The following is a 72,089-nucleotide window of genomic DNA, read 5'->3' as shown; positions in this document are numbered from 1 at the left end:
TGACATACCGTTCTCAAAGTGACATATCGTTCTCAACATGACATACCGTTCTCAAAGGGACATACCGTTCTCAAAGGGACATATCGTTCTCAAAGGGACATACCGTTCTCAACGTGACATACCGTTCTCAAAGTGACATACCGTTCTCAAAGGGACATATTGTTCTCAACGTGACATATCGTTCTCAACGTGACATACCGTTCTCAAAGGGACATATTGTTCTCAAAGTGACATACCGTTCTCAAAGTGACATACTGTACTCAAAGTGACATACTGTTCTCAAAGTGACATATCGTTCTCAAAGTGACATACCGTTCTCAAAGTGACATACTGTTCTCAAAGTGTCTTTACTATCATTAACTGAAGACTTATAGTTTTTATCAAAGATTCTCTGTAATTAGTATTACGCGATTAGACTGGTTAATCATGTAACCGTAATTACTAGGAAGTCAGGGCACCAAGGAAAAATATTCAGATTACAAATTACAATTGTCTTAAATCATGTATTTATTACTAACTAAGTAATTCACAGAAATGCATAAACAAACAAACAAACAAGGTAAATGTGGTTACATGAAATGAGAATGTGCCCTAGTGGGATAAACCGGCATGGCGGCTTGTTAGACAAAAGGGGAAGTGGGGGTCGACTAACAAGTCACTACAGAGTGATAGTTGTAACAATTGAAATGCTAATCCTTTACACATGAACGCTCACTCATTCGGGAACAATTGCAATCAATATATATATTTACGCTCAGTGTGTCGTCTTGATCACTGTTGAAAAGTTTGTTTCTTTTGTAGAATTGTCCGTCTCTCTCTCTCTCTCTCTCTCTCTCTCTCTCTCTCTCTCTCTCTCTCTCTCTCTCTCTCTCTCTCTCTCTCTCTCTCTCTCTCTCTCTCTCTCTCTCTCTCTCTCTCTCTCTCTCTCTCTCTCTCTCTCTCTCTCTCTCTCTCTGGGTTGTGGTTAGAGGGGATAGTTCAGAGTGACATTCATTAGTTTCGTTATAGAATGGATGTTTCGGCGGTTGTCGTTCTTCGCGTGCAATGATACCGAATTCCTAGCTACAGACTAGTAATTAATATCAAAGACTTGTTCTTATTCTGTCGGTATCAATAGTCTAAGAGTTTAACCGTATGGTTAAAAGATTCAGCAATGGATTACAACCTTTGTTCTCTCATAATGGAGAAAAACATGGTCTGCAACCTTTAGCCATCTCGTAATTGAGGTGAGCTCGGTCTGCTGATCGAAAACCCGAGTGGGGATTTTATTCGGAAGGGCCGAAAAAGGGCTGCCCCAGGAGGCCTAACCCTAACCCTTAGTTCAAATCAAAAGGGAATTGTATTCTTCTTCATTAAACAGTCCAAAATCATATTACACAATTATACAAACAGTATCATACTCACTCATTCATCTTATACAACAATTAGATGTAAACCTCCTACCTGAGGCTATTATATAAACAGTGTTATGATAATGTGGCCACACCGTCTCCCATGAGCTTCCTCAAGTTGTGACAAACGGACCAGTTCGTAGCTGGATTCTTCACCGATCTTTTATACTTTCTCCGGAACATGAAATTTGTTCTTACCTCAAGTTCTGTGAGTTGGAAGGAATTCCTTTGTCCTCTATGAAAATGTACTCTGCCTCTTATACTGTGTGTCCATGAGGAGATCCTCAGGAATTTACGACGTCTCTCTGACCACAGCAGCCTAGTTGAAGGAGGAAAGGGGTTGGCGGGGAGAGGGGGATGGGGCTTGCTATACCCAAAGAGGCCAACGTTATGACACCGTTCTCAAAGGGACCTATTGTTCTCAAAGGGACCTATTGTTCTCAAAGTGTCCTATGGTTCTCAAAGGGACCTAGTGTTCTCAAAGGGATCTATTGTTCTCAAAGTGTCCTTTGGTTCTCAAAGGGACCTATTGTTCTCAAAGTGTCCTATGGTTCTCAAAGTGTCCTATGGTTCTCAAAGGGACCTATTGTTCTCAAAGGGACCTATTGTTCTCAAAGTGTCCTATGGTTCTCAAAGGGACCTATTGTTCTCAAAGTGTCCTATGGTTCTCAAAGTGTCCTATGGTTCTCAAAGGGACCTATTGTTCTCAAAGGGACCTATTGTTCTCAAAGTGTCCTATGGTTCTCAAAGGGACCTATTGTTCTCAAAGGGACTTACTGTTCTCAAAGTGTCCTATGGTTCTCAAAGGGACCTATTGTTCTCAAAGTGTCCTATGGTTCTCATAGGGGCCTATTGTTCTCAAAGTGTCCTATGGTTCTCATAGGGTCCTATTGTTCTCAAAGTGTCCTATGGTTCTCAAAGTGACATATTGTTTTCAAATTGACATATTGTTTTCAAATTGACATATTGTTTTCAAAGTGACGTATTGTTTTCAAAGTGACATATTCCTCTCAGAAAAGAGAAGTGGCATCCTCCTTCCATTCCATACTGTGATGGCTTCAGCCTATGTCCTTCTGTGTCTACTGATTTAAACTGACAGATACGGTTGGCAAAAACACAGTAGCTGTCACACCCTGATCTGTTTCACCTGTCTTTGTGCTTGTCTCCACCCCCCTTCAGGTGTCGCCCATCTTCCCCATTATCCCCAGTGTACTTATACCCGTGTTGTCTGTTGCCAGTTCGTTTTGTTTTTCGTCAAGCCTACCATCTTTTTTTCCTGTGCTCCTGTCTGTCTCTAGTTCCTGTTTTCTATCTTTCCCGGTTTTGACCATTCTGTCTGCCCTGACCCTGAGCCTGCCTGTCGTTCTGTACCTTGCCATACCACCCTGGATTACTGACCTCTGCCTGCCTTCCGTTCTGTACCTTTCAGACTCTGCTCTGGATTACTGACCTCTGCCTGCCCTGAGCCTGCCTTCCGTTCTGTACCTTTCAGACTCTGCTCTAGACTACTGACCTCTGCCTGCCCTGAGCCTGTCTTCCGTTCTGTACCTTTCAGACTCTGCTCTAGACTACTGACCTCTGCCTGCCCTGAGCCTGCCTTCCATTCTGTACCTTTCAGACTCTGCTCTAGACTACTGACCTCTGCCTGCCCTGAGCCTGTCTTCCGTTCTGTACCTTTTCAGACTCTGCTCTAGACTACTGACCTCTGCCTGCCCTGAGCCTGTCTTCCGTTCTGTACCTTTCAGACTCTGCTCTAGACTACTGACCTCTGCCTGCCCGTGACCTGTCATTTGCCTGCCCCCCTGATTTTGTAATAAACGTTTGTTACTTCGAAACTGTCTGCATCTGAGTTTTCTCCTGGGCCTTGACAATAGCTGTCTATAAAGCATCTTACCTTTCAAATTTAGTGGTGTGGAAAGGTTACTCAACCATATTAAATGTCAGATTAATGTGTGCGTATATTATCTGTCATGGAATCTACATACCTTGTAGCATTCTGCATTTCAAGAAGCATTATAAGAAGCATTCAGCATTCTGAGAATAGGTCAATCAACTCTATGTTCAGATTTTGAGATCACGGTTCATATCCACCAAATGTCTCAGAGTAGGAGTGCTGATCTAGGATCTGTCCAGATAATCATATACATTATGATCTTAAAGGCTAAACTGATCCCAGATCAGCACTCCTACTCTGAGACGCTTTGTGGATACATGCCCAGGGGTCAGAATTGTCCTGAGACATGGCTGTAGGCTAACTAGCTTCATAAGATTCTAAAACCACACAACTCAGGGGCATGGCAAAGGTCAAGAATAATCTATTCAACAACTCATGCTTATAGAATTATGCACAAAACTACTACAGTGAGTTACAGAATACATCAGTTAGGACACGTTCAGACGGAACATCCCAGATTATTTTCCTACTAAACACAACACACCAAAATTCTCTTCTCTAACCAGTGAATCCACAAACAAGACTAAATCAACCATTTCACTCTCAGTGGGAAATGGAACTCCACAGGATTCTACAACAACCATAACGGCAACTATTGTATAATAGTATAGGCCTATAGACCATTAAATCCCCCCCAGAAATAATTTATTCTTACAACTTAGTTTGTCGCAAACTGTTTGTCACTTTATCGAAGAGCTAGTGTGTGACGAAGCCCCGCTCCAAGAGGCGGGTGACATGACACAGGCAGAATGATTCATTAAACAGGATGTGCACAGGCCATTTCATGCTTGCTGGGGTAATTGACAGAATATCTCTTATCTGTCTGCTGAAAATAAATATTCCTACGAGTGCTGCCAGTCGCGGAATGTATCTGTTACAGTTGGATACGTTATCGTTTTCACTTTCAGTCATATTTTACCATATTTCATGCTGTATTGTCTAGCTTGCTAGCTGGAAAGCACCCTAAAATTGATAAAAACTGAAAAACAATAACACTGGAAAGTTTAATAAAATAAGACTGTCTGGTCAACAATTCAAATATTGTGCTGCAGGCAACCCAAGGCAAGACAAGGGGTTTTGTGAGGACTGTAGCAGCCTTGTAGGAGGAGAAGCAAAGTAAAGCAACTGTCTGTCTACGCAAATTTAACTCCAACAGTGTAAACAGAATTCAGCATGTGAATGTATTGATTCACTAAGTAGTAGTATAGGATGAGAGGAGAGAGATCAATAACCATCTTCACTATTAGTTGTTACATTTCACAATGTCTTTCTTAGAAAAACATATGAATACAAATTAACTATCTGTAATTGGACGTCATGAGGGATGGTACAAAGGAAACAAGAACTATGGACTGATATTTAATTTGACTTGACTGAAACGTCTTTATTTAAGAATTTCAATTATTGTTCCATAGAAATTCAGATTTCTTTCATCAGTGATGGAGCTCCTACAAGGCCCTTCAGTTCCCATGTTACAAGGCTATTGCGCTGTATAGATTCTCAAGTCAACCTTTCCCAAGAGGCTGAAGTTGTCGTCCAACACTGAACACGGAGGACAAGACCCTGCCAATGCGATGAAACCAATGGGTCTTAGTTGCCTGACTGCCTTACCTTGATACCTGTATAGCTACAGTGGGGAAAAAAAGTATTTAGTCAGCCACCAATTGTGCAAGTTCTCCCACTTAAAAAGATGAGAGAGCCCTGTAATTTTCCAGAATCCAGAAAATCACATTGTAGGATTTTTTATGAATTTATTTGCAAATTATGGTGGAAAATAAGTATTTGGTCACCTACAAACAAGCAAGATTTCTGGCTCTCACAGACGTGTAACTTCTTCTTTAAGAGGCTCCTCTGTCCTCCACTCGTTACCTGTATTAATGGCACCTGTTTGAAATTGTTATCAGTATAAAAGACACCTGTCCACAACCTCAAACAGTCACACTCCAAACTCCACTATGGCCAAGACCAAAGAGCTGTCAAAGGACACCAGAAACAAAATTGTAGACCTGCACCAGGCTGGGAAGAGTGAATCTGCAATAGGTAAGCAGCTTGGTTTGAAGAAATCAACTGTGGGAGCAATTATTAGGAAATGGAAGACATACAAGACCACTGATAATCTCCCTCGATCTGGGGCTCCACGCAAGATCTCACCCCGTGGGGTCAAAATGATCACAAAAACAGTGGGCAAAAATCCCAGAACCACACGGGGGGACCTAGTGAATGACCTGCAGAGAGCTGGGACCAAAGTAACAAAGCCTACCATCAGTAACACACTACGCCGCCAGGGACTCAAATCCTGCAGTGCCAGACATGTCCCCCTGCTTAAGTCAGTACATGTCCAGGCCCGTCTGAAGTTTGCTAGAGAGCATTTGGATGATCCAGAAGAAGATTGGGAGAATGTCATATGGTCAGATGAAACCAAAATATAACTTTTTGGTAAAAACTCAACTCGTCGTGTTTGGAGGACAAAGAATGCTGGGTTGCATCCAAAGAACACCATACCTACTATGATGCATGGGGGTGGAAACATCATGCTTTGGGGCTGTTTTTCTGCAAAGGGACCAGGACGACTGATCCGTGTCAAGGAAAGAATGAATGGGGCCATGTATCGTGAGATTTTGAGTGAAAACCTCCTTCCATCAGCAAGGGCATTGAAGATGAAACGTGGCTGAGTCTTTCAGCATGACAATGATCCCAAACACACCGCCCGGGCAATGAAGGAGTGTCTTCGTAAGAAGCATTTCAAGGTCCTGGAGTGGCCTAGCCAGTCTCCAGATCTCAACCCCATAGAAAATCTTTGGAGGGAGTTGAAAGTCCGTGTTGCCCAGCAACAGCCCCAAAACATCACTGCTTAGGAGGAGATCTGCATGGAGGAATGGGTCAAAATACCAGCAACAGTGTGTGAAAACCTTGTGAAGACTTACATAAAACATTTGACCTCTGTCATTGCCAACAAAAGGTATATAACAAAGTATTGAGATACACTTTTGTTATTGACCAAATACTTATTTTCCACCATAATTTGAAAATAAATTCATTAAAAATCCTACAATGTGATTTTCCAAAAAAAAAATTCTCATTTTTCTCTGTCATAGTTGAAGTGTACCTATGATGAAAATTACAGGCCTCTCTCATCTTTTTAAGTGGGAGAACTTGCACAATTGGTGGCTGACTACATACTTTTTTTGCCCCACTGTACATGTGTATACCTCTAGATGAATTATGTTTGACAGCGGAATGAAACATGGGTTTGAGTATTTCAAATCAAATCCAATTTTATTTGTCACATACACATGGTTAGCAGATGTTAATGCGAGTGTAGCCAAATGCTTGTGGTTCTAGTTCCGACAATGCAGTAATAACCAACGAGTAACTAATCTAACATTTTCACAACTACCTTATACACACACAAGTGTAAAGGAATGAAGAATATGTATGACTTGCATTAAAAATAGAGTTTGAAAACAAGTGAGGTGAGGCCAATATTTTCCATTATAAAGAGAACCTCTCCCTCTCTCTCTTTACGGTATGATTGATGCCAAGATTCCATTACCTATGCTACAAAGGGAATTGGGCTTTGAAAAAGTACAATAAGATCAGAAGGAATTGATGGGGGGTAGAGATCACCATCAGAGAAACCATCAGAATGGGAACACTGCTATAAGAACTTGGCATTCAACAACCAATGGAGCATCAGATAGTAGGGAGTTTGTATTCAGAAGATCAGAATCAGAAAGCATGTATATCCTACCAACGGGACATTAAAAACTGTAATGTTTCACCGAGTCGTGGCTGAACGACGAAATTAAAAACATGCAGCTGGCGGGTTATACACTCCATCGGCAAGACAGACAGCAGCCTCTGGTAAGACACGGGGTGGGGGCCTATGCATTTATGTAAACAACAGCTGGTGCACGATATCTAAGGAAGTCTCAAAGTTTTTCTCGCCTGAGGTAAAGTATCTCATGACAAGCTGTAGACCACACTATCTACTTAAAGAGTTTTCATCTGTATTTTTTGTAGCTGTTTACATACCACCACAGAGCAAAGTTGGCACTGAAACCGCATGAGCTGTATTCCACCATAAGCAAACAGGAAAACGCTCACCCAGAGGCGGCGATCCTGGTGGCCGATGACTTTAATGCAGGGAAACTTAAATCAGTTTTACAGAATTTCTATCAGCATGTTAAATGTGCAACCAGAGGGAAAACAATTCTAGACCACCTTTACTCAACACACAGACGCGTACAAAGCTCTCCCTTGACCTCCATTTGGCAAATCTGACCATAACTCCATCCTCCTGATTCCTGCTTTATTTAAGCAGGAAGCAAACGTGACTCGGTCTATAAAAAAGAGGTCAGATGAAGCAGATGCTAAACTACAGGACTGTTTTGCTAGCACAGACTGGAATATGTTCCGGGATTCTTCCGATGGCATTGAGGAGTACACCACATCAGTCATTGGCTTTATCAATAAGTGCATTGAGGACGTCATCCTCACAGTGACTGTACGTACATACCCCAACCAGAAGCCATGGATGACAGGCAACATTCGCACAAAATTATTTTGCCACTATGGCCTATTTATTGCCTTTACACCCCTAATTTACTACATTTGCACACACTCTATATAGACTTTTCTATTGTGTTATTGACTGTACGTTTGTTTATCCCATGTGTAACTCTGTGTTGTTTGTGTCACACTGCTTTGTTCTATCTTGGCCAGGTCGCAGTTGTAAATAAGAACTTGTTCTCAACTGTCCTACCTGGTTAAATAAAAGTGAAATAAACAGAGTTAAAGGGTAGAGCTCCCACTTTCAAGGAGCTTATAAGAAATCCCGCTATGCACCCCGACAAACTATTACAGACTACTAAGGGAAGCACAACCGAGAGCTGCCCAGTGACACAAGCCTACCAAACGAGCTAAGTAACTTCTATGCTTGCTTTGATGCAAGTAACACTGAAACATGCATGAGAGCATCAGCTGGTCCGGATGACTGTGTGATCACGCTCTCTGCCGCCGATGTGAGTAAAAGCTTTAAACAGATAAACATTCACAAGCCCGCTGGGTCAAACGTGTACTCCGAGCATGCGCTGACAAACTGGCAAGTTTGTCTTCACTGACATTTCAACCTTTCCCTGTCTGAATCTGTAATACCAACATGTTTCAAGCAGACCACCATAGTCCCTGTGCCCAAGAACACTAAGGTAACCTGCCTAAATGATTACCAAACCATAGCACTCACGTCTGTAGCCATGAAGTGATTTGAAAGGCTGGTCATGGCTCACATCAACACCATTATCCCGGAAACCCAAAGCCCACTCCAATTTGCATACCACACCAACAGATCCACAGATAATGCAATCTCTATTGCACTCCACACTGCCCTTTCCCACCTGGACAAAATGAACACCTATGTGAGAAGGATATTCAATGACTTCAGCTTAGTGTTCAACACCATAGTGCCCTCAAAGCTCAGCACTAACCTAAGGACCCTGGGACTAAACACCTCCCTCTGCTACTGGATCCTAGACTTCCTGACGGGCCGCCCCCAGGTGGAAAGGATAGGAAACAACACATCCACCACGCTGATCCTCAACACAGGGGCCCCTCAGGGGTGCATGCTCAGTCCCCTCTTGTACTTCCTGTTCACTCATGACTGCACGGCCAGGCACAACTCCAACATCATCATTAAGTTTGCTGATGACACAACAGTGGTAGGCCTGATCACTGACAACAATGAGACAGCCTATAGGGAGGAGGTCAGAGACCTGACCGTGTGGTGCAAGGACAACAACCTCTCCCTCAACGTGATCAAGACTAAGGAGATGATTGTGGACTACAGGAAAAGGAGGACCGAGCACACCCCCATCTCATCGACAGGGCTGTAGTGGAGCAGGTTGAGAGCTTCAATTTCTTTTGCTTCCACATCACCAACAAGCTATCATGGTCAAATCACATCAAGACAGTCGTGAAGGGGGCATGACAAAACCTATTCCCCCTAAGGAGAAAATATTTGGCATGGGTGCTCAGATCCTCAAAAGGTTCTATAGCTGCACCATCGAGAGCATCACCACCTGGTATGGCAACTGCTCGGCCTCCAACCACAAGGCACTACAAAGGGTAGTGCGTACGGCCCAGTACATCACCGGGGCCAAGCTTCCTGCCATCCAGGACCTCTATACCAGGCGGTGTCAGAGGAAGGCCCTAAAAATTGTCCAAGACTCCAGCCACCCTAGTCATAGACTGTTCTCTCTGCTACTGCACGGCAAGTCTAGGTCCAAGAGGCTTCTAAACAGCTTCTACCCCCAAGCCATAAGACTCCTGAACAGCTAATCAAATGGCTACCAAGACTATTTGCACCCCCGCTTCTGCTACTCTCTATTATTATATATGCATAGCCACTTTAATAAACCTACCTGCATGTACATAATTACCTCAATTTCCTCAACACCGGTGCCCCCACACATTGACACATTGACTCTTAACCGGTACCCCCTGTATATAGCCCCACTGTTGTTATTTACTGCTGCTCCTTATTTATAATTTTTTCTTATCTCTTACTTTTTAGGTATTTTTTCAAACTGCATTGTTGGTTAAGGGCTTGTAAGTAAGCATTTCACTGTAAGGTCTCTATACCTGTTGTATTCAGCGCATGTGACAAATAACATTTGATTTAATTTTATTTGAGAATGGAATTTGTGTCATTTTTCACTCAGAGAGCACATATTGCATGCAGGCATTTTTCCGAGACGACAGCATGACGGCCAGACATGTGAAATAACACAGTGACACAGACAGATCAAAGACAGGCTAATGCATCAGTGGCTTTAATTAACACAACCACCAGAGCCCCATACTACTAAGCAGGTTTGAGGAGTTAGCGAGGTAACTTATGTCAACTCTGAGTTCAACTCGGGATAACCGGTCATATGAAAGTTGCTCACCTTTAGCCAGGTAAATTTATATGGCAAAGAATAATTCAGAACTAACCTGCTTCTTGGCAGGCAAACTCACGGCTATCTCCCCTTTCCCTGAATGAAAATGACAGAGCTGCGAGTTGAGGATTAAATATTAAATATTTATTAAATATTTTGATTAACAACAGTTACAACACAATATACAAACATATCTTACAAAAAAATCTAATAAATTAAGGACCAGTGAAATCAGATTCCCTTCCTCTCTGAAAGATTGTGTCATCAGCACCTTAATTTGAGGAAGACGACTGATTAAATATTTTATTAATCAAAATGTTGTTGTTGTTCAAAATAGTCATTAAAATAATTATCACATTACACATTTAGTAATGCCACGTTGCATTTGAAAGTTCATGCACAGTAAATGATTGTAATATAGAATCCTGTGGGGGAAAAGTGCTTGTGCATTGATAATGCCAAAGCACATCAAAGATAGTAATAAAATAAAACGGCACCTATTTCACTGCATAGCCTGCTGAATTTCCAAGATAACTTTTCTTTCATGTTTATTTTGGTAGAAATTAAAATGTGGCACTCACTAACCCATGGATTAATGGTTAAGCATTAACTCAATGAATAGTGAGGCATTTGACTAGCCATGTGCGACATGCAATCCTGAAATCATCAGCTCCTTTCTTCTGGTAAACCTCCTTCGCCACTGTATGCGCTGTCTCCCCAATAACCTCCTACTCCTTCACCTGCTGGGGTCCAAGGAAAGACAAGTAAAGAAAACCTAGAGCACGTTTAAGTAGAGGCCTTGATTGGTTTCACCTGTCTGCAGTTTGGCTCTAATTACAACTGGAGACAGGTGTGGCTGTTCTGCTGCAGTCTAGAAGTTTCCCCTGAGCTGTCCATGGTCCTGCCTCTGGAGAATACATCACATTGCTGTCAGTGGTCCTGGCAGCCAGAAAACACAGAAACCTCGCAGGCACATACCGTCCATCCAACACACAACCCCTGAAACCGCTATACTATACATAGAACTGAGTTAGCTCACCATCTTAAAGATGGCAAATCAGTCAGAAGGGGAGAAGTTCTCAACGTCAAAACGGTATTCTCTCTATAGCAAAGCTAGCTTGGCTTAACGTGCTGTGCTCACTACTGCCCTTGTTTGTTGTGATTGAATGGCAAAGACAAACCCAATATTATTTTGCATGTTATTAGTTAATTGTGGAAATAAATTAAGATATGCAATAATTTTTTATATATATATATATATATATATATATATATATATATATATATATATTTTTAAATAACAGTATACAATACAATCGAGGTGATGGCATTGGAAATGTTTTTGACTGTTCATTTGCTTCCGTTCTGTAGGTGGCACTGTGTGCTTTTTTTAAAGGATGGTGACCAAGAATCTCTCAAAGGCCCTAGGATCCAGGTGGGTAGAGGTGGTCTGCCAGTCACTGGGACAACAACCTAACTTGGGATGGGGGGAGGTTTTAGCAGGTGGAAAAGTGGAGAACAATTGTAGGTTTACTCAGTAGCTGTGCAAATATTATGGTACAGCTATATGGACACGGAATCGTTGGGGTACTTTTTAATGGTAAGTTTACAAACAAATATTATGAGAAATATCATTTAAACTTGTATCTCATTATGGTAAATGGTGAAATAAGAAAAGCCAGTTATAACTGTAATGGCATAGCAGATAAAAAGAAAAGACTATCACTATTTACCTGGCTAAAAGAGAAGGAATATAATATAAATTGTTGACAGGAAACTCATTCAACAATTTTAGATGAAGTTGTGTGGAAATATACTTCTCCCATGGGCAAAGAAATTCAAAAGTGGTGATGATATTATTTAACAATAATTTGGATCAGAATGTGCAAATAGTCCAAACCGATCCGCAAGGTACTGTAAGTATTCAGACCCTTTGCTATGAGCCTCAACATTTAGCTCAGGTGCTTCCTGTTTCCAATGATCCTCTTTGGGATATTTCTACAATGTCATTGGAGTCTACCTGTGGTAAATTTAATTGATTGGACATGATTTGAAAAGGAACACACCTGTCTATATAAGGTCCCACAGTTAGCAGTGCAAGTCAGAGCTAAAAGCAAGCCATGAGGTTGAAGGAATATTCCGTAAAGCTCAGAGACAGGATTGTGTCGAGGCACAGATCTGGGGAAGGGTGCCGAAAACAAAATCTGCAGCATTGAAGGTCTCCAAGAACACAGTGGCCTCAATCATTCATAAATGTAAGAAGTTTGGAACCACCAAGCTCTTCCTAGAGCTCTTCCTAGAGCTGGCCGGCCCGCCAAACTGAGCAATGGGGGAGAAGGGTCTTGGTAAGGGAGGTGACCAAGAATGACCCAAATGGTCACTCTGACAGAGCTCCAGAGTTCCTCTGTGGAAATGGGAGAACCTCCCAGAATGACAACCATCTCTGCAGCACTCCACCAATCAGGCCTTTATGGTCGAGTGGTCAAATGGAAGCCCCTCCTCAGTAAAAGGCACATGACAGCCTGCTTGGAGTTTGCCAAAAGGCACCTAAAGACTCTCAGACCATGAGAAACAAGATTCTCTGGTCTGATGGAACCAAGATTGAACTCTTTGTCTGCAATGCCAAGTGTCACGTCTGGAGGAAACCTGGAACCATCCCTATGACTCCGTCATTTGTAACAAGTTTCAGCTAATTATTTTGGTAGCATTTCTATATAAAAAATATAAAAGATATTTGGTGCATTTTCCCCCAAATTTAAGCCCTAGAAATCCAGGGCTTAAAAGCAAAAGGCATCATTGTATGCTGATGATTCACGTTTTCTTTAAATCCGCAATTTGAATCCCTCCATAGCATCATAGAGGATCTAGATCATGTTTCTAACCTCCTGGGTAACAACCAAATTATGATAAGTGTTATTATTAATGTTATTATATATTGAATCCCTAAAACATACAACTTTTACATTACCGTGTAGTTTACCAATAAAATGATCTGACGGTGAAGTGGACATACTAGGTATTCTTATCCCGAAAGAAAGAAATGATCTCACTACAATACATTTTAATAGAAAGTTGGCAAAAATAGATAAGATCTTGCTTCCATGGAAAATAAAATTCCTGTCAATTTGTGGAAAAATCTACCTGATTAGCTCTTTAGTCATATGTATGTAAGTACTACTTAAGTATTTTGGGGGGTATCTGTACTTTACTTTACTGTTTATATTTTTGACAACTTTTACTTTTACTTAACTACATTCCTCAAGACAAGATTGTACTTTTTACTCCATACATTTTCCCTGACAACCCAAAGTACTCATTACATTTTAAATGCTTATAAGGACAGTAAAATTGTGAAATTCACACACTTATCAAGAGAACACATGGTCATCCCTACTGCCTATGGTCTGGCGGAATCACTGAACACAAAGGTTTTTTTGAATAATGTTGGAGTGTTGCAGTGTGCTGTCTGGTTTGCTTAATATAAGGAATTTGAAATCAATTATACTTTTACTTAGACTTTTGATATTTAAGTATATTTTAGCAATTATATTTACTTTTGATACTTAAGTATATTTAAAACCAAATACTTTTTGACATTTACTCAAGTAGCATTTTGTTGGGTGACTTTCACTTTTACTCAAGTAACTTTCCATTACGGTATCTATACTTTTACTCGAGTATGACAGTTGAGTACTTTTTCCACCACTGCCTAAACCTAACAACTTGATTTTTTAATTATACGAGCAAAAAATATTCAATTTTATTTGGAATGGCAAGCCAGACAAAATAAAAACAGGCCTATTTATATAATGAATATGAATTTGGAGGGCAGAAATGACAGTCATACAAAAGCTATACTTTAAATCCAACTAGTTCTCTAGCAGATTAGAAAGAATGGCTCACCCTGTGTTTAAGAATGGCCCTTTTCCCTTTATTCAGATGGCAACCTCTCACTTTCGGTTATTTGAAAATAGAAGAATCTACAAAATATAGCTATTTTTAAAACAAGCCATGGAAAGGTGGTTGCAATTTCAGTTTAATCCAACAGAAAAGACAGAACAAATATTACAACAAATATTATGGTTAAACTCAAATATACATATTAATTTAAAAAAAAACATGAAAATAATGGTATAATCTTTGTAAATTATATTATAAATAGGACTATTATTTAGAATTCAAGGGACACGTAACCAGCATGTCTACCGCAGCATTCTGCAGTGATACGCCATCCCATCTGATTTGCGCGTAGTAGGAATATTATTTGTTTTTCAACAGGACAATGACCCAAAACACACCTCCAGGCTGTGTAAAGGCTATTTGACCATGAAGGAGAGTGATGGAGTGCTGCATCAGATGACCTGGCCCAATTGAGATGGTTTGGGATGAGTTGGACAGCAGAGTGAAGGAAAGGCAGCTAACAAGTGCTCATCACATGTGGAAAATCCTTCAAGACTGTTGGAAAAGCATTCCTTATGATGCTGGTTGAGAGAATGCCAAGAGTGTGCAAAGCTGTCATCAAGGCAAAGGGTGGCTAATCTAAAATATATTTTTGATTTGTAAAAAAAAAAAAGGTTATTACATGATTCCATATGTGTTATTTCCTCATTTTGATGTCTTCACTATTATTCTACAATGTAGAAAATAGTAAAAAATATAGAAAAACCCTTGAATGAGTAGGTGTGTCCAAACTTTTGACTGGTACTGTATATGTCTCAACAAAAGACTCCACTATGGAAGTAACCACTTCACTGTACCGTTTACACCTTCTGTATCCTGTGCTTGTGACAAATAAACTTACATTTGATTTGATATAGTGTGTGTTGACCAGAGACGGTAATGTGAAGAATAACAAAAAATGCCCTGCTTTTATTTCGTCACACACACACAGTCGTAAACTATTTTTTGTAATTAGCTCGCCATTAACTTGTAAGTAATGATCTGGTTGTGAGTTTATTTTCCTGTAATAACATAATACAAATTAGCTAAAGTTAAGACGTCAGCTAAATGATATGGTCATTATTTAAACTTGCTAGCCAGTTAACTTAACATTAGCTAGCTAGCTAACAAGCTAGAAATGAACCAAAACAGTGTTTAGAAAGTTGCTTTTAGTTGCCTGGTGTGCTAGATAGACATATAGTAAATTCATATTTAAACTGATGGGGTTTTTGGTGTTAAAATACACCAGGTATGGTATTTTGGACCACCACGACAACGTCAAGTTTGATGTCGGATGACAATAGAATGTTCATGATGTCTCTGCAACAACTGACTACTGACATGTCGATAGACGTAGTATAAACCAGTTTTTAGTCTTGAAATCTTTGGTTGTTTAGTACACCACTGTACTCACTCTGTTTAGCACATGGCCTCACATGTGAATCATTAAAGAGATGGGTGGGGCTAAGGCTTAAGAGGGTGTGAACAATACTAAATGGGTGTAGACAAAGAAGAGCTCTCCAGTAGGTGTACCAAAACATTCAAGGGGCATTTTCTCAAAGTGGGGTTTCAAGTTGATCAACTTCCAAAGCAAAATTACTTCCCATTATTCCTCAGCTGTAGTGTATGATATATTGTTTTCTAGCTCTGAGTCTAATTTTATCCAATGTAAAAAACACATTTTAAAATGTTGCTAGATAAGACTGAATCGAGCCAATCGCTCACGGTTATTAACTAATACACAAAACAACACTTTTTATATTTAAATGATTATACAAAATCCTTGCAACCAATATAATGTTATATATATGGGGGATACAACCATCCCAGGTCTGCAGATTTTGCTACGAAGAGACAGAATCATTAGATCATTTGTTTTGGTACAGTCCATACATAGCTTGTTTTTGGTCACAGGTTCAGGAATGGCTGAAGAATAGCAACATTTACTTGGTGTTAACTCTGCAAATAGCACTGCTGGGTGATGTGAAAAGTCATAGTCAATCCATTAATAATATAATAACTTTCTTAGCAAAACATTTTATCTTTAATTTACAATCAATAGAAACTATGTTCAGAGATAAATGGGAGGTGTTGAAGGAAGCTGGATGGGAATAAAAATAACAAAAAAACAAGAAAGCTAATGTAAAATATACCGTGCCCGTAAAATGTATATACAGTAGGTTCATAACTATTGTGAATCAGCACAGTTAAAAAAATATATGTCAAATAGAAATCAAATCTGGATGATCTTCAGAGATAGAAGCTAATCTACACCCTAAATATATATATATTTTTAAAAGACACACCCAAGAAACAACCACATCAAACTACACCCCCCAAGACAACTCCCGTTTGCCTTCAGTCGTGGCTGCTAATATTTCAAATGAGGATGGATGAAAAATTAGGCAAAATCAGGAAGTGCAGTCGCCCTTTAAGATCAACCTGCAGCGCTCTGTGCTCAGCCTCTCTACCTCTGGCCCTATGACTGCTCTGTTCTGCTCCGGCCCCAGTCAACCTGCTGTAACGAAGCTAATTAAAAAGGCCACGCACAGAGCAGGTGGAATCAACCTACATCCATGGCACTCACGCACACATTGCTGAGGGAACACACACACACAATTATATAGCCTATGCAGACACACACACACACACACACACACACACACACACACACACACACACACACACACACACTGAGCCCTACAGCATTCGACCCAAACAAATGCATGATTTCCGCACCCCTGTATACTTTATGTCCTATTTAACACCGTCATCTATTTTCCCAACCCACCATAGGGTATTGTAAGACATCAGTTACCATGTGGTAGAGGGAGAGGAACACCAGCATGAAGGCAGAAAATCAATAGTAGTATAACAAGCCATCCTGACATGACCATATTGCCATTCTTACACTTTCATAGATTACATAATCGATATCAAAACCAATTGAATCAAATAAGGCATTAGGCCTATAGCGAGCTACAGTGGGTGTGAGGGAGGCACAGAGCAGCTGTCCTGCATTAGGCCAGCTTTCCTCCTGTGCTGACTGCTTGCAGTTGTGTTTATATTAACTGACAACCTTGTATTGATTCATATCCACCTAGCCAATACAGTATAGATCTGTAAACCTATTAGGATACTACTACCACCCCATTACCTGGTATCTGGAAGCAAAAAGTATAGTTTCTCACACATTTTCCCCACACAGTTTCTCCATTCAGCCATGAGAAGACTGCAGAGTGAGGAGACAGAGAGAGAGCGAGAGAGAGAGAGAGAGAAAGAGAGAGAGAGAGAGAAAGAGAGAGAGAGAGAGAGAGAGAGAGTGAGTAGAGAGAGTGAATGCAGTATCAAAGAAAGGGTCAGAATGAAAAAGGTGAGATAGAGGGTATAGCTTGATGTGTAGCCTGAGGTAACGGTAACGGCTTATAATATGTCTGGGTAACACGTTCTGTGTGTGTGCAATGAGCATGGGCTAATGCGTGGGGAATCAACCCCACCCCCCCCCCCCCCCACCCCCCCTCACACTGAGCCATGACCAACTACCCTCGGCCTCGTCTCTCCATTTTTCTCCCCACCATAGGTTTTGCGTTTTCTGTCACTGGTCTGAAATGTCTTCCTTTGCAGTGCTGCCAGATTGTTGTATTATATGTAGGCCTACCAATAATGCATGAAGAGCCTGAGCGTAGCATTGTTTACTGCGATGTGACAACTGCACTCAAGCACATTAAAGTGTGCTCCACTGATGGAAAAAGCCTTTGTCAAGGCTGAGGCAAATGCATTAATACTGTTGACACGATGACAAACGAGTTAACGCACCACATCTCTCTTTGAGCATTTGTATTCATGATGATACCCAGCTCTGTAACAAGCTGTGGCAATACTCTAGACAGATTATCTATCTATCATAAACAAACATTTATCTGGTAATGTTATTCTATTGTGCTGCTTTGAAAAAGTGGGCATCTGAGATTTTGTTGATAAAAAGAAAATGGACTGTAGTTGTTATAAAGTAATGATCTACCTAAGTAGTCAGTTTATGAAGTCCATGTCTGAACATGTCCTAAAAGACATTGGAACTAAGATTGGAACGGGCATAGGTCTATGGGACCACACACACACTTCACCGAATGTTGATCTACCGTTCATCTGCCATTCATTTGGTGTGGTGTGTTTTAGGGACCAGTTCGGCATGGTGTGTTTTAGGGACGTCTGATTTCTGGCATTTTCGCAGAATCGGTTTCCTAATTATGACGACACACTGTTCAGAGGTTCTAAGGGTAATTTCCATGTAAAAGGACCCGTGAGCACCAACATGTGAAGTTCATAGGAGCATGTCAAATTGGGTGTCAAATGAAAGATAAGAGTCTATCCTTTTGAGAAATTAAGGCATATGCAGTTGAAGTCAGAGGTTTACATACACCTTAGCCAAATACATTTATATTCAGTTTTTCACAATTCCTGACATTTAATCCTAGTAAAAATTCCCTGTCTTAGGTCAGGTAGCATCACCACTTTATTTTAAGAATGTCAAATGTCAGAATAATAGTAGAGAGAATGATTTATTTCAGATTTGATTTCTTTCATCACATTCCCAGTGGGTTAGAAGTTTACATACACTCAATTAGTATTTGGTAGCATTGCCTTTAAATTGTTTAACTTGGGTCAAACGTTTTGGGTAGCCTTCCACAAGCTTCCCACATTAAGTTGGGTGAATTTTGGTGGATTCGTCCTGACAGAGCTGGTGTAACTGAGTCAGGTTTCTAGGCCTCCTTGCTAGCACACGCTTTTTCAGTTCTGCACACACATTTTCTATAGGATTGAGGTCAGGGCTTTGTGATGGCCACTCCAATAACTTGAGTTTGTTGTCCTTAAGCCATTTTGACACAACTTTGGAAGTATGCTTGGGGTCGTTGTCCATTTGGAAGACCCATTTGCGACCAAGCATCAACTTCCTGACTGATGTCTTGAGATGTTGCTTCAATATATCCACATAATTTTCCTTTTTCATGATGCCATCTATTTTGTGAAGTGCGCCAGGCCCTCCTGCAGCAAAGAACCCCCACAACATGATGCTGCCACCCCCGTGCTTCACAGTTGGATGGTCATTATGGCCAAACAGTTCTATTTTTGTTTCATCAGACCAGAGGACATTTCTCCAAAAAGTACGATCTTTGTCACCATGTGCAGTTGCAAACCGTAGTCTGGCTTTTTTAATGGTGGTTTTGGAGCAGTGGCTTCTTCCTTGCAGAGTGGCCTTTTAAGTTATGATGATATAGGACTCGTTTTACTGTGGATATAGATACTTTTGTACCTGTTTCCTCCAGCATCTTCACAAGGTCCTTTGCTGTTGTTCTGGGATTGATTTACACTTTTCGCACCAAAGTATGTTAATCTCTATTAGACCGAACAAGTCTCCTTCCTGAGCAGTATGACAGCTGCGTGGTCCCATGGTGTTTATACTTGCGGACCTTTGTTTGTACAGATGAACGTGGTACCTTCAGGCGTTTGGAAATTGCTCAGAAGGATGAACCAGACTTGTGGAGGTCTACAACTCATGATACTTGTAATACCAACTTTTTTTGTCCCTACCAATCTAAAGAACCCGCTGGAGCCAGTTATAACATTTTTATAGAGTAATTTGTTTATAAGTTCAGTTAAATGTTTTAAGCAACAATAACTAGTCTCTTGTATGCACCAGTCAATAATATCCACTTCACTTTCATGCATTATTCACTTTGGGCAGCTGCAATCAGCCAGCCACATCCCTTACCAGCCATCACTCACCTGCTTCTCTCTGTCCACTCTTCCTGCACATCTATTCCCCCATATGTTTTTAAAATATAATTGAGCCTTGATGGCGAGCAGGGATGGAGACCCTGATCAGTCTTCTGTTTTTACATTTGTACATTTGATACATTGGATTAGTGCACAGAGTGAGCAAAGTTGATACATTGTACACCATTTCATCCCTGATATAACCAGGAGCACAGGCCAGTCTGAGTATTGGCTTTGCAAGTTCACTGTCACGCAGCAGTGCCATAGGAAAAACAGCTTCGCGACAAGCAAGCTTACAGCAATGAAAATGGCTCGTCTCTAGCTCAAACAGTTAAAAAAATATGACATAACCGGAGCTACCTTTTTATCTTCATGCGGGATTTCGCACGCATTTGATATAATTTCACAAACCATGTCACGGCCCGCTAATTATTGGTTTGATAACAAACACCATTGTTCAAGTCATGTTACCTAGCTAGCTAACAACCTGGTAACTTGACAGTAGTCCTAGGCAAATTTGATTGCCACAGGAAGAAAGTAAAAAGGTCTGCTACTCATGAGATGTGCTTCAAAAGGTAGGGTTCATATAGGCCTAACTATATAAAACAATTGATCTCTTTCTGGTGCTCCTTACATCCGGTTTGGTGCCTAACATTTTTTACATTTGGGAGCAATGTGTGTATGTTTGTGGTAGAGAGAGTGGTGTGTGTGTGTTTATGAGAACGAGGGGAGACGTGTCTGTGTGTTAACTAACGAGTAAAGGTTTCATGCAGTATTTTCCCCTTACTGCCACAATGACATGCAGATCAGTATGCGTGTACAGTATATTCTTCCTCACATTCCTCCAGCCAACTCACAGGTAGGCCTTTGGAAATATTAGCAAATTAGCCATTCTACGCAGTATTGTGTGATACAGTGAACAGTGCGTAGTTAAATTCAATATGTGCTGAATTGAGTAAAACTGTGAATATCAGTGGCAGGTTTTTGTTGTAGCACATGCACATAATGTTTAGAAAACAGGAACAACCGTAGGTGGGACAGGGCGAACAGGAAGCTAGGCCACTCTGAATTTTCCCCTCGTGGTATCGCATTACAACTTGGTATCGTGATACTTGGCTTGGTATCGTTAGTCAAATTTGGTATTGTGACAACACTAAACTTTACAACTACTTAGCATGTTAGCTAACCCTTCCCCTAACCCTTTTAGCTAACCCTTCAACCTAACTCCTAACCCTAACCCCTAGCCTAGCTAACATTACCATTAGACACATAGCTAACATTAGCCACAACAAATTGAAATTCGTAACATATCATACACGTTGCAAATTCATAACATATTGTATGAATTGCAATTCGCAACATATCATACTAATTGTAATTAGTAACATATTATATACGAAATGGATGGACATCCTGTCAAGGCTCAGGAGAAGATCCTGAAACGAAAGGGCAGGCAGAGGTCAGTAATCCACAGCAGAGTCCGAAAGGTACAGAACGGCAGGCAGGCTCAGGGTCAGGGCAGGCAGAATGATAAAAACCGGTTAAACTATAAAACAGGAACTAGAGAAAGACAGGCGCTGTAACGGCTTTCCTCCTGGGAAGGAGAGGCGGACCAAAATGCAGCGTGGTTAAAGTTCATGGTTCTTTAATCAGAGAAACTATACATGAACAGAATACAAAACAAGAAACGTAAAAACCCGAAAACAGTCCCGTGTGGCACAAACACTGACACAGGAGACAATCACCCACAAAATACCTAAAGAATATGGCTGCCTAAATATGGTTCCCAATCAGAGTCAACGATAAACACCTGCCTCTGATTGAGAACCACTCCAGGCAACCATAGACTTACCTAGAACACTCAACTGAACACAACCCCATAGACTACAAAACCCCTAGACAAAACAAGACCCATAAATCACCATGTCACACCCTGGCCTAACCAAAATAATAAAGAAAACACAGAATACTAAGGCCAGGGCGTGACAGGCGCAAGGGAAAATGCTGGTAGGATTGATGGAAAAAAAACTGGCAACAGACAAACAGAGAACACAGGTATAAATACACTGGGGATAATGGGGAAGATGGGCGACACCTGGAGGGGGGTGGAGACAAGCACAAAGACAGGTGAAACAGATCACAAATTACTCCACAAATTAATACATACCATAGGAAATATAACATATCATACTAAATGGAATGTCTCAGGTTTATGTACAGAACAATATGAAATGGTCTGAAACTATATTCAGTAGACTATATCCCCGGTATAGACCCCGTCTCTCCTAATCTGCATAGGATGCCCTTAGAAATGCGCTGCTACTGACAGAACGTTTCAGAGATCAAGTTATGATGCTGCGTGTATTTCATCAAATGTTTGCAGTCAAACAACCAAAAATAACGCTCAACTCTGGTTATTTTCCTGTGTTTGGTCCTGACTGCGCTCTCATCTGCAGCGACTCGCACCACATTAAGAATTGAATGTGACCAGGGCCACCCTCTTTGAACGAACCACAGTGAGTTGTTCAGTGCGCCCCTGAGTGCAGATGGGGATCACAACCCTGCAAACAAACCAAACTAAGAGATTAAACGCGTGAAAATAATGTCCCCTAAGGCACCAAGGGATACTGATTTCAGCCAGCTGTTACTAGTTTCCCCCAAACTCTTTGCAGTTCTGCCTCTGCATCATTTCTCCTCTGTTTACCGAAAAGCACTCCGATCCCTACAAAATCCCGCCCTGAGAGAGGGCTTGATTTGAGCTTTAGAGAGCCAGAGCTTGGCAGTAGCAACAGAACGAACTGGAAAAAAGGGCAGGGTACCAACCAAGACTTTACAATGTCAAGACCAAACATAATACTGAGTAATGTATCAAACTTCAGAGTCAATTAAATGTATGCAATTAATGACCTAAGCTCAAATAACCTCATAATGATTCATAATTTCTTTGTGGTGAACATGTAGTAAAAAATGTAATGTAACCAACCTCCAAACGAACTTCAATGCCATACAACACTCCTTCCGTGGCCTCCAACTGCTTTTAAATGCTAGTAAAACTAAATGCACGCTCTTCAACCGATTGCTGCCCGCACCCGCCCACCCGACTAGTATCACTACTCTGGACGGTTCTGACTTAGAATATGTGGACAACTACAAATACCTAGATATCTAGTTAGACTGTAAGCTCTCCTTCCAGACTCACATTAAGCATCTCCAATCCAAAATGAAATCTAGAATTGGCTTCCTATTTCGCAACAAAGCCTCCTTCACTCATGCTGCTAAACATACCCTCGTAAAACTGACTATTCTACCGATCTTTGACTTCGGTGATGTCATTTACAAAATAGCCTCCAACACTCTACTCAGCAAATTGGATGTAGTCTATCACAGTGCCATCCATTTTGTCACCAAAGCCCCATATATTACCCACCACTGCGACCTATATATGCTCTCGTTGGCTGGCCCTCGCTACATATTCATTGCCAAACCCACTGGCTCCAGGTCATCTATAAGTCTTTGCTAGGTAAAGCCCCGCCCTATCTCAGCTCACTGGTCACCATAGCAACACCCACCCGTAGCACGCGCTCCAGCAGGTATATTTCACTGGTCATCCCCAATGCCAACACCTCCTTTGGCCGCCTTTCATTCCAGTTCTCTGCTGCCAATGACTGGAATGAATTGCAAAAATCACTGAAGCTGGAGACTTCACCCTCTCTAACTTTAAGCATCAGCTGTCAGAGCAGCTTACCGATCACTGTACAGCCCATCTGTAAATAGCACACTCAGCTACCTCATCCCCATATTAGTATAATTTTTTGCTCTTTTGCACCCCAGTGTCTCTACTTGCACATCCACCACTCCAGTGTTAATGCTGAATTGTAATTATTTCACCTCTATGGCCTATTTATTGCCTTACCTCCCTAATCTTACTACATTTGCACACATTGTACCTAGCCTTTTATATTGTGTTATTGACTGTACGTTTGTTTATCCCATGTGAAACTCTGTGTTGTTGTTTTTGTCTCACTGCTTTGCTTTATCTTGGCCAGGTCACGGTTGTAAATGAGAACTTGTTCTCAACTGGCCTACCTGGTTCAATAAAGGTGAAATAAAAATAAAATAAAACAAGCAGAAGGATACAGCCTGTAAATCAGATGTAAATTGTACTCTCCTTGCGTTGTGTTTTGTCCAAATAAATCACATCAGCCAGTGGTCCCAGTTGAGCATCATTTATTTCTGTTGCGGTTGTTAAATAGGAAACAGCACGTTAGTTGTGCAGGGCTTAACGATATTGATGGCTGTCGATGGCAAAATCCCTTGCATCACATTTTTTTTTTTTTTATGTTTTATTTCACCCCTTTTTCTCCCCAATTTCGTGGTATCCAATTGTTTTTAGTAGCTACTATCTTGTCTCATCGCTACAACTCCCGTACGGGCTTGGGAGAGACGAAGGTTGAAAGTCATGCGTCCTCCGATAGACAACCCAACCAAGCCACACTGCTTCTTAACACAGCGCCATCCAACCCGGAAGCCAGCCGCACCAATGTGTCAGAGGAAACACCATGCACCTGGCAACCTTGGTTAGCGCGCACTGCGCCCGCCCCGCCACAGGAGTCGCTGGTGCGCGATGAGACAAGGATTTTCCTACCGGCCAAACCCTCCCTAACGACGCTAGGCCAATTGTGCGTCGCACCAAGGACCTCCCGGTCGCGGCCGGTTACGACAGAGCCTGGGCGCAAACCCAGAGTCTCTGGTGGCGCAGCTGGCGCTGCAGTACAGCGCCCTTAACCACTGCGTCACCCGGGAGGCCCCTGCATCACATTTTCATACTGGATGAACAAAATACAAAAATACAATACAAAATATAACATGTGTAAATACCTGTTGTTAAATAGGAAACAGCACATTAGTTGTGCAGGTCTTAACGGTATTGATGGCTGTCAATGGCAAAATCTGTAGCATGAAGACAACTGTGTTAGCAGTGGGCTTATGTGACCACTACGTCGGTGTATGCTAACACACTTATTTACAGCAATCATATGCCAAAGCACTTCCCCGAAAGACCCTCAATCCCTAACAGGTACCATATACCCACACAGGTATAAATCAGTAATGTACAGCAAACTTGTACACATTGCAAAATAGAAAATAGAAAACAGGATTCAGAACGTGACCTACCCCTTGCATCACATTTTCATACTGGGAAGACCTGACGTTCGCGATCGCAACGCGGGGCCAATCACAACACGCCTTATTGTCATCAGAGTTGAACCAACCAATAAGAATGCTTGATGTTACGGATACAGGTATCCTGTGTGTGTGTGTGTATGTATCCTGTGTTCTTTTCTCTCCTTCTCCCCTCACAGGTGAAAATCATCACTCCCCAATCAGTCACCAATCCAATCATCAATCAGAAGACACACCTCCTCCTGTTTCCTACCCAATCACAGTTCCTTTCCCTTGGTTTAAAAACCCCATCAGTTGTTTGCTCTAGAGCTCAATCTCTCTGTAAATGCCATGGCTGTAGGTCTGTGTTTCTCTCTCTATTTGTGTATTAACCTCTCTTTTGTTTGAGCACCTCCATAGCACTTTGTCCTCACCTGTTAGTATTGTTTTTGGTTATGGTGTTTGTTTGCTGGTGGGAAAAGGGGAAACCAAGACAAGTCGCCCATGGGCATACACTACCCGTAGGTAGACTTTATTAAATAAACTAGTTAGAACTGGGCGGACCACCCACTGTAATTTTGGTTAGTTAGTTAGCTGTTGTGAAAGTAGGCTAGTCTAACTTAGGGGTGTTTTTGAATACTTATTGTTTCTTTCCTTGGGTCCAGCTCAGCCCCTTTTCCTGCCCCCCCCCCCCCCCCCCCCCCCCCCCCCCCATTACCGTGTGTTTACTAATAAACCTTGAGTTTGACGGTAGATTTCAGTTGTCCTGGTTATTTCGTTCACACTTTTACTTTGTCACTATTATAATTTGCATGAGTTATGTTACGGGTCTCATTACCATCCCCCCCCTAGACTGTCGGGCCAAAAGGGATTCGTAACACTTGAACATTAAATACACCTTTCTTTAGAGGCAAGTGGAAACATAACCAACCCTGTTACACAAGCACTAGCTGCCTAGCTGCTCTCTCACTAAGCCACGCCTATAGTGCATTGGGAAACTCGAACTATTGAGCACAGCATGTAACAGACAACCTCCACCGCACATCTGGCTACAATCGCTGCTCATCTATGGTCTGTTTTAACTAAGAGTCAAGCAGTTTAATGAAGGGAACACATGAATAAACAGCTTCATAGATGTAGCAAGCAGACCGCTGCCCATTACTAGAGTACTGCAATCATTGGTGTTAGCATGCCTCTGGGGTCCCACCGTTCCAAAGTTGAAAGGTACATGGCTTACTAAAAAAATGGACTTATGAAAAATAAACGGTAGCTATTTGGTTATGGTAAGAACTGTATTGTTCTAGATGTTTAAAGACCCCCGAAGCAACAGTCAGAGCTGCAGACACCAACATATTTGAAATCAATAATCACCATTGGCATGTGGGGGAGTGAGGGCAACAGAGCCAGACCCTTAGCTAGTATAGGGGCATTTCCATATAAAAGGACTCATGAGCACCAACATGTGAAGTTCATAAGAGCATGTCAAATTGGGTGTCAAATGAAAGATAAGGCTCTATATTGATGAGAAATTAAGGCATACAGTGCATTCAAAGTGTTCAGACCCCTTGACTTTTCCACATTTTGTTACTTTACAGCGTTATTCTAAAATTTATTTAATTGTTTTTTTCGCTCATCAATAATTGTCCATCCTAAAAATTAGGAATAAGCAAAGGCTTTGATTTCTGGTCAAACAAATGGAAAGGGGGTTTTATGCAACATCTAAAAATACATCAAAACACAATGTTGGCCTCCCGAGTGGCGTAACAGTCTAAGGCACTGCATCATTACAGACCCGGGTTCAATCCCAGGCTGTGTCACAACCAGATGCGACTAGGAGTCCCATAGGGCGGCGCACAATTGGCCCAGCGTCGTTCGGGGTCGGAGGGTTTGTCCGGGGGGGGGTCATTGCACTCCTTGTGGCTGGCAAGGCGCCTGCAGGCTGACTTCGCTCATCAGTTGAACAGTGTTTCCTCCGTCACATTGGTGCGGCTTGCTTCTGGGTTTAAGCAAGCAGGCGTTAAGAAGCGCCGTTTGGCGGCTCATGTTTCGGAGGAAGCATGACTCGAGCTTCGCCTCTACCAGCCTGTTGGGGAGTTGCAGCAACGAGACAAGATCCTATTTGGATGTGACAAAAAGGGGGTACATTTAAACAAATAAAAATCATAATAATGTTGAAGTAAAGACCCCTGCTAACTAACATCAATACTTATTTGCCTTCTGTAAATGTAAGAAATATTGCCTTGTGCCTTGTAATTCTGAAGGAATTACCGAAAAATCAGTAATGGAATTACTGCAGTTGAATTGGCTACAATGGGAAATAACAGTCACAAACGACAGTTGGGTCACCTGCTACTGTCCTCCCTTTCACTGGCATACTGTTATGTTCAGCTCATAACTGGTGGTCAAAGCAAGACTGTGAAAACAGTCTGGACAACCCCTCACTGTCCTTCTCTCTGCCACTCTCTCTTCTATCTGTCTCCAGTTAATGTCACCTCTCCCAACTGACACTTACCATGACACCTACCACCTATTCTCTTTCCATTTACTGTAACAAGCATCCTCACCCCCTGAGCACTGACCGAACACCGGATGTCCACGGACTTGAAAAGTTTGGTCAGTCCGCCCTGGGTCGACCAAATCTGAACCAATATTAGACGTCTATGTTTCACAAGTTTGGACAGCACAGTACAGAACAGTAAAGTAAAGTACAGAACAGTACACTACAGTTGTACATTAGAGTAGAGTTCAGCACAGTAGAGCACACTAGAGTAAAGTACAGTATAATCTACTGTATTGTACTGTACTCTACTGTATTGAACATATTTATTTTACTGTACTCAACTGTACTGAACTCTACTGTACTCTAATGTTCTGTACTGTGTCTAAACTTGTGAAACAGACGTCTGTGATCGGTTCAGATTTGGTCTGGTCCGGACCAACCAAATGTGCTTTTGTTTGTAGGCGGAGCTCATTAGAATAATAACCAGTGTGTAGAATAATACCCAAATATGCAAAAGAAGGATACTACATATTTCTATCTTTGTGTACCTATTCAGGATACATCACAATGAAGGGAATGATATTCACAATTATGCATCTCTCTATAGTAAAGATCATGGTCCCATGATGTAATTCCGTTACCGTAATTCAATTTCCGAATGTAAATCCACTTCACCTACTGTAGTTCAATAACCAAAATACATTTTTTTCAAACTCAAGGTGTCATGTCATAGCTGACACCCCGTTCTTTCTGCAGACATCTTTGATTCTTAATTTGGAGTAGATATTTAACTGAGTATTTGGAAAACATTTTCACATAAAAAACTGAGGGAGATTTTACCGTAATTCTGCTACAAAACTTTACATCTGCACAGTTCTTCCAGTAAATATGTTTTAGTGAAGTTTTCTGTGTAAATTGTTCAAAGTACTGTAGTCCTTGTGCATAGACTTGTATGGTTTGTTAAACTTTGAAATCAAGGGTTTTGGTTTGGCATACATTTTAAAGTGAAAAATCAGTCAAAGCGTAATTCCTTTAACGTGGAATTGCCCATAGCCTAATGGAGGGGAAACAGTGGTCTGAGAGCTTGCCATTCAAATTTAACCACCACCAGGCTTGTTGTAAGTTAGCCTAAACCCATCACACCATTCCTGAAAGGTTCAGTGGGTTCAAACTGCAGACACCACACTGAGAGAAATAAACTAATAAGTAACAAACAAAGTCAACTTTGTCTCCTGTATGTTAAAAACACCAACTATCTCTCTCTGTCTGTCATCTGTCTCCCTGTCTCTTCACCAACTACAGGAATAAAGCACTAATTAGAGAATCACATTATCAATATGGGAGACCGTTTTTCCATTAGAGAGATGGCATCGAGCCCCAGCAGCAGATTGATTTTTCCTGATGAGTGCTTAATTAAAGACAAGAGTCCACTGCAGACGGAGAAGTAGCACCTCACTGCCTCCATCTGTGACTACCGCTACCGCACTGCTCAGCAGGCAGTGTCCATGTGGACAGTCCACACGGCAAGTTGTGTGAAATGGTGCATGGTGGATGAATGTTTCCTTCCTAGAAGAAGGATGAAAATGTCTGCTGTGATTACTCCATATTATTGATTAATCGTATCCCTTTGTGATTCATATACTGTAATACAATCCATTTTGAGTAGTAGGCTATTTGGGTGGTGGGATAGTCTTAAGAAGTCTTCAAAGGTTGTATAAAATAAGTTGTATACTGACTAAACCCTTTACCCTAATCACTGTCTGTTTATTCATCTCTTCCAGACACTGAGCAGCCTGGTGTGATGCAGGGCATCAGCTAAAACTAAGTTGACTATTGGAGTGGTGTATAAGGGCACAAGGCGAGACCCAGATTCAGACACAGGACGCAGGTGGTTAGAGTCCAAGATGTTTATTAACAATCCAAAAGGGGTAGGCAAAAGAATGGTCGTGGACAGGCAAAAGGTCAAAACCAGTTCAGAGTTCCAGAATGGCAGGCAGGCTCGAGGTCAGGCAGGCGGGACTGGAGTCCAGAAAAACAAGCAAAGGTCAAAACTGGGAGGACTAGTAAAATAGAATAGAAAAGCACAGGGAAAACTACACTGGTTGACTTGAACATACAAAACAAACTAGCACAGAGATACAGGAAACACAGGGATAAATACACCAGGGAAAATAAGTGACACCTGGAGGGGGTGGAGACAATCACAAGGACAGGTGAAACAGATCAGGGCGTGTGACATGGTGTCAGTTTGACTGTAAGCTCATGGGTAAAAGCCCAATGCCCAGGCCCACAAAGGGGATTTGTCTCTCAAGCAGAACATCAGACTCACTGTTTTCCTGCACCTGGAAGATGAATTACGACAAATCCCTGCTTCTGATGACTTTGGGTATTCAATGGGAAGTTTAAGGTCTGAGTGACAATGTAGGCTAATCACTATGAATGGTATACCTATTTAGGGAAGTAATGTGGTAACTGCCACTCTGAAGTGTAGAATTCAATAATCTAACAAAGATAAATAAAATGTACCATTTCATGAACTTAGTCTTTATTCATGCAGCAGGTAAATAATGCCATAGAAGGTTTTGCCATATCGAGAAGATTGAAATACTGCTAACTTCCCTTTTCGTCCTCATGCTAGCTAGCAGTAGCCACAGCAGCCATTATGGAATGGCATATTGTGTTAAACAAAAAGGAGCTGATTGGCTGACACTGCCATTCCAAAATGGCGGTGTCGGCTACTACCAGTTAGCATGAGGACAAAAAAGGCAGTTTTCCAGGAAATTAGCAGTATTTCAATCTCTTCTACGTATCAGTGTGGATAAAGGCAACATTTGGAGTACAGTGGCATATTCCATCCCTGCGTTGAAGTACGTTTCCAGACCCATATCTCACGCAGGCTCCATAGTGTATTAATGTCACCATGATTGTGTACAGACCCCAATGCAGCTCAGCGTAAACAAGAATAATGGTAGGGTAGGACTCTTCTGGCAAAATATAGGGCCCCCCCAGAATCTCACATTTCCCTTATTTTTTATTTATTTCAGATACCAAATCAGTGAGCTGCTATATTGACTTTACTTCATATAAGGGTTATTGATCTGATAATGAAAATATAACTCCTCCCCTCCGCCTTATAATAAACATTTAAAAATGTTAGAATGTATTGTTGTATTTGTGAATCCACAAAAATGCTAAAGATTTTTGGTTTAATGTGTTTTCAATTGCTAAAAAGTTATCAAACACTTTTGAACAACTGGTGCTTTAATTTGGAGCAGATACTTATGGGTTTGGTAAGGAACAGATTGAAGAGAGATCAGAGCAGGAGCTTATCATTCTTATCTCTGCTGGGACAGAACATCCTGTACTCTCAGCTGAATGTCTTAAATGGCATATGAAGAGAAATTGGGTATTGGCTACAATATCTCCTCATTCATGCTTAGAGCTATGAAAATACAAAAAGGAGTGAATTATTACTCACACAGCACATTCATCCTGACTCCTTAAACCATTTCTGTGGAGAAATTGAGCCTCACAGCTACATAATATGGAAATTGAGGCCTGGGAGTCAAAAAAAAACTTCTTAACAAAAAGGAGAAATGGGTGATAGTGAAATAATTTAATGAAGTATGCAGAAGTAAATGTGCCAATTAATAGCTAGAGTATGTCACGTTTTCCCGGCATGGAGATTCAGCTCCGAATCTTGTTAAGGGTTTGAGTTTCTTTAGATAATAAATGGATCAAGTTTAGTTATATTCAGCTCAAGGCTCTGACCTTGGAGCAGTACAGTAGGCGGGTTGAAGATGGATAAGTAGGCTAAGGAAGGACACTGAGGATGCTCTACAGTAGGATTTGTTTATAGAGCCTGTCCGATTCTCATATTGGTTGTCTTTGATCATTCTGGAGAAGCTGCTGGGTGGACATCATCTCAACACATAGCTGCCAATGGCAAGGACAATACAGACATTAGCCTGCACTGAATTCATGCATGAACACTGTGGTCTAACAGCAGTTCAGAGAGGAAAGCCATAGAGGGATAAAATTATTTTCTCCAATAATGCTCAGATTATTTGTATTTATGGTAAGGATCATCTGGAAATACATAACAGGAGAGTGCCTCAGGTATGAACTACACAATCTAAGTATATTTATGTATATTCTGTTTATTTCTTATATCCAAGACTTCACTACACCTCTGCATCACTAAAGGAATAATAGAAAGCCGTCAACTAGACATCTGGATAGGTTTATCACAAACCTTGTTGCATTGAACACGATGTGAGAACATTATGCAAGGAACAAAAGCCGCTATGGCTTTTGAAGAAATAACTTTTTTTTAAAGAGAGAATTGATTGTGAATGGTGATGCTTCTTTTTAATGTAAACTTGGCAAATGCACACTGAAACCAAACGATGGTCTTATAGAAGATGTGCTGCTCAGCTTACCCATTGAACACAACAGACAAGCTGTTTACAAAGAAAGTAAGCAATGACTTTCCAGTTGTTGGGTGAGTGTGTAGAACTAAACAGATAAACGTGTCACCCGTGGTTGAATAGAATAGAGGGTGGATAAGAAGCACAGTTTGAAATGGGGACAGCATACACACAGACTTATAAATCAAAATCCACATTTGGAGAAGACAAAGCTTCACTGATAATAAAGAGTTGGATTTTCCTTGAGGGCTTAATTAAACCCTTAGAATCAAAATGCTATTATCAGTCCCCAACCCTGCACTGCAATTGACAGCATGGCCACTTTTCTTATGAGTCACCAACCATTAGGGCCCTCTGATATTTGTTAGGTAACAATATATCAACATTGCTGCAACATTGATGAGACATGAATGTGTTTCTCTGAGGGGCTATATGGCATGATACGCACCCAGTAGTTATGTCTAGCCTATATAGGGAATAGGGTGCCATTTGGGATGTAATCTATGATTTAAAGTAGGTGGTTACACACCAGTGCTCAGTCTGAAAGAAAAGGATCATGCTTCTGGACACTAGGCAGAGTCAGACAGTGACCCATGCGGGTGGTTCTTCCCACATAATGACATCTTTTGAGGCTGCAGACTTCTAAATGATAAAAACAGGTGCTGAGCAGGTAGTTGCTATGCAACAATCGGGTGCGAAGCTAGCAGCAGCAGCCAGGTGGGCTTCAGCAGAAAGGAGTGTGCACACACAGAGGTGGTTATTAGAGACCTCGGAACACTGTGGGGAACTCTAAAAGGCTGCTGGAACCACAGGTAGGACGGAGACTTTTCCAGTTTAATAGGCAACCTGCAGCTTGGGCTTGTCTGGTGAAAGAGAGTCGAGCATAGTGGTTCTCTAAATTGTTTCAAATTCAGAGTTGTAGACTTGAGTCCAGAGCGCTATTGTAATGCACAATACTGTATTGATTGCTTCTTTTCACATCCATTGTGTCAAAGAATGAACATTCTGTGGCCAGGCAAAAAGAAATACACATTTTCTTATTGTAAAACATAAATATAAAGGAGAAAATGAGGCACAACGATTAAATAGATTGGAGTTGATTGAACTGTTTCATGACAAATTGATGCTATTTGAGCATGCTGTTATAAATACATTTGAAAGTGAGATTGCCATTGCCATCTATGACACCGGTTTATCTCTGAAATAATTCTATCCACAGATAATAAGAGCATATTCTCTCTTCGGTATTTGGAGTTGAGATTGGTTGAGCAAAGAGGGGAACAGTGGGCTGAAACAAATCTTCCTCCCTCACCACCACAGTGGAGGCTGGTAAGGGAGGATGGATTGTAATGAATGGTACCCTTACCACCACCTTCCCTTAATCACCACCACTCCCTCCTCTCTATCCCCAATCCCTGGAGTTTAATTAGGCTCTCTAAGCTCTGTCTGAATAATGCAACACCTGAGCACACCTGAATGTCTCTGCTCAAACAGACAGAACGAGAGAGAGAGAGAAAGAGGGACAAAGAGAGAGGGGGGAGAGATTATTTGCATTTTGCGCAGTACTTCCTGGTAAGCCTGCCCTCCAAAGCTATGGTATAGAAGAAAATAACATAGATATTTGTCCACAGATGGGAACATTATAGATCGTATGTCTACAATCATTTACATTCAATAACTGGGCTTGCGTCTTTTTTTTCTTAAGTGTATGACCATTTGAAATGCAATGACAAATACTTTACAAGACTACCATCTAGTGGTGTTTTTACACATTTACAGCTGGTCAATTATCCTGCTCCAGGAGAGGAGAGGGATGTGGAAGCGCGAATGAGCAAGGCGGGGGCTAAGGAAATTATATGGGCACTAATGGTGCAGAGCTGGCAGGAGCAGTGGAACAGCAACACTAAGGACAGGCCCTGTTCCCTGTTCAGAGTAAAGTCGGGGAGGATGGTATAAAGGGACAGAAGAGAGGAGGCCATTTTTACAAGGCTACGGGTGGGACACAGCCGGTTTAATAAGTAATTATATGTGATAGGAAAGCGTCCAACAGGAAGGTGTGATTACCGCAAGACATTGGAGACATTGGAGGGGTGGGTATAATTTGTGTAACGTTCCAACAGGAATCCGTTCCAAAAACATCTTAAAGTACAAGGTTGCCAACAAACGCATACAATGTAACATGATCAATTCACCTAACTTTTGCTAAATAACTATCGAGTAGGCATCAACTCACCACGTAGCTTATTCTTAATGTTTGTCAATAGGTTACCAGAGTGAGGACAGACATTTTTCGGAATAAACATGGTGAGTGAAAAACGTTATTAATTAGCCCACTCCCAACCCGGTTTCGTATTATGCCACTATACGACTTTGTATGCGTTATTTGTGGGCAACCTTGTTATTTACGAAGTTTTTGGATCAGATTCCTGTTGGAACGTTGCAAAAATTATACCTACCAACATTGGAACATGTGCTGATACAGTGTGGGCAGTATGATAGGGAGAGAGACTGAGAATGGGATCCAGTAATTGAGTTTAAGTAGCAATCACAAATATGTTGTTATATTTTTTTAAGAGAAACTTAGCTGGCAGATAGGATTCAGTTCCTCCCAGTACAGTGGGTGGCGCTAATGCACCATAACGTTGGATACCAACTGCCGATAAACGCCAAAGAAGAAGAACAGCCGTACCGCCGATAAACCGAACAGAAGAACGTCAGCTGTATTGACCACGTGACATTTGAAAATGGCTGCCTGCGTGGAGAAAAAAATAAATTCAGGTACGTGTCACTATCTCTGGATAACGCAAATAATTATGACTCTATATATGTATATGAACGCAATTTCCTATTTAAGAAATGCATAATTTAATACACGTTAACCTTTCAATATTGCTAAAGAAGTAGCCAGCTGTTCAACTTGTTAGCTAGTTGAGCTAGCTATACCTAACGTTATCTGTAAAATGCAATTCTGACAAGTTATTTTTCAGGATTTACTCATACGGTATAATGACTTTGGTACAAATAAAGTAGTTAAGTAATGTGTATAATGTTTGAGTCAGTTATTCACAATGTGATAGTGCTTGTACTCATTGGGGCCGATTCAGACTTAAGAACTTTACGCCTTTCCTACGCACTTCTCAGTATTTAGTATTCAGACTTACCTTATTCAGTCCCATAACGTGCTCTGCAGTTGTGGCTACACAAAATATTTTCTTGTGGAGTTTTCATTCAATAGGATTTTCAGTACATTATCTTAAAGCCATCCCGTTTAAATACGGTGTACATTTTGTTTTGTTTTTTAGCTCGAATTCTGTCAACAGACTAGAATATATCGAGAAAGTGGTTCAGAATATTAAGGATCAAAGAAAGAAATCCATCAAAATATATGTATATTCCTCTGTTTCAGCAACAATTGGTAGATTTGAAAGGGGTACACAGAATCTCTGAATGTCTCCCCTATGTGGAAGCTAGGTAGTAAATTGCAACAGCACTAGGCTGCATTCAAAAGACATTTGCCCGTAACGTGGCGGAGACTCACCCTTGAGCATTTTACTTTCGGTTTTGGTCCACCAGCTTCAAACGGTTGTAAAAATGTTATTTTTGTTATTGAAAATATATTCACAGCGATTTTAATGGTACAGGGATTCCTTACACGATTCAGTATTTGATTTCTCACAAACTGAAATTGAGTTAACTGTAGAATTTAACAACCAGGAAATGAGTGGGGTGCTTGACCCGATTTCCACTAGATAACTCAGCCACAAAATACGATATAATGCTATATATATATATATATGTAATCCTATGTGTAGCTCCTTTAAAAATAGTCTGATTTTGTAGATTGTTTAGATTTAGTAAGTAACGTTATATATGAATCAAAAGTTCTACAACCCATGTTGGAATATTAGCGTACATAGAATTATAATGGTGAGAAAAGTGTACAATAGTAGGCTATACCCTCATTTATTGCCGGCAGTAACAATGGAACTGTGTGATGACGGGCAAAGTATTGCGCCATGAGTCGGGTTCTGTTACGGTTTGGTCTGCGTTCCGCTCCATAACGATTTAAAAAGCCTACATGTCTTTCAAAAACATATATTATCAACTGTTACTAATCCTCAGCAACAACCACACGGCCGTGACGGTGTTTACAGAGGGAGCAAATTAAGGTAAACGAAACAATGTAATTAAATGGAATGATAATTTAGGTTATACCAACTGAAGGGAACTAAAAGTAAATTGACAGTTGAATGTGTAGTTATTAGGCCTACTGACGGTTGATACTGATAGTGGCTAATATTTAACATGATAGAAATGGTAAACGGATAAGTCTGGGTAGCCTGAAATTAAGACATTCTAGGGTGCCCACCCTGCCAGTTAAAAGGCTGTACAATTTAAATTCTGCATAATGGCACAGCATTTCAAACTGTACTATGATAAAGTTGATATGCTTCAGTTAGCCATATGACTGGTTTCACATTTGTCTTCAGCGATTTTTATAAGGTAAAATAGATCTAAAACAAGTGTCATTTATATTTATTATTCCCTTATCCAGATGGATTACTCATTTAACTAGCTCTTATCAATAGCTCTTATCAAGTTGTACATTTAAAGTGCATGGAGAATGGTGGTGTTTTTATTGGGAAAAAATAAAGTAGATGCTTTATCCACTTGGAACCGGCAGGTTCGCTAGACCTTATTCGTGTTTAATGTGGAATTATTAGGGAATTAAGTCGAGGTCAGAATACAGCGTATATGTAGACACCTCCACCACACCTTCATATATTCTATCTCCACCCCAAACGAATAGCAGGTGAATAGCATGCTGTTTTCATGCTTAAGTTCAAGATCAGAATATGCATAGAGGGAGGTGCATACAAAGTGAATTACGTTCCATTTACGCGCGCATAACTTCTTTTTTTGTCATATTGCATCGTTTTAATGCTCCATTTTTGAGAAGGGGTGAGAATCATATCAAGCGATGTTTAATAAGAGCATGTTTCACTCTCCCCTCAGATGAACAGGAGTGGATACTGGAGCCTCTGTGTTTCCCTGAGCAGCCTGCTACAGATATCGGCACCAACTCATCCTCTCATCATGACATGGAGGTGGTGACCTGTGTGCTCTGCTCTCACTCCGCCCCTTTGTCAGAGAAGGACCGCCTCCTAAAGCACCTAGTACTGGTGCACAAGCTGGTCATCGCTGATGTCAAACTCATCGCTGACTTTCCTAAGTACGTATCAGAGATACTATATTTGTGGATATTTGAGTATACAAAACCATTATTTTCATGACATAGACTGACCAGGTGAAAGCTATGATCCCTTATTGATGTAACTTGTTAAATCCACTTCAATCAGTGTAGATGAAGGGGAGGAGACAGGTTAAAGAAGGATTTTTAAGTCTTTAGACATTGAGCCATGGATTGTGAATGTGCCGTTCAGAGGGTGACTGGGCAAGACAATATTTTAGTGCCTTTGAACTGGGTATGGTAGTAGGTTCCAGGTGCACCGATTTGTGTCAAGAACTGCAGCGCTGCTTGGCTTTTCACACGCTCAACCGTTTCCCATGTGTATCAAGAATGGTCCACCACCCATAGGACATCCAGCCAATCTTGCACAACTGTGGGAAATATTGGAGTCAACATGGGCCAGCATCCCTGTGGAACACTTTCGGCAGCCATGTGTGGGCCTTGGAGGGCATAGCCCCCCCCTGGAGGGCATATCCATGTGTGAGCCTTGGAGGGCACTGGGGAGTCAGGTCCAGCCTACGGGATGATCCCGTAGGTGAAGAAGCCAGATGTGGAGGTTGTGGGCTGGTGTGGTTACAAGTGGTCTGCGGTTTTCTAAAATAACGTTGGAGGCAGCTTATGGTAGAGAAATTAACATTAAATTATTTGGCAACAGCTCTGGTTGACATTCCTGCAGTCATTATGCCAATTGCATGATCCCTCAACTTGAGACATCTGTGGCATTGTGTTGTGACACAGCTGCACATTTTAAAGTGGCCTTTTATTGTCCACAGCACAAGGTGCACCTGTGTAATGATCATGCTGTTTAATCAGCTTCTTGATATGCCACACCTGTCAGGTGGATGGATTATCTTGGCAAAGGAGAAATGCTCACTAACAGGGATGTAAATACATTTGTGCACAAAATGAGAGAAATAATATTTTTGTGGGTATGGGATATTTCTGGGATTTTTTATTTCAGCTCATGAAACATGGGATCAACACTTTGTTGCGTTTTGTATTTTTGTTCAGTGTATAAAATATATTTTATACGGTATGTAGCCTCTCTTCAGTCCTCCTGACCACATAACTAGAATGCATCTATTTCTATGGTCCTAATTATCAAGTTCCCTATCACAATTGCGGCACGGGTTTGATGATGTTTGATCTATACAAACAGTTATAAAACAGTAATAGCCATTATGTAAACTGGGATAAATCACATGGAGAGATTGTCAATCGTGGCTGGCTACTTTTTGTGTACAGTTCCCTCCCTCTTCTCCAGAGGAAATGTATCACATACTGTCTGTCTCACACAAAATATTAATTGTGTTCTACTGTGTCCATTTCTTTCAGATACATGGAATACTGGAAGAACAGAATCTCTGAGCAACCCATCACAGATTTCTGCAGTGTGATCAAGACTAACTCGCAGGGCCCTGTTGGTAAGTAGTATTAATTTACTATAGATAGCCTTGAGGTTCACAATCTCGCTGCTTCTACTTTACCCTGTTCTTGCATTATATTATTTAATATACCCTCTTTATGTGCTTTTCAGAAAAACAGGAGCACTACTTCCTTCTGTGTGATGTCCTGCCAGAGGACAGGGTCCTCAGAGAACATCTCCAACAGAAACGACTGGTGAGTTACATTTGAGTAATTTAGCAGACGCTCTTATCCAGAGGAAGTTACAGGATCAATTAGGGTTAAGTGCCTTGCTTGACAGATTTTTCACCTAGTCGGTGCTGGGGTTTGAACCAGCAACCTTTCAGTTACTGGCCCAACGATCTTAACCGCTATGTTATCTGACAAGTTTTCAGAACAAGCTCTATTTTATGTATACTGTATTAGAGTAGGAGCGCTGAGCTTGGATCGGGTCTTCCCTGTCCGTAGAAACATTCTTATTATTTAAAAGACAAAACTGATCCTAAATCAGCACTTCTACCCTGAGACACTGACTTCCCACTGGGACTGCATAGTTTAATTTATGCTACTAACTCACACTGTGTTGGTCTACAGGAGGAGATCCTGGAGCAGCAGCAGAGGGAGAGGGATGACGTCAGCTTCCAGCGCATCTGCATGTTCTGCAATGACGAGTTCAATGGGAACAGGTCGTCACTGCTCAACCACATGGCCAGGGAGCACTCGTTCAGCGTGGGACTGCCTGACAACATAGTGTACTGCGTAGAGTTCCTTGACCACCTGCAGAGCAAACTGGATAAGTAAGTTAGTTTTTGGAATGGATATCCTTTTTATGTTAATGTTTGTTTGCTATTTTTATCATTTGAAAAGAAAATTGTCATCTGTAGCCATCTGTAATTCACTAATTGGTAACACTGTAGTAATGTTTTCCAGTACTTTTTGTTTTTCTGTGAAGGAGAGCGCTGCTGTAGTAACGTTTTCCAGTACTTTAGTTTTCACTGTGAATGAGTGCTGGTTGGTGTCACACATTAGCATTACTCAACCAAACAATGTTTCACAGAGCTTTGAGTGTTTCATTGTTTTTTGTTCCCAGTCTGCAGTGCCTGTATTGTGAGAAAACATTCAGAGACAAGACGACACTGAAGGATCACATGAGAAAGAAACAGCACCGCAGAATCAATGGCAACAACAGCGAGTATGACTGCTTCTACATTATCAACTACCTGGTACGCTCAGTGTTGTGTGAGAGTATAATTCATATAAATGCATATTGCCATATTTGACCTGAAAATATATTATTTTCACATTTAATTAAGGGTCATCAAATAATGATAAAGTGATGAAGACTGGTCTATTTTCCCTGCGACAGGAGCTGGGGAAAACATGGGAAGAGGTCCAATCTGAGGATGATCGGGAGATGGAGGATGAAGATGAGTAAGGATTGTCCTAGTGACACAGTCATTGTTGTTTGGGATGGTCAAACAGTAGGTTAGATTTGTAATCAGTGTTCTCTAGGATTGAATGGTATGCACTTTTGCAGTGTTGTATTTACCATTGAGGAAATGACTCTGTCTGTCCTCTCTTCAGTGATTGGTCAGACTGGCAGGCTCACCCAGTGTGTGCTGTGTGCCTGTTCTGTGAGCAGCAGTCAGAGAGCATGGAGAAGATCTACACACACATGGAGGTAACAGTCCCCTTATCCAGTTGTTGACAAATTCGGCCCATGAATTGCCGGTTTGGGAGCAGCTACTTCAATATGGTTCATGGATCTGTTTTTCTTCACCGTGCATTTTCAGGAAACCCACGGATTTGATCTGCACAAGTTGAAGACCGAACTCAGTAAGTAATATTGCACAACTGCTATGCTTTGTTGTACAAAACCCACCATAAAAACAAACACGTACACCCATCCAAATGAATGGGCATACCAGTCTTTCCCATACTAGGGCTACATTTACAGGCAGCTGAGTTACATTTTTCCACTAATTGGTCTTTTGACCAATCGGATCAGCTCTTTTGCCAATAATTAGGCAAAAGACCAGAATTTGGTTGTGTGTGTATAAATGCAGCCTAAGTGACCTGATAAGCATGTCTTCTCCCAGATCTGCGGTTCTATCAGCAGGTCAAACTGGTAAACTACATCAGACGAGAGATCCACCAGTGCCGTTGCTACGGTTGCCAGGAAAAGTTTGGGTCCAAACCTGAGGTTATACGTCATGTAATGGAGGCAGGTCACGTGATGCAGCTACCAGAGACGTCAACCTGGGACCAACCACAGTAAGTTTGGAGCTCTCGTAAGTGATGTGCATGGAAAATGTATTGTTTACTTGTAATATTGTTAACTAAAACCATATTAATAACAAGACTATTGTTTTACTACAGTTTAAAAGTGATGTGTTATTGGAGTGCTGAATGAATGGTATTGTCAATTGCTCAGCTGGTGGCTATTGTGACTGTTTCTGATGTCTAAATGCCAGTCATTACAGCTCATTCTCCAATCCAGGTATTACTTCCCCACCTATGAGAACGACGCCCTCCTCTGTGCCTTGTCGGACAGTGACAGTGAATCAGAACACACAGGCCCTTGGAGAGACGTCCCTGTCATAGCTGAGGACATCTCTAACCTGAAAGTCCTGAAGCAGACCAGCGTCCTCAGCCACCTTCTGAAGAACACAGACAGCTCTAGTTAAAAAGCTGGATGGATGGACCAATGATGTTATAAACTCAGTGGAGGATGCTCAGGGGAGAACGGCTCATAGAGGGACACAGTGCAACAACTTCTCGCTTCGCTGTATCTCCAACAAGACGGTGATGCTCAGACACTGTGCACTTAGCAGACCAGCACACATGTGCAGAAATGAACATGGCCTGTTTCATAAGAATTTCCTGAGCCTGGACTACATTTATGTATGATTTAATGTCATACTTGGTACAAATCACCATGTACAACATACCTGCAGGTGGATTTGTTTCATATAGTATGATTGCTGACAAAACGTGACCTCACTGCAGAGATGTGACAATTCCTAAATGTAAATAACTGATGATTCCCTCTCGTTTAGCTTGCTTATACAATAGTTGAAAGAATGGCAGGTAGCCTAGTGGTTAGTGTTGGACTAGTAACCGAAAGGTTGCAAGATCGAATCCCCGAGCTGACATGGTAAAAATCCGTTCTGCCCCTGAACAAGGCAGTTAACCCACTGTTCCTAGGCAGTCATTGAAAATATGAATTTGTTCTGAACTTACTTGCCTAGTTAAATAAATAAAAACACAACACTACATTTCTAAAAACCCTGAGCTGCAGTAAAGTAAAAAACAGTACAGATTAAATTGGAATCTGTCTGTTACTTAATAGAGGGGGTGGACTTCCATTTTCTAGTGCTTTTTGTCAACCTTGGTGGTCTTAATATGAATAATGTGTTGTGTGGCTTTGTCCAGAACCACCTGCCGTACAGTCGACCCCCAAACTGCAAAGTACTCAGTGTCTCCACCACGTCGTTCACATCAGGACTCACATTCAAACACGTCACTGAAACAGACAAACGCAGAAGTAACACATTTTGGATAAGTAATACGTTCAGTTAAAATACATCACATTATCAATCATAAGCAATTCATTCTGTCAAGACATTTCAATATTCATATTTGGAAATGTGGGTGTCAGATTATTTTCAGTATTTTAGAGGGAAAACATTACCTTAGCATCTCTACTGATACATGGCTGAAGCAGGTGTGTAAGTTGAGTTTAAATGTCACATGCAGCGTGTTGCATTTCAGGGCACTGAAAACACCTTCTGTAAGTCATGGTCCTCTCAAATGCACAAAGAAATGTAAAACCATTGTCACAGAGTTCCAGAAGGCATGCCTAATCAAGCCAAGCTCAATGATTTCAAAGAAAAGATCTGCACCCATCTCCTCACATCAGTGTGAGAGCTACCTGTCCCAGGGACGTCAAGGATTTGTTGATGTCTGCGGTCTCGACCAGTCTGTCGTTTGGCTTCTGTCTTGGCGATGAGCTCGGACCCCTCCAAGTCACACAGGGTCAGGGTATTGTGAGACGACACACTCTGTACCCTCCAGTCAGGGTGAGCAACAGGTGGCCCAAGAGTTGACGAGGGAGAGGCTCTTCCTAGCAGTGGGTTCACAACCATACTGGTATTGACATGACTTGGTAGGCCTACCTTTTTGTTTTTTGGTTGAGCCAATCTTTCTATTCTTTTCTCCATTTCCATCACGTTCAGAATGCCGTCCTCGGTCTTCACCTCGACGTGGGTCAGTCCAGACACAGAGATGGACTTTCCCTAGGTCCATATCTCTAATGAACTGGTGGGACTTTGACAGGAGATCATTTAGGTCAGGGTTTCCCAAATCCGGAGCTGGGGCCCCTCGGTACACGTTTTGTTAATTGTCCTAGCGCTACACAGCTGATTTAAATAATCAAAGCTTGATTATGAGTTGGTTATTTGAATCACCTGTGTAGTGCTAGTGCAAAAAGCTGCATGTGCACCCAGGGTGGGCCCCAGGACCGAGTTAGGGAATCCCTGATATAGGCTGTCATTGTTGATTTCCAACATGTGTAAGTCGTCCTAGAGCTTGTCTGACCATAGGGTAGAATGCAGACTACTGTATATCCATCCGCACAAGACCTTACTATGGGCAGGGTCACTTCAAATACTTCCTCCTGCATGGAGAGATAAATTGAGAGAGCACACCGGCACAAAATCTAATGCCATCACAAAAACAAATGTTCTAATTACAAGAGGTTGGTGGCTCCTTAATTGGGGATGGGCTCGTGGTAATGGCTGGAATGGTATCAAACATAAAAAACATGGTTTACATGTGTTTGATGCCATTCCATTTGCTCCGTTCCAGACATTACGAGCTGTCCTCCCCTCAGCAGCCTCCTGTGGTCCTAATCCATTGGGTTCTGTGTTTCAATTAAATTCACCTACCTGTGAGGTGCTGAAGGGTTAGACTTTATCAAAGAGGAACTTGTTCTTGGTTCCCTTGTTGTTGACCAGATGCTCCTGGTCTGAGTATCCCCCAGTGTCCCCCTGGAGCTTCAGCAGCTTGTTGTAGAGGGCCTCCTTGTAGAGCAGGGATGGGTTGTGGGGGCCACAAAAAAATCTGAACTCATCATGGGGAGGGGGGAACAAAACATTTTTAGCGCCCCCCTTTTAACAGTATGCTTAGGGTCATTGTCCTGCTGGAAGACAAACAGGTTTCCCTCAAGAATTTCCCTGTATTTAGCACCATCCATCAATTCTGAACAGTTTCCCAGTCCCTGCTGATAAAAAACATCCCCACAGCATGATGCTGCCACCACCATGCTTCACTGTGGGGATGAGGTTCACGGGGTAATGAGAGGTGTTGGGTTTGCACCAGACATAGCATTTTCCTTGATGGCCAAAAAGCTCGATTTTATTCTCATCTGACCAGAGTACCTTCTTCCATATGTTTGGGGAGTCTCCCACATACCTTTTGGCAAACACAAAGTGTTTGCTTATATTTTTCTTTAAGGAATGGCTTTTTTCTGGCCACTCTTCCATAAAGCCCAGGTCTGTGGAGTGTATGGCTTAAAGCGGTCCCATGGACAGATACTCCAATCTCCACTGTGGAGTTTTGCAAGTCCTTCAGGGTTAGTTTTTGTGGGTGGCCCTCTCTTGGCAGGTTTGCTGTGGTGCCATATTCTTTCCAATTCTTGCAATTTATTAATAATGGATTTAATGGTGCTCTGTGGGATTTTCAAAATTTCAGATATTTTTTTATAACCAAACCCTGATCTGTACTTCTCCACAACTTTGTCCCTGACCTGTTCGGAGAGCTCCTTGGTCTTCATGGTGCTGCTTGCTTGGTGGTGCCCCTTGCTTAGTGGTGTTGCAGACTCTCGGGCCTTTCAGAACAGGTGTACAGTTGTGGCCAAAAGTTTTGAGAATGACACAAATATTAATTTCCAAAGTTTGCTGCGTCAGTGTCTTTAGATATTTTTGTCAGATGTTACTATGGAATACTGAAGTATAATTACAAGCATTTCATAAGTGTCAAAGGCTTTTATTGACATGAAGTTGATGCAAAGAGTCAATCTTTGCAGTGTTGACCCTTCTTTTTCAAGACCTCTGCAATCTGCCCTAGCATGCTGTCAATTAACTTCTGGGCCACTTCTTGACTGATGGCAGCCCATTCTTGCATAATCAATGCTTGGAGTTTGTCAGAATTGGTGGGGTTTTGTTTGTCCACCCGCCTCTTGAGGATTGACCACACGTTCTCAATGGGATTAAGGTCTGGGTAGTTTCCTGGCCATTGACCCAAAATATTGATGTTTTGTTCCCCGAGCCACATAGTTATCACTTTTGCCTTATGGCAAGTTGCTCCATCATGCTGGAAAGGCATTGTTCTTCACCAAACTGTTCCTGGATGGTTGGGAGTAGTTGCTCTCGGAGGATGTGTTGGTACCATTCTTTATTCATGTGTTCTTAGGCAAAATTGTGAGTGAGCCCACTCCCTTGGCTGAGAAGCAACCCCACACATGAATGGTCTCAGGATGCTTTACTGTTGGCATGACACAGGACTGATGGTAGAGCTCACCTTGTCTTCTCCGGGACAAGCCTTTTTCTGGATGCCCCAAACAACCGGAAAGGGGATTCATCAGAGAAAATGACTTTACCCCAGTCCTCAGCAGTCCAATCCCTGTTCCTTTTGCAGAATATTAGTCTGTCCCTGATGTTTTTCCTGGAGAGAAGTGGCTTCTTTGCTGCCCTTCTTGACACCAGGCCATCCTCCAAAAGTCTTCCCGTTACTGTGCGCGCAGATGTACTCACACCTGCCTACTGACATTCCTGAGCAAGCTCTGTACTGGTGGTGCCCCGATCCAGCAGCTGAATCAACTTTAGGAGACAGTCCTGGCGCTTGCTGGACTTTCTTGGGCATCCTGAAGCCTTCTTCACGACAAATGAACCGCTCTCCTTGAAGTTCTTGATGAGCCGATAAATGGTTGATTTAGGTGCAATCTTACTGGCAGCAATATCCTTGCCTGGGAAGTCCTTTTTGTGCAAAGCAATGATGACATGTGTTTCCTTGCAGGTAACCATGGTTGACAGAGGAAGAACAATGATTCCAAGCACCACCCTCTTTTTGAAGCTTCCAGTCTGTTATTCGAACTCAATCAGCATGACAGAGGGATCTCCAGCCTTGTTCTCGTCAACACTCACACCTGTGTTAACGAGAGAATCAGTGACATGTCAGCTGGTCCTTTTGTGGCAGGGCTGAAATGCAGTGGAAATGTTTTTGGGGGATTCAGTTCATTTGCATGGCAAAGAGGGACTTTAATTGCAATTCATCTGCTCACTCTTCATAACAGGCAGCAAACTTTGCTGAAAATAATTTTTGTGTCATTCTCAACTTTTGGCCACAACTGTATATACTGAGATCATGTGACAGATTAGGTGACAATTCAATTGCACACAGGTGGACTTTAACTAATTATGTGACTTCTGAAGGTAATTGGTTGCACCGGATCTTATTTAGGGGCTTCCGAGCAAAGGGGGTGAATACATGTGTGTGTACCACTTTCCATTTTTTTTTAAACAAGTTATTTTTTTCACTTCACCAATTTGGACTATTTTGTGTATGTCCATTACATGAAATCCAAATAATATCAATTTAAACTACAGGTTGTAATGCAAGAAAATAGGAAAAACACCAAGGGGATGAACACTTTTGCGAGTCCCCAGGACTAGGGGGTCCTGATTTGAAAAACACTGCATTAACATTAAGTTTGTTCCAAATCTGTAAACTCCGTCAATATTTAGCCTAATGTTCTCTGATAGCCTGAAAGGAGGTGGTTGGCTGCATTAGACTAATTGACACTTAATGACCTTATGAAGAGATTGCAGCAAAGTGGAATAGACAGGCACACCAGCAGAGCGCATAATTTGTCCATATATCAATTAAAAACACTGAAATCTCAATTTTTATTGCATAGTTGAGAATTCTGTCAATGCTTAAGATTAAAACATTTCCATACACACAGTTGATTAGGCTAAGCTTGCTAAGCTTGTCGTGAAGCTTGCATGTCTAAATCACTGTATATGATAAACCCCAGAATACAATCACGCATAAATGCAAGATCACATCCTACATTGGGTCCATATTCCTCCAGGTAGTGCAATCAGTATAGGTACAGTAACAACCCTCAGACTCCCTGAGGTAATTGTGGTAGATACCAGACGTCCCAAAAGCAGTACAAAATAAATGAATAGCAGATGTGAAACAGCAGTGATAGGGAAAGGGGGATACCTAGTCAGTTGTACAACTGAATGCATTCAACTGAAATGTGTCTTCCGCATTTAACCCAACCCCTCTGAATCCGAGAGGTGTGGAGTGCTGCCTTAATCGACATCCACGTCTTCGGCGCCCGGGTAACAGTGGGTTAACTGCCTTGCTCAGTGGCAGAACGACAGATTTTTACCTTGTCAGCTCTGCGATTCGATCCAGCAACCTTTCAATACTCTTCAAAGCTTTGACATAAAGTAGTTAATTAAAAGCTGAATATACAAATAGGCCTAGATGTATGGAAACGCATGGATAGCAATCAAATATGAAAGTATCGAATTAGAAATCCACATTCCACTCTTGAAAATAAATGAAATAACTATTATCGTAATACAATATCTTAGTAACCTGATATCCTTTTTTAAACAGGGACAAAAGGCCATTTGTGAAAAAAGCTGGATGGGGGCATGCATTGGTCATAATAGATGAATGGTGCAATCAGTGTAACCACTGCAACTTTTTGTTGTTTGAAAATCCAATCTGGGAGAGTGACAATATGATACCACTTCTACAGCAGCAGGGCTTCTCAGCCTGAAATTGTGATAAACAGGGAAAAAGAGGTATACATTTCAATTAGAATTTTTAGAGCGATTGAATTAAGAGAAAAGTTTAAAAAAAGGTGGGAATAAGCCAGTACAACTGGAGTTCAGAGAACGGTACTACTACCCCAATAAACCCACCAAAAGACTAGAAATGAAATTATGTAAAACAAAACTCTAATCAAATAACCACCACTAATGAATCTATATAATTACTTAAGGAATAGCCAAACAATAATTTGGGAAAGAAATATGTAGTACTACATCAAAATACCATAGTACATCAAAATCAGGAACCTCATATCAGTAACTTAGTACTTTAGCACACATAAGCAAAACATATAGCTCACACACACAATCTGTAACTGTCTAGTTAGTCATTAAAGGGAAACCTTGGGATTTCAGCATGCTAGCAGATACCCATAGACATCCACTCATTGTGCTAATGCTAGTGACCTCTAACTTCCTTCATACTTGACACAGAGACATGATATCTACTAGTTCATCTGACTCTGGCGAAGTAGATAAAGAGCCTCATTGCCAAACTCCCGAAGTATCCTTTTAAGATTTCACAATCAACAGCTGCCTTCACTGAGGGTCCTAAAAACTCAGCGATCAATATCACGCAACCAATCAATCAATTACAAAAACTGATTTAGAAAACATTTCTGTACGGTGAAAAACATGCAAATACAAAGTGAAGAAGCCTTAGACAGTATGATTCTTACAGAGGTGAATTTCTAAGATTTGACCAACTTGAATCCTTGGCCAGTGTCTAGTATGGCTGGGGGAAACCAGTTGAGTTTGACCCTTTTGAGGCACCGTAGGCAGACACTGCATAGCCAAAGCAGGTTCAGCCCCCCACACCAGAGCGCTAACTGGACCACGGGGTAGGTCATCCTGGGGAAGTACATCCTCCAGTGTTGAGTGACATCACTTTCTGTGGGCAAGTGCAGTGTGTAATCACTCCAGTGCTTAGAGATGCCGTAGGCAGCGGTGACAGTCCTTCCCCTCTCTGACCACAGGACAGTGCTGTCTGCATTGCAGTTGTACTCCACCCACTGAGAGGTGAAGTCCCCAAGCTGGGGGGTGTCCTGGAGCTCAATATCCGTGGCTCGGGCTAGCTGGGCCCCCTGCACCGCCACATAAAGCCCCCCCACCTTCCTTACCTCCTTAACCCAGGGTAGGGAGTTCTCACTGTCCAGGACCAGGATGAGGCGGGAGCAGGAGTCATTGTTCTTCTCCCTCCACCATTCCAGGATCTTGTCCAGTTGAAGGGTGCCCCCTCCTGACAGACAACCACAGGGCAGAGTTAGAGAGAGAGCAGTGGAATGCTGTGGTGGATAGTACTTTATTTTGTGGTTTCAGTACCATAAAATAATGTGCTACAGAGAGTGAGTTAAAGTAACTGAGCTTCACAGAATGACAAAACTTCTAAGTGATTGGTACCTGCTAGTGCCCACTCCCCGCTGCGGTGGGTATGCCCACTGTAGAACACCACATAGGTGTCGTGGCGAGGCCCATCGGCTGTGCAGAGCTCCATGAAGGCTTTTAGCTTCACCTGTAGGGCTTCCAGAGTCACCCCGCTGGTGGAGTAGTCGCAGCCGAACGTCTCGATCATGTGGTAGGAGAAGAAATTCTGTATACTGTTCAACATGCCCGTGGAATGCATGTTCAGCATATGTACCTGGTCCGGAGGTAACAGAGTGGGCTGCCCATCAGGACTGCAAGGGAGAGAGGAGGAGTGAGGATGATTGCAGTAAGGGTAAGTTAAATTAAAGACTGTACAAAAGTATGCACCCGTGTGTTGAGTAAGTATAGTATAGTTTGTACTGTACAATGCCTTCAGAAAGTATTCATACCCCTTGACTTTTAACACATTTTGTTGTGTTACAGCCTGAATTCAAAATGGATTAAATAATATTTTCCCCTTACCCATCTACACACAATACCCCATGAAAAAAAAATGTTTTTAGAGATTTTTGGAAAAGTATTGACAATTAAATACAATAGCATTTAGTATCTAATTTATATAAGTATTCACACACTTGAGTCAATTCATGTTAGAATCACCTTTGGCAGTGATTACAGCTGTGAGTCTTTCTGGGTAAGTCTCTAAGAGCTTTGCACACCTGGATTCTACAATATTTGCACATTATTATTTTTTAAATTCTTCCAAGCTCTGTCAAGTTGGTTGTTGATCATTGCTAGACAGCCATTTTCAATACGATTTTAAGTCAAAACTGTAACTAGGTCACTCGGGAACATTTGATGTCGTCTTGGTAAAGCATCTCTAGCATATATTTGGCCTTGTGTTTTAGGTTATTGTCTTGCTGAAAGGTGAATTGGTCTCTCCGTGTCTGTTGGAAAGCAGATTGAGCCAGGTTTTCCTCTAGAATTTTGCCTGTGCTTAGCTCTATTACGTTTATTTTTTATCCTGAAAAACTCCCCAGTCCTTAATGATTACAAGCATACCCATAACCAATGTGCCCTCTAATATGTGGTGTTCAATGCAGGCCTACATTGCATGAGACTTTTAGAAAACATTTTTAGATTATGAAGGGTTTGACATGAATTAATTATCTTTTACTTGATCTGTAACACCATGGGCCAAATAGGTGACTGTAAATTGCATTGTGAGATGCAAGAAACCACTTTACAAAATATAATGAATTATTATTACCATACAGAGAATTAGATCATGTAGGCTACCCCTCTACCTATTTGCATAATCAAGCCTGTCTCAAAATACAACACTGCCCCTTGAATTAAAACATAAGCTTTTTTTTCCTCTCACCTGACTGGCTTTACAACAACAGCTTGAAATGTAGCCTACCAATTTTGTGCTCTTGTAAGAAACAGTAACTCCCCATTGCTGACCTATACTTATCTATAACTGGGCTAATAACTCACACCTAGCAAAGAATATCAACAAATGTGCACATGCGCAGCTCTGCACTCTGATCTGATGTGAATAGCGCATTCACTCGCTGATTAAAAGACCGCTTGTGGGCTACACCTGACGATAGAATTCTCTGGCTCTGCCTACAACAAATTTGCAAACTTAATCCTGCAAAGTTAGATTTGGTTTGGTCTGTTGCATTGAAAAGGGGCAGATTTGATGTTGATGCCATCACAGAAAAAACATTGATCTATATAGTGCAAACTAGTTGTGCAAACTCAGTAAAGTTTCATCTCTTGCGTCTCTGCACGGCATGGCATTTCTTCTGCGTGGCAGTCCTGGAGGAAGTGTGCAGCTGCGCACACGCACAGTTTAGAGGGAATATATCCCAAAACATGATGCAGCCACTACTATGCTTGAAAATATTCAGTGGTACTCAGTAACATGTTGTATTGGATTTGCCCCAAACATAACACTTTGTATTCAGAACATAAAGTTAATTTATTTGCCACATTTCTTGCAGTATTACTTTAGTGTCTTGTTGCAAACTGGATGCACGTTTTGGAATGTTTTTATTTTGTACTGGCTTCCTTCTTTTCACTCTGTCATTTAGGTTAGTATTGTTGAGTAACTACAATGTTGTTGATCCATCATCAGTTTTCTCCTATCAGAGCCATTAAACTCTGTAACTGTTTTAAAGTCACCATCATCATGGTGAAATCCCTGAGCGGTTTCCTGCCACTCCGGCAGCTGAGTTAGGAAAGACACCTGTATCTTCGTAGTGACTGGGTGTATTGATACACCATCCAACGTGTAATTAATTACTTCACCATGCTCAAAAGGATATTCAATGTCTGCTTTTTCTTTTACCCATCTACCAATAGGTGTCCTTCTTTGCAAGGCATTGGAAAACCTCCCTGGTCTTTGTGGTTGAAATTCACTGCTCGACGGAGGGACCTTACAATTATGTGTTGGGTACATATATTGGGTAGTCATTCAAAAATCATGTTAAATACTATTATTGCACACAGAGTAAGTCCATGCAACTTATTATGTGATTTGTTAACAAATGTTTAACTCCTGGACTTAAGGCTTGCCATAACAAAAGGGTTGAATACTTATTGACTCAAGACATTTCAGCTTTTCGTTTGTAATTCATTTGTAAATATTTCAAATAAAACTTTGATATTATGACGGTATTGTGTACAGGCCAGTGACATAAAATCTCAATTTAATCCATTTTAAAGTCAGGCTGAAACATGAAAATGTGGAAAAGGTCAAGGGGTGTGAATACTTTCTGAAGGCACTGTATATATTTGGGTGTCCACTATCCATACATTCCTACCTGCAATAGTTGGTGGGGATGACCACTGCATACCCCACACATGTGCCGCCTAGGCAGTTCCCCAGCTCATAGAAGAGGCCGTGGAACAGAGACTCCAGAGCCAGGACCAGCAGGAGCATACTCATAAAGATACTGCTGGAGGACTGAGACACAGACAGACACAATGGGTCACATTCACACACTAACCAAATAAGGAGGACTATGAAGTTAAGATGGCTCTGAATATCTATGACCTCAAAAACTATGGGAAAGTGTCCAATCTCAATTTATTTTACGCCAGTTAACATAGCTTATCAATAAAACAGACTAAGTTATATGAGCCATTAATGTATAACATTGCTGGTCTGGACTGAATAACAGTGCTATATCAATGACTGGAGACATACCTGCCATGATAAAGCAGCCAAGATGACAGTGGACACCAGACTGAAGAGCACCAGGCGTTCAGAGATGAGACAGAAGTGTCTGACTCCTTTAGAGGCCATAACCTTGTCTAGGCAGCTGCTCCCGGCTCCCTGGGCCAGACACACCCTCTGGCAGTCACTAAGCTTGGTGTGGAAGCCCCACAGAGTGATGATGAACACCACGTGACAGATGGCCCAGAACACCCCACTCAGCATGAAGCCCGGGATCATCAGGTACCAACGGTCCAGGTCCACCAGCTTCAGGGCTGCCAGGATCCAGAAGCCCACCTGGGAACAAGGACCACAATGCAAGTAAGTCTACTGTTGACTATGTGTTTTTATCCTCAATTATTTTGTGTGTGCATCATTGTACTCACATGGCTGAGGAAAATCTATATGCATTTTAAATGTGTCAAATAAAATGAATTCAAATCACCTCCGCCAGCAGCAAAGGCAGGAGGGACAGCCTGCGCCACAGCCCCCTCCAGGCAAGGTAGGGCAGCCAACGCTCGGTCACCGACAGCCCACTGAAGTACACGTCCAGCAAGGGGTCGCAGATCAGCTGGCTGAAGAAACATGCCAGGGCAAAGGGGTTGGTGGTGATGCCCAGAGCCTTGAAGAACAGCACTGCAGTGATGATGGAGAAGCAGACCAGGTTGGGCAGGGCCAGGAGAGCCTTCATGCGCAGGGCCACCATCAGAGTAGCCAGGGCCACCACCAGCACCACTACACTCATGGACTTCTGGATGAATAAGACAGTACTGGCGATGGCAAAGCCTGCCAGCTCCAGGGCCTCTGCTGAGGTAAGGAAGGCAGGGCGGTACCTGGTGCAGCCACACATCCTCTCCAGCAGAGCCCACAGCGTCCTCAAGACAACACTGGCCAGCAGGAGGTAGTTGGTGGCTTGCTCTTTGATGTTGCTCTCCAGAGTGGGGTTGTTGAGGAAACACAGGAGGCCAAGCAGGAAGCCAAACCACAGGTGGAGGAGGCTCAGGCTGACTTTTTCCATGCTGAAGTAATAGTACAGTATGCTTGCTATACCGAGGACAAACAGGGCCAGAACAAATATGATGAGGATCATGGGTTCCTCAGTCTTCTCCCATCGCACATAGAGCCCCAGGCAGAGAGCCACCAGCAGGTTCAGACCAGACAGGTAGCCCAGACATCTGACAGAGGACCACATGTTGACCTCTCCGTTGACCTCCTCCAGTCTGGTCATCGCTGCATGCAGACAGTGACTGACACAGTACCGTAAGCGAAACATTTTGATATGTAAGAGTAGCTAACAGTTTGTTACAGCTGGTAACGTTATTAGTTAAGAGTTCAGATGAAATTAAAACCTTTCCATGAAGCAAACTTAGCTAGCTAGATTGCAAGACCATGGCGAAAAAAAAGTCACTCACTAGCTAGCCACCTTGAACTAACAGAGCAGCAAACTTTGAGCTAGTGATAGGTCGTCTAAGCTAGCTAACGTGAGCTAGCTAGTTAGCTAGTTTTTGCTAGTTAGCTAGCTACATGGTTTTTGCTAGTTAACTAGCTACATGATTTGCCGGTAGCTAGCTTGCAGTTGTACGACTGGCAGATGGTACGCTTGATTACATGGTCCGTTTGCTGTTTCTCTTCTTTCGTATGTAAATAGATACGTCTCATACAAACCTAGCTAGCCCAAATGAATTTATTTCACTTGAAGAAGCAGTAGACAAAAATACTTATTTTCCACTTTGAAAACTTTTCGGTCAAATGACTGCCGCCATCAAACTAGAACGGCGACTCTACGTCACTACGGCAAGTCAGTAGTACAAACAAAGTGGCGGAAAGTCGAAGTATGGAAATTCATAAAGTGTGACGACTAATCAATCAATCTAGACGTACTGTAAATGAGGCTCTTCCACTGAATATTACACATACTTTATCAATATAGGTCAAAACATACTACACATTGATATACTTATGCCCTAACTAACATGATCAACACCTAGTAAGCAGATTGTAACGGGCTAATGTGATGCTCAATTAGCCGTTACAAGACAGGTAGTTTGGCGTAGCAGAGAATTTTAGACCAACCTTGGCCATACTATCTTCTTTAGTCACCCAAACATCTTATCTTCTAGAATGTTGGTGTCCAGTTGCAGGTGGTTCCCTTGAATTTAGAAAATGTACCATTATTAAAATAAATACAAATGTTGTAATCCAACAATGCATATGCCACTATCTTGTCTACTTCATATCTTCTCTCATTGATTGAGACAGTTGAGTCCACCCGAAACTGCCGCTTGTCATGACACTCACTGGTCTCGATCAATGAGAGAAGATTTGAATTAGAAACAGATCGTAGCGTACCCATCATTGGATTACTTCATGAAGCAAAAACATTTTAATAACAGATGATTTTCTAAATTGCAACGAACCACCTGAAACTGGACATTTTAGAAGCACATGTTTGGCCGAATCGAGAACGAAGATGGTATCGCCAAATTAAGGATGGTCGAAAAGTCTGCTACGCCAAGCAGTACCTATCCTGTAATGATCCTGTAATGGCTAATGAAAGCATTACATTAGCCCGTTACAATCTACTAGATAATCAATACCATGACTAAATTAGTTTACTTCAGTCCTATAGGAAAACAGTGAATGGAAGAGGACACAATAAATCACACATGAACACTGCATTTCCATTCATTTATAAAAGAGAGAAGAAAAAAAATGCACACTGTCGAATTCCTTAATACTGAAAATGAAGCTATTCATGCAAGTAATTGACTTAAACTCTTGGAAGACAGATGAGATGTATCCCTAAATGCTAACTGGTACAATTGACAACGCTCAAGAAAATGAACTATAATGAGAAATGTATTTTGTATTTTCTGTTAAAGAGAAATAGTTGAAAGTACACCAAACATGAACTGACCAGAAAGTTAACAGATTTAGAGCAAGTAATTATTAATGAAAAATGACAAATTTAAACAAAATATATTGTTCTTAGGGTAAAACATTGAGCCAATGATACTTTGCAGTGGTAGATGGTAGTAGGTAGCTCATTTGGGCAGTTGCACATGACAAACATTTGGCAAAAGAAGCCCGTTGTATGCTGCCAAGTGAAGTGTGAGTTTTCCAACACAGTATGGCATGAGAATCAGGATTGCAAAAACATTACTGGGGATAAGAAAGAAGGCACCTTTAGGATTACAGGTATCCTGATGTACATCATACTGTTTATACTAATAAGACTATGGTTGTTTGTGTAGCATCCCAAATGGCACCCTATTCCCCATAAAGAATAGGATGCCATTTGGGAGACCTAATCCTAAATCCCCCATGACAGGAATCACATGACTCATGGCAGCTGAGAGATTCATCTACTATTTATGATGTAAAGTGCCACAGACAAGTACATTACAACAAACACACATCCACACTAAAAAGGGGAACATAAATACCATTCCCCATAAGATACAGTACTTTCAGGAAACACCTGGCTATTGCTAAAATGCACTTTGATGGGATCAGAAGTTGCATGACTAATGATGAGACAGCAGGGTATTAGTGCAAAACCTCATTGAGGTGAATCATTTGGAATTGTTTGAGCGCTCATAACAAGATCATTTTAAATTGTTTGGAGTTAAAACTTAAGCAGAGTACACATTTAGTACTTTCATGTGTAAAGTGATAGTCAAAATGTACTTCCTGATGCAATGAATGACTCGGTATTTGTTGATACACCTATACTAGCAACCCATGAATGAAAAAAAAAAATAATAATAATAAAAACAATTAATATTTTTAATTTGGAAATGACGAATGCTAGTCCCATGTAGCTGTTGGTAGAGTGGCACTTGTAGCGCCAGGGTTATGGGTTTGATTCCCATGGGGGACCAGTATGAAAAAGGTATTAAAATGTATGAACTTACTACTACTGTAAGTCGCTCTGGAAAAGAGCGTCTGCTAAATGACAAAAATGTAAAAATGCTTAAGGCAAATGTTGCTGTCCTCAGATACGATGTAGAGTAAAGGAAGAGAGATAAACAGCAACTGACAGCTAGAGCTTTAGTCTCTTGGTCGACCTGTTTCACGTCAGTGAACATAAGAGGTTTTATCGCTACATACACCGGATAGGTGCAGTGAAATGTGTTGTTTTAAAAGGGTCAGCCATAATAGTACGGTGCCCCTGGAGTAAATTAGGGTTAAGTGCCTTGCTCAAGGACACGTCGACAGAGTATAGGCAGTCTTCTTTTTTGGAATATGTTACCAGTACCCATAGAGAAGCTACCAGCTACCTATAAAGAAGCAAAGACATAAATCCAGACATATTATTGATCTGATAATGTAGCCTAAGTATTGTTACAGAAAATAAAGTGATTACAAACAAGGATGTAATGACAAAATGCTAAATGTTCTGGGTTACAACATTGAAGGTAAATTAACATTGATTAAAACCAGTTTCTTCACACCAGCACAGAAAAGAGAGCAATGACTATTTCACAACTCGTACCATGTTACACAATGAGAAAAACACAGTTAACAGTTTCACATTAGTAAAAGTAATTACGTACACCTATCTTAAAGTTCTGAAAATGCTACAAATCTATTGTAAAAAGAGCCATGAAATCAGCCAAACAAAATGCTGAATTAAAACGCCATTTTCACACATCGTGTTGGACAAGACCAGTGTTCAAATGGGAACAAATAAAAAAAAATTGGCTGAGAGTACAATGTATTTTTCTTATTATTTTTTTTTAGAAAATGTAAATGCACACCAAGAATTAGAGAAAGTCTAGCCTCACCTGACTAACATCTCAATCGCTCCACTCCAACCAAACTTGACAAACCTCTGTGGTATCAATCCATTTAAGAGGGATTTAAAGTCAGCGGCTTGCTGGCACTGAAGCACATTCACTGTTTAACTACTAAGAAAAAGCCTTTGAAGGAGTAAAGATTGCTTTTCTTCTGTTAGTAGAGTGAGATCAAAGATGGATAAAAAAAAAAACAAGGGGCAGACTTACTCTCAGTCTATCCTGAGGGTATTCAACGACCAAGTTTTTATTTTAAAAAACTACCTTATTTACTGACGTGTGTATTGTGTTGAGTGACTAACCATCGAAGATATTGAAAAAAATAAACTGACTTCTGTAAACGTCTTTTTCTTTCACTCTGTGCAAACTGCATTGTTAAGGAAGAGGAGGAGTGTGAGAAGAATGCAGCAGGTTCATTTGGTAGCGCAGCAGTTGTGTACAGACAGACTGTATCCCTCCCCCTTGGGCCTAACCACTCGATGTTGCATGTCTGAAGGCTCTGGATAGGTATAAGTAGTGTGGCGTTAAAGCGTCACCCATATTGCTTCCACATTACAGATCTGCAAACATTGAAGGGTTATGGCCAAGAGGAGTGGTAGGGATCGAATTGGAACTGTAAAAGAGAAGAGAGTAGCTAGTAGGGTTTTAGCTAGTCTAGCTCAGCTCTGCAGTAGAATGGGGTCCTCCAGCTCGTGTAGGAAGGGCACAGAGCTGCTCTGGCTCTCTCCGCTATCCGAGTCATATGGCGTGTCGGGCAGCTCCATGAAGCCCCACGCCAGCTGGTCGTCCTCGAAGTCGGAGCGCACCTGAACTGGCACGTCGGTGTAGTCCTCCTCCTCAGGGGATTGGAAGTCCTGAGGAATGTAGAGCATCTCGGGGTAGTTACGGCTGACCAGGTCGCTGGTGGTGGCCAGGGACACCTTGCGGAAGGCGATGAGGTGCATGTGGGAGAACTTGATGTACTTGCAGCGCCTGAAGCCAAGCGACTCCACCGCCACGCGCCAGCTGCGCATCATGAGGGTGTGGCGGTTCTGGTGGGAGGAGTCTGGGGTGATGATGAGCAGCAGGCCGTGCAGTTCCAGCAGCTCGTGGGCCTTCTTGCAGCAGATCCAGCGCTGGTAAGGCGAGGGGAAGTAGGAGAGGAGCAGGGAGAAGACCACTACGTGGAAGAGCTGGGCGGGCAGGGAGTCGATGGGGCTACGCAGCTGTCTCAGGAAGGCTTCCACTGTGTCGCCAGCCAGTTGCAGAGGCTGCTGGAGCTGGAGGTTGAGGAAGTCACACTTGTATACACTCTGAGGGGAAAGGGTAGAAACAGATACTTTAGAGCAACACAAGCTGTTCTCATCATGCAGTGGCATTTTAGACCCACATCTAAGACGCACTGTTCTTAATCCATGTAGTTATCTAAATCACTTGATGCTAATATTCTGCCAGTTCCTTCACAGCAGGTCAGGTTTCATTCCCATCAACTGTTGACACTTACTGTCAAGGGACAGCATTGATCTATGGTCTGATATTCACACAATGAATATCCCTGACATTTTTTAAATGTATTTAACTAGGCATTTTGTCCCGGTAGCAAATGAGTGAGTAAGACAGTAAGAGTCAAGACTTTCTAGCTGGGACTGAGGGAGTGATCACGGAGAGTAATAGTACATACCTCGACCGCAGGCACTATGTCAATACCGACTGTGAGGAACTCGTCAAACTTCAGGAAGGGGTTAAAACAGCTGCCAACGTCCAGCAGCCGCATTTTACCAAGCTGGGGGATGGACCTTCAACCAGAGGCTTTAAGTTAGCGTTAAGTATGACAGAGTAAGAATGCTTAATGAGAGCAGTAGCTAATAGAGGTAAGATGTGTCAATATGAACGCATAACAGAGCATGCTGAAACAGAGCAAAATAGTCAGATAAAAATGGACATGTTTGATTTAACACTGTCACAATACAGTACCTGGGGATAGAGGAGCTATAGGGCTGGTCACTCAGAGCTGTGGCCGACATGGCCATGGCAAGCCTGGCACTCTTCTCATCCTTCTCCAACATTCTTTTCATCCCACCATCCTGAAAATACTCCTGGCAAACACTGGAAAAATAGTCCCGAATCATCACACAATGGTATTAATGCCTTAATGTTAAAACAGTGATATGCTAAGAAATAAAAATGGGGCAAATCCTAACTCTCCATTGGAATAAATGCATGACTAAGTGAAAATTCAATAAACAGAAGTTAGGATTTACCCCACAGTGTTGATATCGAAAGGGCTGGATGAGTCATCGGAGTAAGCATAGAGCAGTGGAGTTCTGAGCTAGTACAACACAACCAGAGGGTTATTTACAAGGTCTCCTTTTGTGGGGGACAATTTTACCTGCGACACCACTCGATGCGTCCCTCTCCCTCGCAGGTCTTGGCCCAGTGGTTGTCAGCCAGGTTCCTCATGGCCAGGGCGTATTCACTCAGAGTCTGTTCATCTTCACAGTGCTCTCGCCAGATCTTCTCAAAATCCCCCACTGTGGAAAGATAACAGGCAGCAGGAGGTTGAAACAAAGCTAACAAAGGCAACCAAATCACCTCACACCATACAGTATGACATACATATAGTAAAACTACTAAGCACTGTAGGCTACATGAAAGTGGGCCAAACACTGATGCTTTGTTTCCCCATATCATCACATTGAAATTCTTCATTATAAAATGGCAGGAATTGAAAGTTTGTCCTGTCAGTTTTGTTTCTAAAAATAACACGCAAGCATAGTACGTACGTAGAGTGCACAATAAGCCAACATGAATGTACCTACTTATAAAGTGTGGCCATTCATTCAAGAGGAATCACAATCGTTCAGCCCTTCAGATGAAAACACCACAGGCTAACACCGCTGACGCAACATTGCTTCAACATTTTCAAAACAGTTACTCATTATATGTCTGGCATATCTGAAAACTGGATTTTCAATAGCTGTCTTCACTTCTGTTCCTAGGTCTAGATCTTCACAAATTTCCTGCAACAGGTCTTCCCAGACGCACAGCAGAATGTGTGTTTCGTGAGCAAACACGCTGATAAGGAAGAAATCCCATGACCACATGGGGAAAAAACCTATATCAGATTTGCAGAAATGAAACGACAACAAGACGGGCTGGAATAAACAGCAGTAGTACAAAGCATGATTACTGTGGTAGCAATGCCAAGCAGACCAGATCATGCTTTACTTATTAACCAATCATGGTGTCAGCTGACAGGGTCTTTTCAAGAGCATCAGCTAGCCAGTCCTTCTGCTAAAGTGGAAAGGACCTGTTGAATGCTACTTTTTTATTTATTTATTACTTTGTGTGATTATTGCAATATATACCTACATACCAGTTGAAGTCAGAGGTTTACATACACCTTAGCCAATTACATTTCAACTCAGTTTCACAATTTGACATTTAATCCTAGTAAAATGTCCCTGTTTTAGGTCAGTTAGGATCACCACTTTATTTTAAGAATGTCATGTCAGAATAATAGTAGAGAGAATTACTTATTTCAGATTTAGTTCTTTCATCACATTTCCAGTGGGTCAGAAGTTTACATGCATTCAATTAGTATTTGGTAGCATTGCATTTAAATTGTTTAACTTGGGTCAAACGTGTCAGGTAGCCTTCCACAAGCTTCCCACATAAGTTGGGTGAATTTTGGCCCATTTCTCCTGACAGAGCTGGTGTAACTGAGTCAGGTTTATAGGCCTCCTTGCTCACACACACTTTTTCAGTTCTGCCCACAAATGTTCAATAGGATTGAGGTCAGGGCTTTGTGATGGCCACTCCAATACCTTGACTTCGTTGTCCTTAAGCCATTTTGCCACAACTTTGGAAGTATGGTTGGGGTCATTGTCCATATGGAAGACCTATTTGTGACCAAGCTTTAACTTCCTGACTGATGTCTTGAGATGTTTCTTCAATATATAATGTAATTTTTCTCCCTTGACATGATTTTCCTCCAAACATAACGATGGTCATTATGGCCAAACAGTTCTATTTTTGTTTCATCACACCAGAGGGAATTTCTCCAAAAAGTACAATATTTGTCACCATGTGCAGTTGCAAACCGTAGTCTGGCTTTTTTTTTAATGACGATTTTGGAGTAGTGGCTTCTTCCTTGCTGAGCGGCCTTCAAGTTGTGTCGATATAGGACTCGTTTTACTGTGGATATAGATACTTTTGTACCCATTTCCTCCAGGATCTTCACATGGTCCTTTACTGTTGTTCTGGGATTGATTTGCACTTTTCGCACCAAAGAATGTCCATCTATAGGAGACAGAACGAGTCTCCTTGATGAGCGGTATGACGGCTGCGTGGTTCCATGGTGTTTATACTTGCGGACCTTTGTTTGTACAGATGAACGTGGTACCTTCAGGCGTTTGGAAATTGCTCCCAAGGATGAACCAGACTTGTGGAGGTCTACAATTGCTTTCTGATGTCTTGGCTGAGTTCCGAAATTTTCCAAGCTGTTTAAAGGCACAGTCAACTTAGTGTATGTAAACTTCTGACCCACTGGAATTGTGATAGTGAGTTCTAAGTGAAATAATCGGTCGAAACAATTGTTGGAAAAATGACTTCTGTCATGCACAAAGTAACAGACTTGCCAAAACAATAGTTTAACAAAAATTGTGTGGAGTGGTTGAAAAATGAGTTTTAAATGACTCCAACCTTAGTGTATGTAAACTTCCGACTTCAACTGTATATACATACCATTCAGCTATTTTTTTTAGCTGCCCGGCATCTGAACAAAACAAACAGGCTGCAGAGCAAAAATACTAATAGGGCAGGATTCAAGCCGTAGCTCTGAAGTTCGGCGTTACAGCGCAATTTCATTTTAAAAGGTAATTTCCGATTGAGCCGACATATGCAGCGGTTACCTTTAATGCAGTCTCTGCTAACACGGGAACATTGCCTTTAACATTTGATATCGCGTTGTTGCGCAGCTGTTCAGCGCTACAGACTGAATTTAGCCCTAGACACTGCCCAGTTTGATAATCACAACATAAGAGCACAGGGCAAATCAACCATTCAACTGGTAGAATAACTTAACACAATCTAAACTTAAACTGTGGCACTGGATACTCTTTCAGTAAGATTAGCTAATTTGGGATCATGCATTGCTGCAACGCAACCAAAATATCTGCAGTTGAGAAGACTTGCCTTATGATAAACAGTCTGTTAGAAATTGGTGATGGGGGAGGGGACGATAAGTTACATGTCAGGATATTTAAACTAAAATAATGTATGTACAGTATCCTATTAAACAATATGTTTCCTTCATAGCTTGTACTCTTTTTAAATAGGGAGCCAATTTGTTTTCAGCACTTTAATTTCCATGACTGATTAAAACTAGTTGCATGCTCTCTCGTCCCTCTGCAGCAGACAGTGCCTTCAGAAAGTGTTCACAACCCTTGACCTTTTTCACATTGTTGTGTTATAGCTGGAATTTAAAATTGATCAAATTTAGATTGTATGTGTCACTGGCCTACACACACACACAATATCCCATGATGTCAAAGTGGAATTATGTTTTTTTTAAATGTGAAGATGCTGGAGGAAACAGGTACAAAAGTATCTATATCCACAGTAAAACGAGTCCTATATCGATAACCTGAAAGGCCGCTCAGCAAGGAAGAAGCCACTGCTCCAAAACCGCCATGAAAAAGCCAGACTATGGTTTGCAACTGCACATGGGGACAAAGATCGTACTTTTTGGAGAAATGTCCTCTGGTCTGATGAAACAAAAATAGAACTGTTTGGCCATAATGACCAACATTATGCTTGGAGGCAAAAGGGTGATGCTTGCAAGCCGAAGAACACCATCTCAAACGTGACGCACAGGGGTGACAGCATCATGTTTTGGGGGTGCTTTGCTGCAGGAGGAACTGACGCACTTCACAAAATAGATGGCATCATGAGGATGGAAAATTATGTGGAGATATTGAAGCAACATCTCAAGACATCAGTCAGGAAGTTAAAGCTTGGTCACAAATGGGTCTTCCAAATGGTTAATGACCCCAAGCATACTTCCAAAGTTGTGGCAAAATGGCTTAAGGACAACAAAGTCAAGGTCAAGGTAGAAATGAAAAGGCGTGTGCGTGCAAGGAGGCCTTACAAACCTGACTCCGTTACACCAGCTCTGTCAGGAGGAAAGGGCCAAAATTCACCCAACTTATTGTGGGAAGCTTGTGGAAGGTTACCAAAAACATTTGACCCAAGTTAAACAATTTAAAGACAATGCTACCAAATACTAATTGAGTGTATGTAAACTTCTGAATTACTGGGAATGTGATGAAAGAAATAAATGGTGAAATAAATCACTCTACACTATTATTCTGACATTTCACATTCTTAAATTAAAGAGTTGATCCTATAAGACGGGGACTTTTTACTAGGATTAAATGTCAGGAATTGTGAAAAATTCAGTTTAAATGTATTTGGCTAAGGTGTATGTACACTTCCGACTTCAACTGTAATTGTATGGTCCCGCAGTCAAGCAATGAATTTCAAACATATTCAAACAGGGAGGTTTTCCATTCCCTCGCAAAGAAGGGCTCCGATTGGTAAAAATAAAAAAGCAGACATTGAATATCCTTTTTTAGCATGGTGGTTATTACATTTTGGATGGTGTATCAATATACCCAGACACTATAAAAATACAGGTGTCCTTCCTAACTCAGTTGCTGGAGAGGAAGGAAATTGCTCAGGGATTTCACCACAATGCCAATGGTGACTTTAAATTAGTTACAGTTTAATGGCTGTGATAGGAGAAAACTGAGGATGGATCAACAACATTGTAGTTACTCCACAATACTAACCTAATTTAAAAAAGAGTGAAAGGAAGCCTGTATAGATTAAAATATTCAAAAACGTGCATTATTACAAAAGTAATAATGCAAAGAAATGTGGCAAAGCAACTATTTTTTTGTCCTGAATACAAAGTTATGTTTGGGGCAAATCCAATACAACACATTACGGAGTACCTCTCCATATTTGCAAGCATAGTGGTGGCTGAATTATGTTCTGGTTATGATAGTAATCGTTTTAACGACTGGAGTTTTTCCAGGATCATTTTTTTTTTTACGGAATGGAGCTAAGCATAGGCAAAATCCTAGAGGAGAACCTGGTTCAGTCTGCTTTCCACCAGACACTGGGAGGTGAATTCACCTTTCAGCAGGACAAGTGTGGCCAAGTTACAGTTTTGACTTATATCTACAGCAAGACCTGAAATGGTTGTCTAGTAATGATCAACAACCAATTTGACAGAGCTTGAAGAATTTTGAAAATAATGGGCAAATGCAAAAATCCTGGTGTGGAAACCTCTTAAGAGACTTACCCAGAAAGAGACTCACAGCTGTAGTTGCTGCCAAAGGTGATTCTAGCATGCATTGACTCAGGGGGTTGAATACTTATTTTTTTATACAGAATGTTTTTACAGAATTTTTCTTCCACTTTGATATAGTATTTTGTGTAGATCATTGACAAATAAAAGGACAATCAAATCAATTTTAATCACCTTTTGTAACAAAACGTGGAAAAAGGTCAAAGAGTATGAATACTTTCTGAAGGCACTGTATGATGGTGAGCAATATTTTTGGTTTTCTTCAGTTTTCTTGATCTTGTTTGAAGATAATGTTCTATACACTGATCTTTACAGGAAACCTACTGATCGTAACAGTTTGTTGAGGGCTGATAGTTGTCACCCACTTCCCTTAAAAAAATAGTTTGCCCTACAGCCAATTCTGTCGAATCAAAAGAATTTGCAAAAAACAGTCCGATTTCGACAGAAATATGGCTGAGACGCAAAGAAAGTTCAAGGAGAGGGGCTACAATAATGATCAGATTAATATTGCCATTGAGAAAATTCAAAACAAAACGAGACATTACCTTTTTCAAGGTCAGTCTCGCAAAAAGACGCATTCTTGCGTTCTAACTACCCGCTATTCAAAGCGCTCTGAACAAATTAAGGGAATTGTTCACAAACATTGGCACATCCTAAAATCCGATGATAGTCTCGGTAATGGGTTTTCGAACCTTCCCTTGGTCGTATTCTCGCGGGGCAGAAATCTCAGAGACCAATTGGTAAACTCTGATTTACCACCCCAAGATATTCCTGTACAACGTCTATTTGCGCCCCTACTGGATGGAAATTAAATGTAATGGCTGTGCTCAATGCAATGGCACTTATAAATGTAGATCCTTCAAACACCCACAAACAGGGAAATCGATCCCAATAAAAGGTGTTATTACGTGCTCCTCTAAGGAAGTTATTTATCTTATAACTTGTCCTTGTGGTAAAAATTATGTAGGTAAAACAAAGCGCAAATTAAAAGTACGTATCTCAGAGCATCGTAGCACCATTAGGTGTAAAAACTTTACTTATCCAGTTGCGGCCCACTTCTTGGAGGCAGGCCACTCGATTTCGTCTCTGCGTTATATTGGCCTAGGAGAGGGGGTGACCTTGATAATTTATTGTTAAAACGAGAGGCTGCCTGGATCTTTAATTTAAAGACCCTTGCGCCCTTCGGTCTCAACGTAGACTTTGATCTGAAGCCATTCTTGTGATTATTGTGACTTTGCCATTGTAATAGTGTGTAAACTTGTATAGTCAAATTAATCTATGATCGTATGCTATCCATTTGTTTGTATGCTGTTCTTTGTATGACATTTTAATATTTGATTATTAACCAATGATATTAGGCCACTCCTGGCCATGATTACAGACACCTGTGTCTTTTGACACTATATAAACGAGTCATATAAACGAGGCTGTCGAAACGTTGGTATTACATTTTTGCATCTGAGCTCCAAGAGTGTGCGGCTCTCTTTTATTTTCAAGTTTCCACTCCGCTAGCCAGCACCTCGTCTTTATAGGTGTGCGTTTCTTTTTCTTCTAGAGCAATATTTTTGGAACATCCAATTGCAATAAAATCACAATACATATCGTATCAGCACCTAAATATTGTGATAATATCAAGTCGTACGGTTCCTGGCAATTCCCAGCCCTATTAGGAATACGTTTACTGGCAGATTCCTCCATTGGTTACGTCTGTACCGCCTGCCCTACATCTGAATGGAAGACAAATTCCTGCAAAGGCCAATAAAGTGAACTGAACCAGAAATGCCTATTCTTCTGACCTCTTTATGGTGTTTGGTTTGTGACCAATGATCTGTGAAGGGTCCAATAGTGAAAAGCATGTTGGCGTTACCTTTGTTTTCGATGAAAGGACCTAAATATTGGAGTTAATAACAAGGAGATAGGATTATGTCTCAATACTAGGCCTCAGACCTTTCAGAGTCCACTTTTTAAAAATGTAACTAGGCAAGTCAATTAAGAACAAATTCTTATTTACAATGACTGCACACCCAGGCCAAACCCGGATGACGATTGCACTTTGAAGGACATGTTAGAAAATGTTTGTTCAAAACAGACAGGGATCTCAATTCAGCAACTCTGGATGATATGTGCTCATACTATTGGCATATGCCGGTGTCTCATAACAACACATAATGGATGCGCCTGAACTTGAGTTTACTTGTAGGGTCTTGTTCTTTTCAGTTTCAGAACAGGGGTGTATTCATTAGCTGGATTCCATTGCAACACGTTTGCAAAATAAACTATAGGAACCAAACGGAGAGGGACCTGAATTTGTCCAATAGAAACTCTCGTTTTTGTTGCAAAACGTTTTCCGATTGGAGTAAACGGTTTCCGTTGCTAAACATTTTGCAACAGAGTCTGACTAATGAATATACCCCATGACGTCAAAAAAAATGCCATACAACCCATGTTGATCTCTTTGCCAGTTCCCGTGATCCAGTATGTTACAATTGAACAACATTACCAAATCACTGGATGGCTGGCTATAAGAGGCGCGATTATTATTATTTTTTAAATTGATGACTGCCAAATCTTCTAATGAGGGACAAACATTGCAAACATAGCCTAGTTTAAAGTGCACACTGCAGATTGAAATGTTCACAGGCGGCCTTGATCTAGCGTTAGTTTAACCGTATTTAAATTAAGTGAATGTAACGTTAGGCACATGTCCCATGATTGCACGACAATGTTTGTTTTTTTTAGACAGTAGAGCAGCGAGACCCTGACATGTTGCCAGTCACTTGCAGTTTGTGCAAGGCCCAAAAAATAGGAAATAACGTTAGCTACCTAATCCGGGCCTTGTTTTCGATCAATTTAAATAGCCCGTTTGATGAGAGACGCCGTATTCCTGAATTGGGCAAAACTAGCGTACCTTCTCGGTATTTTCTTCGCAGTTTTCTATGGACGTTCTTGACAACTCCGGACAGTTTTTCCTGCTCCTTCTTCTTGCACCGCGTTTCTTTCGGAATGAGAACGTAGCACGGCTCCAGTTCGGTTTCTGTCTCTCCTGTCTCAGCATTGTTCACCGGGTCCATAGTCCTACGACACTTCTGCTCCTCCTTCACGTCTAGCTACTAGCTAGCTACCGGTGTCGGCCCCCGCGCACCCAATCCACTAGCCAAATACGCGCGCGCTGATTGGTTCGCCTGGAAAGATATACTGTGGAGTTGACAACTGTATGACCAATCACAGAGCTGAAAACAGAAACGCCTTCTAATAGAATTTGTAGCGTCAGCATACAGTTGCATGTGCTGTTTAAATTGAATTATACCAAATATTATGGACATACTGACAAGATACATGTCACTCCGAGTCCGCCCACAATGGGAGTCGTTGTCCACAAAGTGGAACGTGTAGTTCCCGGCTTTCTTTTCTTTAGATTGGTGGAAACATCTCATTATTGTCATCTTTTTTTGAGTTTTTTGACTATCACCATACCATGAATATGTGTAGCCATCTCGAGACAACTCCGATATAAAGTGTTTTTTTTCTCGAAGTTGCCGTGATGTCTACTTATATCAGTACACTCATAACAATTTAATAATTACAAAACGTATATTTGATCACATAAACCTCGCATATCAAACAAGCCATTAATTTTTATGTTGACCAAATTCGACACTCTCATTGACCTCCATACAAAAACTCCTTACTTGGTGGGCGAAACGACGAAGAAAAAAAAACGCCACTTGCATTGAGGGAGACAGATTTTCTGCCGAGTTGGTAATCTCTCTTCCTCTTCCATGGCGTTGTTGAATATTTGTTTCTGATTGGTTTTAAGGGCATTCTAGAGCGTGGATTATTTAAGAAATAAGGCACGGGGTGTGGTATATGGCCAATATACCACGGCTAAGGGCTGTTCATATGTATGACCCATCTTGGAGTGCCTAGACAAAGCCTTTAGCCGTGGTATATTGGCCATATACCACACACCCCTGAGGTGCCTTATTGCTATTATAAACTGGGTACCAACATATAATTATAGCATTAAAAATAAATGTTTTGTGATACCTGTGTTATACGGTCTGAAATACCACGGCTGTCAGCCAATCAGCATTCAGGGCTCAAACACCCTGTTTATAATTCCACTTATAAACGGGGTGGTTCGAGCCCTGAAGGCTGATGGCTGAAAGCCATGGTGTATCAGACTGTATACCATGGGTGTGATCAACAATTACTATTTACTGGTCTAATTACGTTGGTAACCAGTTTATAATAGCAGTAATGCACCTCAGGGGTTTGTGGTATTTGGCCAATATACCATGGCTAAGTGCTGTATCCAGGCACTCTGCATTGCGTGGTGCCTAAGATCAGCCCTTAGCTGTGGTGTATTGGCCATATACCACACCTCCTTAGGCATAATTGCTTACATAACATACCATATATCATACCACATATCAGTACAGTATAATTCAATGGCTATAGTTCATTCTTACATTTTCTATTGAGCTGCTTTTGAAAGCAAAAGTCAAATTGAAAACATTATTGGTGTAACAGTATGGCTTCCATCCCTCTCCTCTCCCCTACCTGGGCTCGAACCAGGGACCCTACTTCAAGGTCTCAGAGCAAGTGACGTCACCGATTGAAACGCTATTAGCGCGCACCCCGCTAACTAGCTAGCCATTTCACATCGGTTACACTCACCACCCTTTTGACCTCCTCCTTTTCCGAAACAACCAGTCACGGCACCAATGTAACAGTATAGCGTCCGTCCCTCTCCTCGCCCCTACCTGGGCTTGAACCAGGGACCCTCTGCACACATCAACAACTGCCTTCCACGAAGCATCGTTACCCATCACTCCACAAAAGCCGCGGCCCTTGCAGAGCAAGGGGAACAACTACTTCAAGGTCTCAGAGCGAGTGACGTCACCGATTGAAACACTATTAGCGCGCACCCCGCTAACTAGCTTGCCATTTCACATCGGTTACATAGGCATTGTTGAATAAAATGTTCATAATAGCAAGATAGGACTGACAGTTTGGTTAGCTAAACTAGGAAGTCTGTTTGCTTGTTATCAAGGCAACTACTGTAGTTATCTAGTAAACTTGCTAGCTACTTCACTGTTTGTTGAACACATTTCTATCAGCAAATGAACACAATTCTAGCGGCAAAATGTGTTAAATTATATAAGTGGCGCAACTTTTACTGGGGACGTGGAGGCTCATGTCCCTCCCACATTCTGAAATTGCACTTTTGTTTGGAGTTTTTAAATGCTGGATTTAGGACCATGCGGACACCACAGCGCAGGCGGACAGGCTGTGTGAAAGGCAAAGCTTCTGGAAGGCTGGCTGGACCATCACGGGAGAGGTGAACAGAGGCAGTGTGTTGCTGTCAATGTGTTGCGCTCTTTCTCCAAGTTGTAGAAGCAAGCAGAGCAGAAACTGGCTACTCATTAATTGACTGATCATCATCAGTGAAGCTGTTGTATGGAAATGTTTTGTATCCTTTGTTTTTGTTTTGTTTCAACAGAACTAAATTAACCTGGCTTGCTTTTGCCAGTTGATGTACCGTTAGAGCTGACCTGAATCAAACAATGAAACTAGCGGCCAAACAATTGAAGACCGATATTCTGATCTTTTTTCATTGCAATGTGAGTTTTTATTGGTCAGCATAGCAATGTAACGTTATTGATCTGCTAATTTCCAACTTTTCTCACAAAAACAGTAATAAACATCTCTAAAGTCTTCACTATCTTGGTGCACAGTCAGTACACAACACTATGCTCATTATGTCTTAGCAGGATCAGATGGTGACAGGTGTCCCAGCAGGGTCCGACATCCAGGGAAGACCGATCTACAGCGCTCAGGTGACTATTGCAGTATATTAACAATATCAGTGAATGATACAAAGTTCCATCTTGAATTGATGGGTTAGACGTACAGTAGCTACAGTACAGGACAGCAGTTTAAGTTTAAAGCTACAGTCTGAGATCTGGGAATAATGGTCATTTCAATTGTTGAACCATTGATTATATTCTTAGATAATATAATTCTTAGTCATGCCTCATTTTAGGAGGATCGGATGGTGACAGGGGTCTCAGCAGGGTCTGGCAGCCAGGGAAAACCAGTCTGTGATAGAGCTGAGGTACATTTTTGAAGATGCATCACTTTATTCTCTCTGGACAAGCCAGATGCTTCAAAGATTGAAACTATTTTAAGGCAGTGTGACAAACCTCTGTTGATTTCCAAACTCTATTAATAAGGGTTGATAGAGGATTTTCCTGATGCCACAAAACATGTAAAACAAAAATGTAGGAATACCTGGTAGAAGCTATTGATGATGATGAATGTATACAGATACCTGTATGTTTGAATGCCCAGTCATGTTCATATAATCTCAGACATAAATTACTGTAGTTTAAAACTAATTCATATAAGGTACTATATGCCAGTGAAAATGAATTACGTGCAATCAGCAATGTCATTAATTTGCTGGAGGTTTAAAACACAGGGATATGTTGTATTTGCATATGTTATGGTCTTGTGAAGGCTGGCTGAATTCTGGCAAAGAGTATGTTATTTTATCTCAGCATGTCTACAGATTTTAAGAAGAAACTGTAACCAAGCAATTATAGCGGCCTTAGAAATGCATTGCCGATAATTGGAAGGTTGGTTATCCTCCCACAATGTCACAATGGATGGCAGAAATGTCAAGTTAGGTATCACTTAGATTTGATTTGTTACAAGATTAAGGGTAAACTGAGCAATTTGCATAAGGTCTCGATGCCTTATATGGAATACAGTATGACAAAAGGAGGCTGTATTGAAACATGCCCACGTCAGGGGAGATATCTATTTCGGCAATCCCTAGCTGCTGGGCTGCTCAATCCTAGCCCTGGGGGTCTGCTGTCTTGTAGGTTGTCACTCTGGCCTTGGTTTACCATACCCAAAACCAATAATGAATGTTTCGCTAAGATCCTAAAGCTGAGTGGGGTGTATTGGGTTGAGGCGCTGCAGGGCGGTGGACCCCTAGGAACAGGACAGGGCGATCCAGCTATATTGTGTGCAAGGAAAAAGAGCTCTACAATACTATTAGTCTTATGATATGAAATATACTGAACAAAAATATGAACGCAACATGCAACAATTTCAAAGATTTTGCTGAGTTACAGTTCATAAAAGGAAATAAGTCAATTTAAATAAATTCATTACACCCTAATCTATGGATTTCACATGACTGGGCAGGGGCACAGCCATGGGTGGGCATCGGAGGGCATAGACCCACCCACTTGGGAGCCAAACCAACCCACTGGGTCCCAGGCCCAGCCAAACAGAATGAGTTGTTCCCCACAAAAATACTTTATTACAGACAGAAATACTCCTTAGCACCTCCTCACCCCTCAGACAATCCCGCAGGTGAAGAAGCCAGATGTAGAGATCCTGGGCTGGCGGGGTTACATGTGGTCTGCGGTTGTGAGGTTGGTTGGACAAACTGCCAAATTCTCTAAAACAATGTTGGAGGCGGCATATGGTAGACAAATGAAAATTGAATTCTCTGGCAACAGCTCTGGTGGACATTTCTGCAGTCATCATGACAATTGCACGCTCCCTCAAAACTTGAGACATCTGTGACATTGTGTTGTGTGACAACACTTCACATTTTAGAGTGGCCTTTTATTGTTCTAAGCACAAAGTGCACCTGT

The 72,089-nt window shown here is 41.5% G+C and overlaps 3 protein-coding genes across 5 annotated transcripts; 1 reads left to right on the top strand and 2 right to left on the bottom strand.

Moving 5' to 3' along the window:
* Positions 1 to 33,963: 33,963 nt before the first annotated feature.
* Positions 33,964 to 42,096, top strand: LOC139374882 (zinc finger protein 277). The gene is made up of 11 exons (XM_071116077.1): positions 33,964 to 34,868; positions 37,107 to 37,323; positions 38,677 to 38,765; positions 38,879 to 38,961; positions 39,340 to 39,542; positions 39,836 to 39,968; positions 40,112 to 40,176; positions 40,330 to 40,426; positions 40,539 to 40,581; positions 40,845 to 41,019; positions 41,246 to 42,096. Exons 1-11 carry the CDS (start codon positions 34,835 to 34,837, stop codon positions 41,430 to 41,432), a joined length of 1,326 nt encoding a protein of 441 aa, XP_070972178.1. The 5' UTR covers positions 33,964 to 34,834; the 3' UTR covers positions 41,433 to 42,096.
* A 4,602-nt stretch (positions 42,097 to 46,698) lies between these two features.
* Positions 46,699 to 54,054, bottom strand: LOC139374875 (transmembrane protein 168b). Its single transcript, XM_071116063.1, has 5 exons — positions 52,700 to 54,054; positions 52,246 to 52,551; positions 51,860 to 52,002; positions 49,062 to 49,336; positions 46,699 to 48,900 (listed from the first exon to the last, which is right to left on the bottom strand). The coding sequence occupies exons 1-5, from the start codon at positions 53,525 to 53,527 to the stop codon at positions 48,353 to 48,355; spliced, it is 2,100 nt and encodes a 699-aa protein (XP_070972164.1). The 5' UTR covers positions 53,528 to 54,054; the 3' UTR covers positions 46,699 to 48,352.
* Positions 54,055 to 54,928: 874 nt separating this feature from the next.
* Positions 54,929 to 67,576, bottom strand: LOC139374859 (S-adenosylmethionine sensor upstream of mTORC1). Of its 3 annotated transcripts, none has more exons than XM_071116033.1 (5): positions 67,319 to 67,576; positions 59,422 to 59,563; positions 59,007 to 59,138; positions 58,714 to 58,828; positions 54,929 to 58,345 (listed from the first exon to the last, which is right to left on the bottom strand). In XM_071116033.1, the coding sequence occupies exons 1-5, from the start codon at positions 67,479 to 67,481 to the stop codon at positions 57,713 to 57,715; spliced, it is 1,185 nt and encodes a 394-aa protein (XP_070972134.1). In that variant the 5' UTR covers positions 67,482 to 67,576; the 3' UTR covers positions 54,929 to 57,712. The 3 variants fall into 3 exon arrangements, with proteins under 3 accessions (XP_070972134.1, XP_070972144.1, XP_070972151.1); XM_071116043.1 differs by having other exon boundaries at positions 54,929 to 58,312; positions 67,319 to 67,574; XM_071116050.1 differs by having other exon boundaries at positions 67,234 to 67,522.
* Between the last annotated feature and the right edge of the window lie 4,513 nt (positions 67,577 to 72,089).

Source organism: Oncorhynchus clarkii, chromosome 2, assembly GCF_045791955.1.
Source record: "Oncorhynchus clarkii lewisi isolate Uvic-CL-2024 chromosome 2, UVic_Ocla_1.0, whole genome shotgun sequence".
In the NCBI taxonomy this organism is placed as follows: domain Eukaryota; kingdom Metazoa; phylum Chordata; class Actinopteri; order Salmoniformes; family Salmonidae; genus Oncorhynchus; species Oncorhynchus clarkii.
This window is presented reverse-complemented; position numbering and strand designations above follow the sequence as displayed.

Excerpts from the sequence above, each read along its gene's own strand:
- LOC139374882 (XM_071116077.1), top strand. The coding sequence starts at position 34,835 with ATGGCTGCCTGCGTGGAGAAAAAAATAAATTCAG. Across the intron at positions 37,324-38,676 it reads CTCATCGCTGACTTTCCTAA|ATACATGGAATACTGGAAGA; the intron begins GTACGTATCAGA and ends CATTTCTTTCAG. Across the intron at positions 40,427-40,538 it reads AGATCTACACACACATGGAG|GAAACCCACGGATTTGATCT; the intron begins GTAACAGTCCCC and ends GTGCATTTTCAG.
- LOC139374875 (XM_071116063.1), bottom strand. The coding sequence starts at position 53,527 with ATGTTTCGCTTACGGTACTGTGTCAGTCACTGTCTGCATGCAGCGATG. Across the intron at positions 52,552-52,699 it reads TGCCTTTGCTGCTGGCGGAG|GTGGGCTTCTGGATCCTGGC; the intron begins GTGATTTGAATT and ends CCTTGTTCCCAG. Across the intron at positions 52,003-52,245 it reads TGGCTGCTTTATCATGGCAG|TCCTCCAGCAGTATCTTTAT; the intron begins GTATGTCTCCAG and ends TCTGTGTCTCAG.
- LOC139374859 (XM_071116033.1), bottom strand. The coding sequence starts at position 67,481 with ATGGACCCGGTGAACAATGCTGAGACAGGAGAGACAGAAACCGAACTG. Across the intron at positions 59,564-67,318 it reads GCGAAGAAAATACCGAGAAG|TGGGGGATTTTGAGAAGATC; the intron begins GTACGCTAGTTT and ends ATCTTTCCACAG. Across the intron at positions 58,346-58,713 it reads ACATAGTGCCTGCGGTCGAG|AGTGTATACAAGTGTGACTT; the intron begins GTATGTACTATT and ends CTTTCCCCTCAG.